Source organism: Vigna unguiculata, chromosome 11 (genome assembly GCF_004118075.2).
Source record: "Vigna unguiculata cultivar IT97K-499-35 chromosome 11, ASM411807v1, whole genome shotgun sequence".
NCBI lineage: Eukaryota > Viridiplantae > Streptophyta > Magnoliopsida > Fabales > Fabaceae > Vigna > Vigna unguiculata.
Window position 1 is genome coordinate 29,212,869 of NC_040289.1, and position 72,089 is coordinate 29,284,957.

Genomic DNA, 72,089 nt, shown 5'->3' on the forward strand with positions numbered 1-72,089 from the left:
TTTTTACATTGAATGAGATCATGAAACCCAACCCTGGTGAAGTCTCTACCATATATTTTAATTTCATAAATTTAATTTGCTTTCTATAATTTTGAATAATTTTATAAACAAAAAATTAATATTTTCCATTACTTTAAAGTTCTTGGCCTTAATTAGTAAATATACATAGTTTTTTTCTAAATAACATGACCTTCTTGGGAAAACGATATCTCAACTTATCCACTTTATTACATGTACGATTTGGTACACTTGTCAATTTTTGTAACAAGTTTTGGACACCATTCTCATGGACTTGCGTTTTGTTTAGTCAAGTGTGTTTTATTTCCCAAGTTTGACTTAAATTATTTATATATTTGTCTTTCTATTTTTATGTATAATTTAATTTTTATATAAATTAACTATTATTATTAATTCGTAGCTTCTAGTGTTTCCTTGTTTTGTATAGGTGTGAGATAGAGAAATAGCATACCAAAAGCACCAACCAAGTGTAATAATAAAGGGCGTCGAGCTAAAAGACTTTAAGTAAGCGTTTATTGTCAGACAACCCGGTGTTTTCTAAGTTTTTAAGTATTTTTCTAAGTTTTTTTATTTAAATTTTATTTTTCTTTATTGTTTTCTTGTTTGGTAGTATTTTAATTTGTGTCTAGAAATGCTTAATTATTAAATTGTTTCTTAACTTGTTTTAATCATGTCTTCAAATTTTATGAATTGAGTGTTTGGATTGTCAGATGAGTTAAAATATGTTTTAGCAATGATTTTCTTGTCTCATAATTTTGCATATATTTGAGATAACTTATGGCATACATAGATTGTAACATAGTTTGGTATGTTTGTATTTGGTCAATCCTTATTCAGTGTGAGAATATGACCAGAACTTTGGATATTTGAGTGTGGAAACATTTGAGTGTTGTGAGCTTGAGTGTAGAGAGCTCTATGGAAAGCAACTATTGCCATGAAATTGATTTTTGCCTGATTCTTGTTAATATAATCACATAAATGGTTAGAGGAGATAAAAGAAATTATTTATGATTTATGTGTTTAAAGCTACTTGGACATATAATCAACCCTGATACGTGTTGATCATATGTTGTTAACCTTTTTTAGCCTAACTATTTCATTCTTTTACCCATAGCTTTTAGATAAAAAATATCTTGTCCTACACCTTAGCCAAGGAGAATAAGTTAATATTAAGTAAAATAAAGGTATATTGGACAAGTAATCAACCTTGATATGTGTTAATCATCTGTTGTTAACCTTTTTTATCCTAATTATTTCATTATTTTACCCATATCCTTTAGAGAAAAAATATCTTGTCCCACACCTTAGCCAAGGAGAACAAGTTAATATTAAGTAAAATAAAGGTATGAAATCATATCAGTGTGTGTGTATTTCCATGTGTGTGTGTGTGTGTGTCTGTGTGTGTGTGTATGTGTGTGTGTATTTGTGTGTGTGTGTACGTGTGCGTGTGTGTGTGTGTGTGAAGCGCTATTTTTTTGTGACCTTTTTTATTCAATATTCTGGTTACTATCTCTTATAGTATTTTTACAATTGAAGTAATTAAATACAATCATATCATTTTATCTTAAGTTTTAAAGCCATATGTGAAATTCTCTTCTGCCACAAGATTAGGATTGATTGAGAAGTCATTAACTCTTGCGTTAGTCTAATGAGTTGACTTGAGTTTTTCTTATTAATAGTTTTATTTTTCATGAGGACATGAAAAAGTTTAAAGTTTCGAGTATTTTTATAATTGATATTATCATGTTTTTATTATATTTATTTTTTATCATTTATTGGTATTTTTACTATTACCTTTTTAAATAATTAAGGCTTTACTAAATAATTTTAGAAAAGATAACTATGTTGTCTTTTATTAGATAATGAATATTTTACTAGATAATTTTAGAAACGATAAGTATTTTATCTTTATTAGATAATTAAGCTTTTAATTAATAAATTGAAAAAGATAAATATTTGATTTATACATTGTAGATAAATGGAAATCTCATAAATTAAGAAGTTGTCTACATAATCAATTATCAATAGATTTGGTTATTTCAATTATAAATTCCAGTACAAATTTCAAACTCAATCTAGTTTTGAAAGTCCTTAAATAAAATGCTCTATAAAGTTAAAAATAAACTCCCCTTTTAGGGGATAAACCTCCCCTTTTGGGGGAGACAGGGAACTTAATATTTGGAGGAAGAGACACATTCTAGAGGCTAGAGGTATTCATATTATTCTTTTTCCTAGAATTCAAAATGTATAGGAGTAACTAACTCCCTTATACACGAGGTTGGACGTAATATATATTCAATCTTTATGAATTCTACTATTCAATATATATTTCTTTTCCATACTCTTGTGTTCTATTATCGTTCTTAACTGCATGAATTGATTAATTGCATATTTTTGGGCATTTAATAATTGGACAGGAAGTTAGAACCTAAAATAGAATAGAACAAAACAACTAATTTATTGTGCATCTAGATATAGAGTACATCATTAATCATTCATAGCATCCAAACTTAAAGCTTAATGCAAACTTTTGATTAGAAAGGTCCAAGACATTAGGGTTCTTATTAATATGTTTAGACTTGTCACTAACACATTAGGAATTATTACATAGTGGTGTAAAGGCTAGAGTAGGAATTGGATGTATATTCTTTAGTGTTTTTCATATTGATTATTCTCTTATGTTGCATGATTATGATTGACTGAGAAGTCATTTGCTCTTGCATTAGCCTAATGGGTTGACCTGGATTTTTTATTAATAATTTTATCTTTCATGAGGAAATGAAAAACTTTAAATTTTTTGTATTTTTATAATTGGCATTATCATGTTTTTATTATGTTTATTTTTTATCTTTTATTGGTATTTTTTTTATATAACTAAGGGTTTATTAAATAGTTTTAGAAAAGACAAGTATTTTGTCTTTTATTAGATAATTTAGATTTTATTATATAATTTTAGAAAAGATAAGTATTTTATCATTTATTAGATAATTCAAGTTTTATTTATTAAATTGGAAAAATTAAGTATTTGATTTATATTTTGCAGATAAGTGGAAATCTCAGAGATTTAAGAAGTTATCAACATAATCAAATATCAATAGAGTTGGTAACTTCAATTACAAATTCAAGTGCAAATTTCAAGTTAAGTCTAGTTCTTAAAGTCCTTAAATAGAAGGCTCTACACAGTTAAAAATAAGTCTAGTTCTGGAGGCTAGAGACATTCATTATTATTCTTTTTCCTAGAGTTTAGAATGTATAGGAGTAATTAACTCCTATATTCACGGGGGTTTGACGTAATGTATCTTTAATCTTTATGATTTCTACTATTCAATATATATTTCTTTTCAATATTCTTGTGTTCTATTACCGTTTTTAGTTGCATGAATTGATTGTTTGCATATTTATGGGTATCTAATCATTGGACACAATGTTAGAACCTAGAATACAATAGAAACTCTAATTGATTGTGCATCTAGACATGGACTACATCATTGGTCATTCCTAGCATCCAAATTTAAAGCTTAATGCAAACTTTTAATTATGAAAAGGTCTAATAAGAAAAGGTCTAGGACATTAGGGTTCTTATTAAGAAGTTTAGACTTTTAATAAGAAAAAAAAAGAGTTAAGCACAAAATTTTGTTGCAATTTTATGTTTGGTTTATTGATTTATTGAATTGCAATTAGTCTTTTCTTAGAGTTTTCGCATTGTCTCCTTTAACTCTTTTTGGTAGTCCTATTTTATTTTTAATTTATTGTGTTGTGTCTTTAAAATTTCTTGAAGTTTTGTCTAGAGTTTTGTATTTTCTTTGATCTCTTGAGTCAAGATTCAGATCTCGCAACGTTTTTTACATTGTTTGTTCACTCTTTGCGTAAGCTACAGGAGTTATTTGCCATGTACTAAAGAGAATTTGAGTGGTAAAAGGTGAGAGAATACATTCAAGAAATAACCTATAAGTGTGATACATAAGTGAGAATTTGAGTGAAACACTTAAAAGAATGGTGATGTCCTAAATATATTTTATTATACTAAACATTTTCTTGCAGGAACTAGCAATATTGAGTAATGCAACATGTTTCCACAAAGGCATCCTTCTAGAACTAGTTTAACATATAGTTTACATTATCCTACTCCCAACCAGGATCATTTGGTTAGAGGACTTGAACGTACCAAGAGAGTGACACGTAGAGATACATCTAGTGTTTATGGGGCCGTGGTGGAGGATGTCAATGCCTTGGAATCCAGAATTATAAAGCTAAATGGTAAGATTCCTAGTATTAAAAGGAAGCACAATCTTGACAGAAAATCATTGTCAAATACAAGTGCACTAAGATGTTCTAAATGTGAAGGCTATAGGCATGAAATTCATCAATGTCCTAATAGGGATGCAAGTCCCATGACTAATGAAGACCTCAAGAAATACATTTTTTAATTGAAAGAGGAGGAAGAAAGGACAATGCAAAAATTCGATGTATTGAAAAGAAGACAAGAGCGAAAGCTAAAAAGAGCATATGAGAATAAAACACTTATAGGAAATGAAGCAAAGGAAAGAGAGAAAAAGAAGAGAAAGAAAAGAGAGACAAAGAAGAGAAAGAAAAAAAAAAAAAAAATATATATATATATATATATATATATATATATATGAGAGAGAGAGAGAGAGGGAGAGAGAGAGAGAGAGAGAGAAAAAGGAGAAAGAAGAGCAAGAAAAAAAAAGAAAGAAGAGACTAGAAAAAGAGAGGGGAAGAAAAGAGAGAAAAAGAAAGAAAGAAAGAAGATAGCATTATGAATTATTAATGAAAAAAGGTACTAACTTTCCTCTTATTGTTTTATTGCCTAGGGAAGAATTATTCATCCAAGAGCAATGACGTCAACAATGGAAAGAATAAAGGATACTTATGGAAGACTAGTTCATCAAGCGACAATGGGATCAACAATGGGAAGAAGAAATGACGATAAAAAGGAGGGAACAAGCTTAGAAATATATGCTCATGAATTAGCTTGTTTACCCATTCCTAACAAACCTATGGGTGATCAAAGTCATACCTATAGTTTGGTTGTTTGTTTGTGCAATATTCCTTTGCTTTTCTTTAAGCATTACATCTTTAATTTAAAATTGTTTGATACTTTGTGCAGGTGGGTATTTGACCTTCGAGGCAGACCTCCAAAATCTTTGATAATAAGATATTGGCCTCTTCTAGGATCCAAATCTCGTTTTAATAGAATTTCTATTTTTTTTTTATTATTTTAGATTTGTGTCTTTGATTTATATTTGTGTGTACTTTGGACAAGGTGTATCATAGAGATATATAACCTCATTAAAATATAAAAATATATATTAAAATTTTAAAAGTAAAAGTATTCAACTCACAACTTAAAAAAAAAAAATCTAACCCTGATTTCTTTTTATGAATAGAAATAGTCGATGTAAGGTTAACATCTTATTCATCTCAAGTAAAATATTTTCTTTTAAAAAAATTAATCAATTTAAGAATGGTTTAATATTTTATATAATTTTATTTAATTTAAAAATCATTTTTAAACTACATTAGTTTTACAAATTTAATTAAAGATAAATTATCTTAAGGATAATGACTTCTTTATACATAATCAACTTTCATACTCTAATATGATTTCAAATTTTTCTTTTTAAGTTTTTCTATAAACTAATAGAATTACTCCTTTATTCATTTATTTTGTTTATTTTCATTCATAATATCTATCTAAAAAATAAAACTCAATAAAATAATTTTTAAAAATAAATATGTAAAAATTAAATAAAATAATTCAAATTTAATATATCTAATATTTTAAAAATTCTTATAATTTTCTATCCGAATCCATAATCATAATCATATATCACATTTTGAAGACATACAAATAGTTCACCATATGTAGGAAAGACAAGGTTTTAATATATTAATCATTTTCCATATCCATTAAGAATTTCCCCCCATTTTATCTTCCAATGTTGTGATGATTCACTTCATATTTGAAAAGACTTCATAATTGGTGTAAGATTTTCTTAAAGGGTGTGTATATATAAATTTGATAAATGCATATATAAATAAAATTTTGAATAAATACAATTTGTTTAAAAGAAATCAATAATCTAGTAGTTATTTATCACAAGTAGAGGGAGAATATGGGACATAGAGGTACACACTTTTGAGAAGTTGACAAAGGACATTAATGCACTAATAGACGGCCAAATAATTTAATTACATAACCATTATTCATAGACATGTGTACCAAACAAGTCACCAACTTGGGGCCAAAAACTCAATGACAAATCACATATATGTTGTTTTAAAAATTCTAATCATATTATTCTTTTCTTTTTATGGTTGATGTGAGAATTAGATGAAGAAAAGACTCATTCAATTTTTGTAGGACTCGTTTGATTTTAAATTCATAATTTTAATAACTACTAAGGTATGATTATAAATTTAAACTATACAATCATATACAAATAATTAAGAGTATCATGAAAAAAGTTCACCTTAAATCCTTTTGAAAGGGAGAAATATAATGAAAAGTGAAATCAGGTTCTTCATTTACCAAATTAATTTATACGTAAATTAAATGATAAATTTTGGAGAAGTTGATATAATATATTTTTTACAAATTAATTTTTGCATATAATAATTTCAACTTGTACAATATTTGATATCTTTTTTTCTAATAAAAGTGTTCATTTGAGAAGTTTCTACGTACCCTCCTGAGAATAAAAGTATTTTAGTCATGTGCTACATTAAAATTACTATGTGAATTTAAAGTTTTAATTTTAATTACGTTTAAAATTTATTTAGTGGTTTATGCATATCATTTTCCTTTTTATGATAATAAGAGTTATATTACTTTATTCTGTCTCTATCACAAAAATATATATTTCCCCTTGTCTAAAATAATATCTGTTTTATTTTGTTATAGTTGTTCCAAAGTGATAATATTTTTTAAGTGTTTTCCAACAATGATCTTTCGTATAAGTAAGATTATTCACAATCTCATTTAAATTGAAAACATCCGAGTAGTTATATTTGTATAAGTCATTGAAAATATAATCACCATTGAAAAGAATTTTAAAATTATTAAATAAGATAAACGTAATTATTATATTAGTTTATATATTTATGTTTACAATGCATTACATGCTTTTATATCAAAATATAATACTCTCTTTGAGAGGATAAAGAGTTATAACAGGTGAATAATGTATAACACAAAGAATCTGTCATCAAGGTAGATGTGCACAGAGAACATAAGAGTTGTGTGCAGACTTATGTATGACCTAATTAGAGGAACCCAATTTTGATCATAAATAAGAAATGGCTATACTTTAATAAATATAATGTTATTCAAATGAACTAAAAAGCATAAAGTTCAAGTTTTTATGGTGTCCAAATGTACATGTTGCCATAGCATTGGTGCAGATTATTGTTTTTAACTCGTCTTATATATTTTGGTTATCAAAAAACCGAAGCATACAATGACGCGATGACATTTTTGTAATTTCACCCAACTTTTATGCCTCGGTTCATAGAACACCCGAAGCCAAAAACGATTTTATGCTTCGGTTGATAAAAAAATCGATGCCAAAAGCTAGCATATGCCTCGATTGTGGATAATCGAAGCCAAAAACTCACATATTTGGCCTCGGGTGACAAACAACCCGTGCCAAAATGCGAACCTTTTTTTTTTCTTTTTCTTCTTCCTCGCCGCACTCTCCATTTCTCTCCACAACTCCATTTCTCTCTCCTCTCTCCCTGCAACCTACCCCTCCACCGTCACTGCCACCATGTTGCTCTGGCCACCGTCGCGTTGCCGTCGCTGGTTCGTTGCACCTCCATTTCTTGTTTCCTTGATTAAATTTTATATGTAGTTTTTAGGGTTTGTTGAAAAGAGGGGGGCTGAAATGCAAAGTGGAAGAGGGGCTGAAACCAGGGGCTCAGACGTTGGCAGATCTAGGCACGTTGGCGATGTTGGACCAAAGTCGGGAAGCAGAAGTAGTGCTAACCAGATTTGGAATGAAGACGGTGTTGGACCAACACGACTTTCTTCCTCGTTTCCTCTCCTGCGCGAGACAGACCGCTTCTTCTTCCTCGTCGGTTTTGACAACACCAACCTCCATCTTTGCTTCATCGTGCCATCCCGCGACTGTCTTGCTGGTGCGAACAAGGGGCGCGTCTATTATGCTATGGTTAGGCTATTTTGTTGATTCCACCGATCACATTTGGAATTGTATTTGATCCTTACTTAAATTGTTATTCACTTTTGGTTAACTTATTTTTTCAACAACAGGAGGAGTAGTTGGTTTGATACTTTTGTTGCTACTGGTTAAGGCATTGTTTTATGCGTATGAGTATTATGAGAAGAGAGGAGAGAAATTCTTGGAGGAGGACGAAAACTATGTTTCTGTTCCGGAAGGAGTAGCGTGGGAGTTATTGTTTGAAGGAATAAAGGATGGAATTGTTGAGGCATGGAAGATGTTTCCTTCTTTGAATATTGTTGAAATCTTTGGTGCTGTGTTGAAGAAGAATGGTAGGATTGAATGGACGGTTGAAGGGATGGAGGGAATACCCTTAGCTGAAAATAGGACTTATTTTACTGGACTTTACGGTGCACTCTTATAAGCAAATCTGAGATTCCTGATTTCCACCGTGCTCTCGAACAACTTACCACAACTGTAGTGGTGTTCCTAAAAAATGTTCCCTATGGCCTCGGTTCTTGCCATAACCAAGGCCAAATGCTCTGCCAATTTTTAAATTAATTAAAAATTTTGTGATCCTATGACTTCGGTTCAAGCGTGACCTGAGGCAGAAAAGTGCTTTATGGCTTCGGTTAACACCCGGGGCCTTTTGGCCTCGCCCCAATATGCCTCGGTTCTAAAATCGATGCAGAATAACAAAAACAACTGGGGCCAAAAGCTTTTACTGCACTGATGTAGGTAAATTTAGAATTCTTGAGTTTAGTTATCTTGTGAATCAAGTTAAATTATTCTTAAAATCAATTTAGTAACAACATAATTAATTAGAAGTTATTATTAGAATTGCTAAAATTGTTGAAATTGTCACACTAATCATTTAGTTCATTATATGTAATTATTAAGTCAAGTATGGAGAATGAACATTGACTCTGCAACCAGATTAATCCATTAAGTTAATATCATAATCTCATTAGAAAATTATTTTCGTTTAAAACTTAATCTCTTTTCTCATTTGAAACTACGAAATTTGGAAATAAAAAATTAGAGAAAGAAGTATCTGAGGGTTCTTGGAGACATTAGTACAATTTTTTAGATTTTATCAAAATTCAAAGAAGATTGGATTGGTTCTAGGGTTCCTTGTTTGGCCTAGGATTGAGATGTAAAATCTGCACATTACATGGGTGTACTCATTTCATAATTTTTATTGTTGTTTTTCTATATTTCTTTCACCATGTAAGTGATACTTGGGGTAATTGTGTGTTGAATTACCTTGATTGAAAATCTTGAAATGTATTTTAAGTTTTTGTATATCTGGAATGTAAGTTTTATATAAATGAATCTTGTAATCTTAACTCTTAATATTTTAATGAAATTATAACTTAGGTTGCTAGAAAGGGGATGTAAATTCATAAAGAATCAAATTAATATAAAATTTATTCATTCTTTCATTATCTTTATGTATCATAATAATTATAAAGGTTTTAAAAACTAAGCATTCCACCTACACTTTATCAAATTATTAAACCATTTCAAAACTTAAAATAATCAAATTTTTAGCGCAACCAATTCACCTTCTTCGTTGGGAAAACACTGCAAAAAAAGTGACATTTGTGACAGTTAAAATTATAAGTTTTAGCAGTTAAAAATTATCATAAATGAAATTTCTAACGGTTTAAAAAATCGTTAGATGTACACATGTCAAAAACTATTTTGTGACAAAAAAAAATGTAATTGTTGGTATTGTCAGAAAAAAAAATACTAGCAGTTAAAAATCGCTAAAAATTTACTTTTAATTTATATGTTTTATCATATTTTGACAGTTCAAAATCGTCATAAAATATATCATATTTACTAAAAATCAAGCTACCTCAACAATGTTTCAACGAGGTAACTACTTATTGAGATTAATATTTTCTTGATTTCTGCTTGATATTAATCTTGTAGGATTCCAATTCCAAATCGATCCTCTCCAACTCTTCCTTCAAAGACATAAATTCAATTAAATCCATAAATCTTATGCTAAAAAAATGAAAATCAATAGAGCATACTAATAGCAGAATCAATAGAGAAAGGAAAGAAGAAGTTCTACCTTCTATAAATTTAATTTACAGTAGAAGACGTGAAGCTCGAATGACAATCTTCGAGGATACATATCCTCTATCACATTTCTCAACTAATACTCGTTTTGAGACACTCTTAATATCTCAATATAAAATTTTTAAATTTAATTATATAAATTTAAAATAATATAAAAAATTATGATGGTTAAATAAAACTAACATAAATGTAAATATTTGTATCGTTTTACTTCACTGTCAGAAAAAAAATGATAATAAATTTTATTTTTTTTTTTTGTGGTGAAGTATGTTATTTTAAATTATAATAGACCTAAATTTAATTGAGTAACTTTTTAGAAATAATATTAGTTAAAAAATAATTGCTTTTATATTTCTCCCACGGGGAGTTTATATATTTTTTACAAAAATTATATTTTGATATATATAATAATTCTATATTATTTTATAAATAAATTTTTTTAATATTTTAAAAAAATTATATTTTAATATACTCAATAATTTTATATTGTTTAGAGTTGAAATCAATAAAAGTTAACTCAAATATATTTTCTTTCCTTGATCTTCTGAAATACAGATCAAACTATTAGAGAGTTTTAAATTATAATACAAATAATATTTTTAATGTGATGATTGATTATTACAATTTAAGAAAACATACATTTAAAATGTGCGATGTGTTATGTCTAAGCTTTCGTTTATTTGGCTAGAGGAAGAAAAAATTCATTTATTATACATTTATGATTTATTATCTGTTTCCCAAATAATTAATCACTACTCACCAACCTCAATTACGTCTCCATTTGGTTGCAATATTGGCCAGTCAAAATTTGGAGTGCATTTATTCATAACTATTCTCAATGGATTTCACTAGTATCATTGACCCAAATTATACAAGCAATTAATATTTAATGTTATCATATTATGTTATTAATTACTCAACTAATTTCTTTAAGTATTCGTTTAAGGGTTTTTTTCAAAAATTAAGAAAACTTAATAACTTTTTTAATTTTTGTAAAATACTTGTAATATATATATTTACATACTTTTAAGTTTATTAAAGTATAAATAAAACCGCTCTTTTATATATCTAATTTAAAGGCATAACTTTTGTTAAGTATTATGAGTTACTTCATCTTACATGAGAAACTTCTATCAAATTTTGCCGCAAGACGCATTTATTATGTTTGTCTAACTCATTGAATCATTATATCTTGAATAATTCATTAAATTTTTTAACTTAATATGTACATTACGTATCAACATTTCAGTTATCTTTTTGAGGAATGTAGATACAAAATACATGAACTTTTCATTTCTACTAACATATATACTTATAGTAACGTCACATCGCTTAGAGAATTTAATTACTTAACCAAAACCTTAACTTAAAATCATTCCAAAGCTCACAACATTGTAAAATCAATTTAAAAGTCATATACCACTATCATAGTTCAACATGACTGCTTCATACCCAAATATAAATATCAACATCATAATTCAAAGTAATGCAAATACTCAGAAATTACTTTTAATGACAAACAAAATTAATTCATAGTTACAATTATAGATATTCGTAAACCTTAGTTTTATGAAAACAAGTTATAATAAGTCAACTTATGATAAATATTTGTAATCTATTATAATAAGTCCAACTTAATATGATAAATCTAACTTACTATGATCAATATTTATGGATTTGATATAATAAATCCAACTTACTATAATAGATATTTTTAAACATGATATAATGAGTTGGACTTACTATGACATGTTCCAAAATACTTGACTTAGTAAGTCCAACTTATTATGACAGATATTCCTAAACCTGATATAATAAGTGATTTTTTTTTGTTAAAATATACATTTGGTCTTTATTTTCATTCATTTGTGTCAATCCCGTCCTTAATATATTTTTTTTGTTCAATCAAGTCATAATTTTCGTCAACTTTGTTCAGTTTGATATTTTTTGCTAACGTTGTTTAAATAATTAACGGTAATGAGCAGTGATTACCACGTGTCACTTTGTGTTTTTTTTTTTTATTTTAAAATGACCACGTGTCAACTTAGAGCATGCCACATGTTAGAGTTATTGTTTTATATTTAATTTTGTTCTTATATTTATTATCTTTGTTCAATTTCGTCCTATTTTTTTTTAAATGGAGCAAGTTTGTTTATCTCCAAATTTAAACCAAATTTAATGTTTTTATAAATTTTAAAATGTAAATTTTAATAAAAACATCATTATAATTTTTATATAAAAAATAAATTTGGTCTCAATTTGAAGAGGGACAAAATTGTAATATTTAAAAAAAGGGACTAAATTGAATAAAAATAAAAAAATATAGAGACTAAATTGAATATAAAACATTAACTTTGACACGTGGCACATTGTTGGGTTGAGACATAAACATTTTTTTCAAAAATTAAAATAATTAAAAAAACCACGAAGTGACATGTGGTAGTCAGTATTCATTACCTTTAATTATTTAAACCACATTAGCCAGAAAAAAACAAATTGAACAAAATTGACAAAAATTGGAATTTGATTGAAAAAAAAATATTAAGACAAAATTGACAAAATTAAACAAAAATAAGAACCAAAAATATATTTTAATTTTTTTTCGTAACTTTCTTCCATTCATAATATAATACTACATGCATGTCACAATATACAATTTTCAGATAAAATAATTTCATTAACTCAATTTATCCGACAAATATTATTCAAAAGATACTTACTCTATCAAATTATATATAAAACTAAAAATTTTACAACTTCAGAATTTCTATATACACTCGTAAAAAGATAACACATTGTGCATAAACATTAACCCTGTGTTCGCTGCTGATGTTACTGTTACCATAGATTTGTTGCGACGGATTTGTGAATAAAATCATGTTCACACGCATTAATTTGAAAGGAAATGAAGGAGAGGATTCAGAAAATAACATTTTAATTGCATCCTCTCTAAACAGAGAGATTTGAGCTGATACATATATGTTTTACAAATATATCCCTACATATACTAAATTATTTATGGGAACTATCATTTTTTTTAAATAATTATTATATATATTATTAATTATATATATATATATGAACATATTATTAATTATTATATATATAAATATATTATTATTTATTATTATACTTTATTATATATAATAAATAATAATATATTTATATATATAATAATAATAATAATTATCATTAATAATATATATAAATATATAATAATTAAAATATTGTCAAAAATATAATAATTAATATATTAATATATAAAAATTAATATATAAAATAATTATTATTTTTAAGTATAATAATTAATAATTATTATTATTATTATATATAAATATGTAGAATAATTAATATTAATTAAAATATTATTAAAAAATAATATATATAATAATTACTATTATTAATTTTTGCATAACTTGTTTTTAAATTTAATTGTATACATTTTTTCAAATTCATAAAAATTTAAATTTTTTTATTTTAAAAATTCATATAATTTTAATATTTTTTTTTAATTCATATTAATTATTTGTAATTGTTTTCATAATATCAAATTACAAAATCATTTTCTTTTTCCATCAAGGGTATTTTGATAACTTTATAATTCTATCTATTTTTACAATTTATTTTATCTATCACATAAATCAAATTTCTCACTAACTTTCATACAATTTATCTTCAAATTTACTCATTTTACCCTCTAAATCTACTAAAAAAAATACACATAATCATTCATTCAAATTCACACAAATCCATCTTCACACACTCTCTCAAATCCATTCACACAATAGAACACACCCTAAGAATTCTACAGCTTATCAGAAACACTTAAAAAACTTTTTAAATGTATACTTAATAAGGAAACACCTGAAACTAAATAATGGTTTTTAAGAAACATTTGTAATAATGAATCCAAAATATGAGTTGAAAGTTTAATTTTAGATGCTTTAAGTTTATAAGTTGAAAATAATATTATGATTTCCTATATTGTTGAGTAATGACTTATAATATTGATTTTTTTTATTGTATTTCCTTAGAAATAGTTCATTTCAGAATTGGTTCTTTACTTGAAAACTGAATATTGTAATAAAGTCCTTGACAACCACTATATAAAGACTTTGAACTAAAACGAAATTAAATACCTATACTATACACAAAAAATTGTTTCAATGTTAAAGTGGTTAAAATGAAAGGTTAATTTAATTAATGCCATGAGTCTTATAATAAATTACAATAACATTTCAAATTAATGTGTAATTTTCTTTCAAGTGATAATGGTTGTATGAGCAACTTTGCTTTATAAGCAAATGTCGCTTCATCTACTTTAAATTTTGTAAAAAGTATCTTCAAGTTATATACATACAAAAAGTGATACTTTGATATTTATGAAAAGGAAACGCATCTAAATGATAAAAAATATTAATATTTTAGTAACGTATTTTTGTATATTTCAACTTAAATTATTATATTATTAAAGTCAGTTATAATTGGATTTTCCTTAAATAAATCGTGTATATCAAAAAGGTGCATCAACATTTAATATACATTTAGAAGAAAAAAATGATAAATTTATAAATTATGTGATGTGATAAAAAAATAAAATAAACACGTAATGGATATATACAAAATTAAAGTATATATATTTCATTACTCACTTTTTAGCAGTTATGCAGCATTTTCTCCTTAAAGGATTTGTTAGAACCACAAGAAAAAGCGACCCTAGACTATAGCAGGAGCTTCAGTTTTTCATCCCTGTAATACAAGATGAAATTGAGTCGTTCATGTCTATTTCACCATTTTCACAACACATTGCTCAAACTACACTGCACTGATACAACGAGAAGTGCCTTCACTGTAGCAATGGTCATTTCCATGGTTTACACTTGCGCATTTGGGCACTGATGTTACCTCACGAAGCATTTTAACCACGTTTCTCATTGTGGGGCGAGTTATCGGGTTGGAGCTGGTGCACTGCATACCCACACTCAACACCTTGCTTATTTCTTCCCTGAATTTGTAGTCCAATGTAGGATCAACTACATCATCCACTTCTTCATGTTCCAATGCAGAGGAAACCCATTTCACCAAATCATTTTCACCATACTCTGGATCAATGGGGGGTCTCCCAGTTACCAACTCCAAAATCACCACTCCAAAACTGTATATGTCACACTTCTCATTCACCCTCAGAGTGTACGCGTATTCTGCACATCAATCAAGTAACCATATGTTCAACCAAATTCACAGCAAGACCAATTGCAAACTCAAAATGGTCTTAATTGATAATGCTTGATATTAGTTCATTCAGATGCAAAACAATAGAAAGTGGATATGTTTTCAAATGTGTTTCTGAACTAAATTTCACAAACCTGGTGCAATGTAGCCGTATGATCCTGCAATAACAGACATTGATTCTGTCCCATGGCCGGCTTTTGTCACTATTTTGGCAACTCCAAAATCTGCAACTTTTGCTACAAAATCTTCATCAACCAATATATTGTTAGATTTCACATCCCTGTGAACAATGGGTGGGACACAATCATGATGTAAATAAGAAAGCCCCTCAGCAGCATCAACAGCAATTTTACACCTTGTAGGCCAATCCAACAAGCTCTTCTTGCTGCTCTGTAACAAATCACCCAAACTCCCATTTGGCATGTATTCAAACACCAAAAGCTTGTCGTTCCCACTGTTGCAGCAACACCACAACCTCACTATATTCTTGTGCCTGATCCTCCCCAGTGCTTCTACTTCAGCTTCAAATTCATCTTTTCTGGAACCACCATTTTCATCCACTTTTTTTGGGGCTCCTCCGCTCAGTTTTTTCACTGCCACCACCTCACCGTTGCTGAGCACCACCTTGTATACCTTCCCAGATGCTCCCTTTCCTATCACATTGGCCTCATTCAGCAACTTAGCAACCTCTAACCCACTAAACCGCAGCTTGTGAAACGACTTCCAACTCGCAGTGCATAACCCTTTCTGCAATTTCTTCACCTTCCTGTACCTGAAGTAAAACCAAGCCACCCCAATAATGAACACAACTCCTGCAAGCACAAAAATGGACCACAAAATCCACATGTGCCTCCAGTTCTTATTCCTACCGTAACAACTACAAAGCCCAGGGAGATGACTACAGAGGCCAGGATTCCCTATAAAACTCGTTTTGTAATTGGCATTGGCGTAAAGAGGAGGAATATCCCCAGAAAGCTGGTTGTAAGACAAATTCAACTCAGATAGCCTCAAGTTCTGCAACTGCAATGGAATCTCCCCAGAGAAATTGTTCCAAGAAAGATCAAGATAATTAAGCACAGGAAAGCTTCCTAATTCGCTTGGAACATTTCCATCCAACCTATTATGTGACAGATTAAGGTCAGTGACCTTGCTCAAGTAACCGATTCCACCGAAATTAAGATCACCAGAAAGTTGATTAGAACTAAGATCGAGATTAACCAACTGCTTCAACTTCACCATACTCCCCGGAATCTGACCCGAGAGGTTATTATTACTAGCAGCAAACTCCACAAGATTGTCCAATAACCCGATTTCCTCAGGAATCGACCCAGAAAACAGGTTATTTGAAAGCAACAAATTCGATAAGCTGGAAGAGCCAGAAATCCCCTTAGAAATGTGCCCAGAAAAATAATTTACCAAAAGCTCGAGCAATTGCAAACGGGGCAAACTCCAAACCCCTTCAGGAACACTTCCCGAGAGATTATTGTTCCTTAACCGAACCCTCATCAAACTCTTGCATTTCCCAAGACTCTCGGGAATTTCACCCGAAAACGAATTGTATATCAAGATTAGTTGCTCAAGCTGCCCCTGCCGGCAAATGCTCGCCGGAATTTCGCCGGAAAACCGGTTAAACGAAACGTCAATATGGTTCAGCGGCGAGTTACTCCCCAAATCACTCGGCAACGTTCCAACGAGTCTGTTACTGAAAAGTTTGAGTTCAGAGAGGTTCGGGGAACGCGCAATAGCCCCCGGCAAAAACCCTTCGAGTTTGTTCTCAAATAAATTTAGTGACTGGAGTGGCAACTCACACAACTCGGTCGGAATCGTCCCAGTCAACTCGTTCCTCGACGCATCGAATAGTTTCAAATTCGTCATCTTCGACATTCCTCTGGGTAGCTCCCCGGAGAGCGAATTTTGGTAAAGCTCAATTTGGGTCACGCGCGTGAAACGCGTGAACCATTGCGGAATGTTACCGGTGATGCTGTTCTGAGACAAGTCGAGGTTTGTCAAGTTACCGAGATTGCTGAAGGTGTCTGGAATGGGACCTCGAAGGTTGCACTGAGCGAGAAAAAGCGTTTCAAGGTTTCCGAGTTTCCCGAGTTCACTCGGCATGGGACCCGGCTCGAACAAGTTGTAAGCAAGTTGAAGGTGTTTCAGCGAAGTGAGGTTACCGAGTGAAGCAGGGATGGTACCTGTGAGAAGATTGCTAACGAGGTTGAGCGTTTCGAGGTGGGGTAGGGCGGCGAGGCTCTCGGGAATTTCTCCGGTGAGGTTGTTGGCGGAGAGGTCGAGGTAGCGGAGGGGGGTCAGTGCGGCGAGGGAGTCGATGGGACCCACAAGGGCGTTTTGGGAGAGGTCGAGATGGAGGAGGGAGCGGCAGAGGGAGACGGCGGAGAGGGTGGAGTTGATGAGGTTGTTGGAGAGGTTGAGGGAAGAGAGGGAGGGGAGGCGGCAGAGGGCGGCGGGGAAGGGGCCGGAGAGGAAGGAGTAAGAGATATCGACGGCGATGACGGCGGCGGAATGATTGTTGCAGGTGACGCCCCTCCACCGGCAGGGGGTGGAGGCGGCGGGGTGCCAGGAGGAGAGTGAGTTGTGGGGGTCGGAGAGGCGGCTGCGCGCCTCGAGGAGGAAAAGGCCGTCTTGGGTTAGAGAGAGAGAGTATCGTGGAGGAGAGAGAAGGAAGAGGAAGAAAAGAAAAAACACGAACATTCTGCCGAAGATAGAAAGATTTTGTGTTCGGAGTGGTCGTTTGTTTCAGTTTTTTCTATGTGAATTTGCATGACGAAACACTGCTACACTACATGTAACACACTGAGACAGAGTAAGGAACATCTGTGGGTCCCATCTTGGATTTGAAAATGGATCATAGAGACGTGTTAAACGCGTGCGAGAACACGAGTAGTCTTCACAGTTCATGCTCCATTTCACGTTTTTGGTGCATGTGTCTGCTCCATACTCCAAAATCTGATAAAGTCCATAACTCACTAGCTGTTACTTTATGTTTAAATATTTTGTTTTTGTATTTTATTTTCTATAATTTTAAAATTTATTGAATTTGTTATAATATTTATGTATTATATTAAACTTTAATTTTAAGGTTTCAATTCTCAATAGGACCACCTTGTCGGAGATGTTTTTCAGTGAAGTTTCCTACAAAATTTGTAGATATTAATATGATAGATTTTCTGAATGTTTGAGTTCTTGTTCACTATATCTGGCGTGTGATTCACGATACTATTTCCACTTTATTAAAGACAAATAACGTCTAAAGAAATAATGTTTGTTCTAAAACCTTTAGAAAATATGAATGGATCTTGGAAAAAAAATCGTAATCTATCCGTTTGAAATATTTAAGTGCAAAAAAATAAATAAAGGAAAAATATATAAAGATTGAAAAGTAAAATATAAGGATGAAAAGAAAGATAAAGTTATTTCTATATTGATTCATTTATTTTCAAATTTACATCACACATTTATAGATATTGATTTTATTATCTTGATACAATTTAATTAGAACTACACTTCATATTATTATGTATAATCACTCAAAATGTGAACAATGATACAACCAAACTATAGAAAAATCCAACTAAGGTATAAAAAGATTACAAAAGATTTGGAAACATTTTTTAAGCATTTGTTGAACCAAAGGATTGTATAAAATGTGTTCGAAACAATGTTAGTGATTTCTACAAAAAAAAAAAAAAACACAAAAACAAATTTATAAAAAAATTGATTATTTACTGATTAATATCGATTACTTTTTTAAAAGAATAACTGATTATATCGTTCTTTTGTTAATTCTGTAAACCTAATTTCAACAATGTAATCAATATTCTTGCTGATAAAAGATTAAATACAATTTTTTTTCTCCACAAAGTTTCAGTTAATTAATTATATAAAGAACTAATAATATTTGCACTTAAGGGATTAAATGCAAACTTTATATCTCCACTCAGTTCAAGATAATTAAATATATCAAAATTAATCCATTATTTTAATTATTTTTGTTTTTCGTTAAAGTTAAAACTCAATAACAACAACCTAATATATTATAATAACATAATAATCCATTATGAATAAAAGGGGTACTTGTACAACTTTAATAGAAATTCAAATATCCTTAGGATTTGAAATTCTTTTTTCTCAACCTCACACTCTAGACATCTCTAATAAAATTATCAATTTGACTTAGTCCATATGTGGACTCAACAAGCTACACAAATCCCACGACCGATATATATATATATATATATATATATATATATATATATATATATATATATATATATATATATATATATATATATATATATATATATATATATATATATATATATATATATATATATATATATATATATATATATATATATATATATATATATATATATATATATAACCTAACTCTTAGAATACAACTTTTTGATAACATAATAAAAAAAATAGGAATAAGTATGTTTTTAGTAGTGTCTAATAGTCATTCTGATTGGACTGACATGTTAATTTATATTAATTTAAAAAAATGTTAAAATTTCAAATATGAATTAAATATTCTTCTTAAAAGTAAAATAAATTATTTTAATCTCAATATTGATTTATATAATTGTAACCATTTAATATTTATATAACATAATAATCAATTAATTAGTTCAAACCACTATTTATGCTAAGTATATTTTTAGTTCATATTTTTACATGTAAAATTGGAATTCGTCTATCTTGAAGTTCGTATAAAATTTGTCCCTTAATACGTCCTTCAGAGTCACAAGAAAAAAATATCTAAAAAAATAAAAAAAAAATAGTTTGAAATTACATGTGTCAATGACATGGTCATCACGCATTGGCAAAACATTATAGGGACAGGGGGAGCCATGGCTCCCCCTTTGGAATTTTTTTTATATATGTTTATATTTCTTTTAAATTATAATTATATATTATTTATATTATAAACGAGATTAAGGTTTTGTTTTTGTTATAAGATCTTTCTATCATGTAAGTTATTATGAAAGTGTGTGAGGAGAAAAAAAATACGAAGAGATAATTTGGGAAATAGAAGTTGGAGAACACATAGATTGAGATTGAAATATATATTTTTGCATGATCTCTCACATATCAAGGTTAGTATCTTATAATGATTTATGTATGTTAGATTAATGATTCTTCTTAGGATGTTTATCCCAAATTAGTATAAACCCTAATTATGATTTTAGGAATTCTTTTATGAAATTGGTATGAACCCTCATTATAATCTTTTCCAAATTAGTATAACCCTTAATTATGAAATTTAGGGATTTGTGTTTTCCTTCCTATGGTAAATTTTGTAAAGTTTTGAATTTATATAGGAGGGGTGACAAAAATTTATATTAGAAAGAGTATGATAAGATATAAGGAGCTTATCTAAAATGGTATTTGTGGTTTAGTATCATCATATAATAACGAATGATAGTCATATTTTTTTGAATTCTACTATTATGTGTGCTTGTTTTAAACCAAAGAAATGAAGAGAGAAAATGAAAAGCTTTTTTTTTAACTTAAAAAATTTATATATAAAAAATCTAATTTGACATCCCTAAAATTTTTGTTCAAATTTTGCCATTGTCGTCACATGTTCTGACATGTCAATCCAGTCAGTATAACCATTAGACACATCCCCTAAACATTAACATCGTTAGACAAATTTCATGCATTACTAAAATATAGGAACAAATTTTGTATAAACCTTGAGAGAAAGACGAATTTCAATTTCGCAACAATGATTAAAAAAAAATACTTATCCCTAAATAATACATACAATGAATGAGTGATAAAATGTTCAATTGATTGTTCAACCTTAAAAAAGGGAGAAAATAGAGAACAATATTCTAACTATAGTAAAACAAACAAATAAAAGAAAAAAGGAAAAAAAATAATGAAAGATTTTTTCTTGAAATAAATATATTTTAATAAAATTCTAATCTTATATGATAAATTTGCAAGATGAGAAATTGGAGTAAATAATTAGAAGTTGTTATTCTATGTCTCTCTTTATTTTACTTTTGCATGGATTTTGAAAATTCTTAGGTGCTTCTAGTGTAATGCTGTTCAATCCAGATTTGGATTTTTCGACTCTATAAGTAATCTTTGAATGTGATGATGAGTTATTTTGGATCAGCAAAACAATGTACGAGAATTCTCCAATCCAATGCTCCATTATTCACCTGTCTCTTTTTTTTTTTTTCCTTTGAGTTCATTAAATAGAGGTATTAATTCATGGGTTAATATGGTTTATCAAATGTTTGGTTGGAATTAAAAAAAATTGACTTTTTAAATATGGATTAAACTCAACTCGGTTTATTTCGGTTTATTTAACTTGAACAATAAACGACCTTAGTTGGATATTAAAGTCAACTAGATTTATTTATCATTGTTTCAAAAATATTTTATTATATTCATTTATTATCTTTAATTATGCAGGTCGATAATTTGATATTTATAAAGATTAAAATGTTATTCAACAATGTTTGAATAGTTTGAATGTATAATTTATTTGTTCGTCTAATTATATAAATTTACAATTTCACTTTTAACCACTATATTTATAATAATGTTTTGGTGAAATACTTTTATTGTACCAGATGAATTGAGTCAAACGTTTTGATCGTTGTGTAAATATACAGAAAAAATTAAGAGAATAAAATATCTTTAAATGAGTCAATCTATTTAACTTATCAATCCGGATTACAAAGTTTTGGATTCACCAAAAAATAAGATTGAAATGGCTCATTTTTAACTAGACTCATGTTTGATTCACTTAAATACTCCTTTATTTCAATCAACAAATAAGAAAATAACATTAAAATGGTACAGGCAAAAGCACAGAAGAGTTTAACCCGGAAAGAAAAAAAAAACACAGCATTCATCCTACATTTCATACACCTACGCATAACTTTTGTCAAAAGTTGGAACAAAAGCCTTGGGAGCAATCTCTGAGTGGATCTAAGATCCACACTTCCATCGTTCTTATCACTTTGATTTCCCGCTGATTAAAAAATAAATAAAAAATCACTTTGATTTCCTATTATTAATGGTCTCCCTATTCTTTTATCCCGCAACAAAAAAAATCTTATTTTGACATCAATTTAGTTTTATACATGCCAACTCTTGCATTAAGAGCTCTACTTGTACTTGAAATTACAACCACTCTTTGTTCTAAATAAACTCATGTTTGATATTACTTATGAATATTTTATTAAAAAACGAAAGAAAAAAGAAAAAAAAGGGAAATCATACCAAATTCATGACAAAACTACATCACACACATAGAAAAAATATCTATTATTAAAAAAAAAGTAAAAACATGGATGGATAATAGTAAACTCATGATTTCCTTCACAAAACTCATTCAATACTTTGAACTATATGTAAAAAGACAAATCCTTTAGCATAAAAAATTTACCATCTGTCAACTTTCTTTGAAATCATCAGTGATCTTGACAAGTCTTTGTTTTGGATTTAGTGTTAACTTTTTTTGACCTACGGCTATCAAGTTTCCCTGTAGTTTGAAGTGACTCATTATCCTTTCACTATTATAATCTTGTCTCTCATCATGCATATTAGTGCTATTAAAAACTAACTTTAATTCCTCTGCAAAACAAGTTTCATTAGACCTTAAAGAATTAAGAATGTCTCATAACTATTATGTGGTGAGTCTAGTTGTTATAAACCCTACAAATTATTGATAATGAGAGTAACATACTCCAAAGAAGACATATCAACCAAGGAATCAGACTCCACTAGCATATCACTATATAGATTCTTAACAAGAGAATATTCATTTATAACACAAATATTATCACGATGAACCACCATTGACATGAGTTATGACTAAACAACAAGTTATGCCACAACAGGTTATACCATAAAAGACTGAACCACGAACTAACCACTCTTTTTCCATTCTAAACATTATTCCCATGGGTTATTCCTCTTTCTCTCCATGTCCACAAAACCATCTTTATGATTTGAGTTCAAAGAATAACCTACGATACTTACCAATTGTTCTTCCACCACTTAGACTTGTGTTTCATCTTAGGACCATTCTTTTAAGTTTCTCCAATTCTGGTATTTAAATTCCAAGGTTTTCTTCCACAACCTATCACTTTATGCAGCTAGGTTCCATTTTCACTTTGCTAAAAGAGTTCCAAATTTAATATATTCTTTTGGATTCTCTTAATCTTCTTAACGAAGATTGACATTTTGACAAAGGATAAGTAGAAAAGGGCCAAAGCAATTGGGGCAAACTTAATTAGAAATATTATACCTCAAAGAATAGGTATGGCCCCTTTCATCTTGTGAATCTTTTATTGATTTTGTCTAAAGTTCCCACAAATGATTCTTTATGGGAAAACTCTTAATAACATGTCCAAATTAAAAAAATAAAATAAACTTCATATGCTTAGAATATAGTATAATTGTATAATCTTTTAATATGTTACTATGTGATCTTATCCCTCCCCACTTTAGTTTTGAAAAAGAAAAATTGACTTTTTTAGCTGGAGATATGTTCGAATTCATGAAGTAGTCAAATTCCAATGAAATATTAACTTTTATCTAATTATTTTTTCTACTAATTTATTCATGGAGAAAGTGTGCTTGTTTTAGTAAAACTATTTTAAAATCTGACTCGTCCCTCGTCCATAATGGTCGAAGTTTTATATATTTCAAAACAAACTAATAAAATTAATAAGAATATCATTTTTCTAAAAAAATTTACTTAATTTTGTTGTAAAAAGAATTCAATTAATGATAAATTAGAAATATAAAAATGTCAATACATAGTTAAAAATTAATAATGATCTCAGTTCAATTACATCAAATAAAATTAATATGATAAATAGCTAATGATCTTATATTTTTTGTGCTTATTTCTCTCTTGCACTATTCCTTTTTGTGTCTTTGTCAAATGGATTTATGTTTGCCATTCTTGTTCCATGTCTTTGTTCCTTCTGTTTTGAGTGATAATTTAGTTTCAATTTCTTTCAAAAAAGAAATTACAGTTAAAGAAGTAAATGTGAAAAATGTCAGAAAACCGTGCATAAGTATTCGTCGTTGTTTGTTTATGGTAATAGGATTGCAAAAAAGTGCAACAATTTTTTTTTTAGCTGAGATCGAAAATACCCAGAGTGTGGTTACTTGTTTTGAAACTTTACCTTGTGTTTCAATGATGAATTGAATAATCTGACATAATTATACATTTTAACTTAATATATACTTGCATAAAAAACATTTTAACATTATAAAAAATACAGATTTTTTAAATTATTTTAAAAATAAGTATGATTAAATTTCATATTTTGATAAAATATACATTTTTAATATTTACTGCTTTTGTTTCTTTGATGTGTACTCCTAATACATATATAATATATCCAAAAAGTTCCACACATAAAAACAAAGCATTTTCTGTCATCTTTGATGAAAGAGTTTAATAAACTTTATTTATCTGTCAAAAAAGGTTTAATACTCTCAGGCAGAAGGATGAAACAAAATAGGGTCAAAAAATGTTTTGATATACAAGAGTGACCTGCCCTAAAACATTAGTGTGCCTGCAACAAAGACAATTAATCCTACGGACATGATTCTGTATGACTAAAGATTGAGACAACCAATTATTCCTTTATGATGTCATCTGCTAAACAAAGTTATCAAAGTTTGTACCTTTTTCTTTTTTCTAGACATTTTCTTTTTATCTTTTGTTTTCTTGTTCCTTTTCCAAATCTTAAAATCGGATGTTTTTATACATAATTGAGTTTTATTCATTACGTTAAGTGTCATTATTGTTTTTTATATTTGTTACTGTAAATATATATATATATATATATATATATATATATATATATATATAAATACATATTTGGTCTATATTTTTGTTGTATTTTTCAATTTAATCTTTATTTTCGTTTTGCGTTCAATTAGATCTTCATTTTCGTCACTTTTGGTCAATTTGGTCATGTTTACTAATATTGTTTAAATAGTTAACGTCAATGAATAATACATGCCACATGTCAAATTTTTTTTTTATAAATACAAATCAGTGTATTGTTAGACTCGTATAATGAGTGTGTCAACAACTTCATCTAATATCTAATGTTAGACTCGTTTAATCAGTATATGAACACACTAATCTAAATTTTATTGTTGCAATCATTTATTGTGTATGGACAAACTCATCTAATGTGTATTGCAAGGCACATCTAATATGAGAATGAATAAAGTTGTATAATATTTATTAATAAACTCGTTTAATATGTGTATAAATAAACTCATCTAATGTATATTGCTAGACTCATTTAATTGGTGTATGGACAAACTCATCTAATTGTGTTGCAAGACTTGTTTAATCAATGTGTGGACAGACTCACGTGATGTGTATTCTTAGACTCATCTAATTAATACTAGAAATGACTTGTTTTATGTTTTATGCACAAAATACTCGTCTAATTAGTGCATGGATAGACTCATCTAATGTGTATTACTAAACTCGTCTAATTAGTGTATGAACAAACTTGTCTATATCGCAAGATTAATCTAATTAGTGAACGGACATACTAGTCTAATATGTATTAATAGACTTGTCAAATTTGTTATGAAAAATCTTGTCTAATGTATATTCTTATACTCGTCTAATGTATGAATGAGTTGTCTAATGTCTATTGCTAGATTGGTCTGATTAATTCATCAACAACTTATCTAATCAAAGTATTCGTAAACTCATCTAATCAATGTATGAAATGACTCGTCAAATATCTTTTTGTTATACTCTTCTAATTAGTGTATCTATAGTCTTGTCTAATGTGTATTGTTAGACTCGTCTAATTAGTGTATGCTAAGATTCGTCTAATGTGTATTATTAAACTCGTCTAATTAGTATATGAAAAGAGTCGTCTAATGTATATTACAAGATCCATCTAATTAGCAAATGGACATATTTGTGTAATGTGTATTAATAGACTCGACTAATCTGTGTATGAAAAAGCTTGTCGAATGTATATTGTTATATTCATCCAATCAATATATGAATTATTTGTCTAATGTGCATTGCTAGACTGGTCTGATTAATTCATCGACAACTCATCTAATCAAAGTATATGTAAACTCATCTAATCAACATATGAAATGACTTGTCTAATATCTTTTTTTTATACTTTTCTAATTTATGTATCCAAAGTTTGTCCAATGTGTATTGTTAGACTCGTGTAATATTTTTTACTATACTCGTCTAATAAGTATATGGAAAGACTTGTGTGATGTGTATTCCTAGACTCATCTAATCAATGCATCAATAAATTCTTCTAATATGTATTGTTAGAGTGTCTCATAAGTATATGGGCACACTCGTTTAATTATTAGAAAACAAGTTTCCACGTTAGTAATTTATTTGAATTTTATTTTCCCTATCACTGTTTAAGCATACATCATCATGTCAACTCACTGCTCCATTCATGCCATTTAACCCAATTTAACAAAAAGGACATGATTAATACCATTTTTCAAAATGAGGACCTAATTGAGACTTATAAAGAGGGACCAAATCGATATTTTTGAACAAGAATGGGGACCAAAGACATAATTTAGCCTAACTGTATACTACCACTCTCAGAAACAAAAATGCGGAAAACAATTTACCACCTCCCACCTCTATTGTGTGTAGAGCTGTCAAAATGGGTTAGAACCCGCGAGCTAACCTAGCCCACCACGGGTTTGAGTCAGATTGGGTTGAAATGTTTTTACAAATTTTAGTACAGGTTAATTTTTAACCCGACCCACCTAGAACCCGACGTATCCGGGTTGAACCCGTGGTGAGCCGGGTTGGTAAGCCAACCCGCAGATAAAGGATTACACTAGTATTTTTTATTAAGTTAGACTTTGTATTTGGGTCGGATTAGATTGCTCTTTTTAGTCAACACATTAGTATTTTGTATTTTTATGATTTTGGTTTATATTTGGAGTTTAACATTGTTTTAGATTGTATTGAAGTTTATTTATATTTTAATAAGAATTATAATTTAATTTTTTTTAAGACTAAAAGAAAAAAAATATTTTTTTTAATTAAGTGAAAGAGTGAACCATCCTATTTAACTTACCAACCCGTGGTGAGTCAGATCGAGTTTAAAATATTTTTTGCTTGCTAACAAATGAGTTTGACTCATAAATAACCAACTCGTGGTCGAATTGGGTCAAATAAGACTTAATCACTTCTTTTGACCGTTCTAATTGTGTGTCATGTTTTTTGGTAGTTTATTTCGGATTTTTTTTTTCCGGCGACGTTACCCTTATCATTTTACCCATTTACGCACCACTAAAATTACAATCTGACCAACTACAGCTTGACTCAATTTCGCAAATCACCACCACCTTCCAAGACAAGCACCATCACCAAAGCTTTCGGATAACCCACACCACTACACACCTAATCCAACTAAGTCGGTGTCTCAAACTCATAAGGGCATAGATGAAATTAAAAAAAAAAAAAAAGATGGGTGCAGGAAGCAATTGTCCATATTCTTTTGCAATTAGGCTATTGGAGACACGCATGCTATACAATTGTTATTTACACCGCTCAATTTTATTACTATACTTCTTTTACATTTTTTTTAATATACTCTTTCATAAAGTGATTAGCCTTAAAATTTTGACAATTCTCTTACAAGTACGTTTTAGAAGTAAGTTTTAAAAATACATATCGGTTATATCTAAATTTTTCCATTTTTTTTCAGAAATTGTGTTCCAACTTTAGCATTTTAGAAAACACTTTCCGAGTTTTAAAATATTTAACAATTAAAAAATTTCGTTGAAGAAATATTACAAATTTAACACATTGAAGAAAAAAGTATTTTTCAATGATGTTTTGAAATTTTAACATTTTGGAAAGTAAAAGTTGAATATTTTAGAAAAATAAATATAAAAAATATATACCGGTAAAAATAATAAATATGAATAAAAATTATCCTATTGTATCAATTTCTTGGAAGCCCAGTTAAGTAATTAAAACATTCCAATTTTCTATGCTTTTATTTGGTTGAAGTTTGTTATGCGTACACTAAAAATAGTTATTTTTTTATTTTTTTATATCGTAGCAGCAAGGCAAGGCATGATTCTAATATTCAAATCAGAAAGAAAATAACAAAGCAACCACTTTCAAGTATCTGTTAAAATCCATACCAGAACAATTTCACTATACAAATCAAAGGGAACACAAAAACACTTCTAAGAAAAGAATGTCCATTTCACCAAAACCAAACAAAACCATAAAAACTTCTTAATTACTTATTTATGTAACCTCTTTCTTCATTGCCAAACATGTAACCTATTTATTCACCATGTAACATCCAGTTCCACGCACCAGTTACTGAACCAAAGATACACCCAAAAAGAACATTAGTTCATGTCATAACAAAACCACGTTGCCACAACCTCAAGACAAAACTGAACCAACATAGCTCAATTGTATTTAACAAAGGCAAAATTCCGAAAATCATAAACTGACAAAACCTCTGAGCTTTAGATTGAAGAAAAAACCTAAGATATGGATGTTCATGTGAGTAATCTACAAAATCTACAACCCCTTTTGGAAAACGTTGTAGCAGAGAAAACTCCGAAAACCCCAGCACAAAAAACGATGAGAAAGGCATTCAAAGGCACAGCACATTTGTCGAAGCTTCTTCCAACAGGAACAGTGCTAATATTCCAAACCCTGTCACCACTTTTCACACACCAAGGGCAATGCAAAACCGTTTCAAACAAAGTCATGACCATTGTTCTGTTGAGCCTTTGCAGCATCTCATGCTTTGTTCTTTCCTTCACTGACAGCTTCAGGGATGAGAGGGGGAAGGTGAGATATGGGGTGGCATCAGCGAATGGGATTTGGGTTATGGATGCATCAGTGAAACTTCCTGCAGAAGAGGCACAAAAGTATAGGCTAAGGTTCATTGATTTCTTGCATGCGTTTATGTCAATATTGGTTTTCTTGGCCATTGCACTCTTTGATGGAAGTGTGGTGAGTTGTTTTGCTCCAAAGCCTTCTGAGGAAACCAAGGAGCTTCTCATGATTTTGCCTGTTGGGATTGGCACTGTGTGTAGCCTTTTCTTTGTTGCATTCCCTACCCAAAGACATGGGATTGGTTTCCCTCTCTCTCGTAATTAGTATCATCTTCTTCATTCTTTAACCATGCTTTTCTGTAATTCTCATAATGGTTTTTCTTCTTCTTTGCAACATGAATAACAAATTTCTCACTTTAGTTTCAACAATCGCTCAATGTGTAACTGGTGAGATCGGTTAAAACCCAGATAAAATGGGATTTAAATCAATTTGCCTCACGTATGATTCAGGCCTTTTGAAAATATTCAGTCATCTTAATTAGTTGTTGACCAAGAACATGTCTGAATTTGTGTTCAGGGTACGTATTCTAAAAAAATAGAGTTAGTTCTGACTTATATCATTTTTTAAATGGAGTTATTAAAACAGCTGGAAATATATCTAACTGATAAAAAATTTAGTAACCCAAAAACTACTAATTAGTAACGCAACCATTGTTTGATAGAATAGAGGGATACTATTATCTTTTATTTTTAATTTATGTTAATAATTTAAATATTTTTAAAAAATATATTTTTTCTTATATTTGTTATTTTCTCCCTCTTTAGCTCACCCTAGATGTACATCCCATGCACTTCTATTAGGTGTATTTTTCTCTATCATCGCTTAGATCTAAGCTTATTGTCGTCATTGCTCTACCACGTGGACACAATTCTTGTAAAGTAAAACGCTTTCTTAATGTAATTTAGAATTTATGTTAATGATTTCATCAAATTACAATGTTAAATAGATCGAAAACTAAGGGAAAACTACACTCTCCCACAGTGGCGGAACTTGAAGAAAAAATTTGGGAGTGCCAAATTATATTATATTATATTATATATATATATATATATATATATATATATATATATATATATATATATATATATATATATTAGTTAAAAAAACTCTTCATTTTCTTTTTTTATTTTTTCTATTTAAAACAAACACACATAATAATAAAATTCAGAAAAATATGACTATCATTCGTTATTATATCATAATACCAAACCATGAATATCATTTTAGATAAGTCCTTCGTACCTCATCAATTTTATTTGGTGAGTATTGTGAAATTTGAAGATACTTTTCTCGGATTGCGTTCTAATGAATTTTTAAATTCATTATAGGTAACTTTAGGAACTTTAGAGATTTGTTTTTCACTGTCTTGAGTTTTTAGTTCTCATGAAATTTCTCAACGTAGATGCAATTTTTTTTCTCACCTTTATCACAAAACTTTACTCCTTTAAAAAAAAAAAGAATTAATTTTTTTACTCTTTACTATAATCTTTCTAATATAAATTTATCATCTCTCCTGTATAGATTCAAAACTTTATAAAATTTACCATAGGCAGGAAAACACAAAATCCCTAAATTTCATAATTAAATATTATACTAATTTGGAAAAAATTATAAGTAGGTTTCATACTAATTTCATAAAAGAATCCCTAAAATCATAATTAAGGTTTATACTAATTTGGATAAACATCCTAAGAAGAATCATAAATCTAACATACATAAATCATTATAAGATATTAAGCTTGATATGTTAGAGATCATCTATAAATGTATATTTCAATCTCAATCGATGTGTTCTCCAACCTCTGTTTCCAATCTATCTCTTCATATTTTTGTCGCCCTCATACACTTTCATAATAACTTACATGGTAGAAAAAATTTATAGCAAAAACAAAACCCTAATCTCTTTTATAAATCAATGTTTTCATTACATTTGTTATTTTATTTTTTATTATTATTTTTCATAATATAAACTTAATAAATAATATATAATTATAATTCAAAATATATATATATATATATATATATATATATATATATATATATATATATATATATATATATATATATATATATATATATATATAAATATATATAAAAAAATCCAAAAAATTTTGGGGGAGCCTTGGCTCCCCCTTGTCCCTATGATGGTCCGCCCCTGCTCTCCCATTATGTCAAAACTAATGGCCACTTTCCTAACAAATAGGTTAGTTAAATAAAAACAACATATAAAATTTCATAAAAAATCTTTTAATAATCCCTCCCTTAAACTAAATGCCCAAAGGCTTTAGTTTACTTCGGACGGTGCAATCATGTCGAGCATACTCTTGATCTTCACAAACTGTTCCAGCTTGAGTGGTTTAGTCATTATATCTGCTATTTGGTTTTGGGTGTTGCATTGACTTAACTTGATTCTTCCTTCTTTGACAAGATTTCTTAAGAAATGAAATCTAACATCAATGTGTTTGCTTCTACCATGAAATACAGGATTTCCAGACAACTTAATACCTAAATTGATGTCACATAGAATTAGAATATGCTTTTGTCTTTTGAAACCAATGGTCTCAAAATACATTGACATGCACATGAAGCGACATATATGTATTCTGACTTTGTAGTCGATAATGTCACTATTGGTTGTTTCTTAGATGACCATGAAACTGCAACAGTTCCTAACGAAAAAACAAATCATGATGTGTTCTTTCTATCGTTTACATCATCTGCATAATCATTATCTATATAGGCCACTAAAGTGATATATTCTCTTTTCTTGTAGAGTATCCCCAGCTCCATAGTCCCCTTTACATACATACCGTAGGAATCGTTTGACAACATTCCAATGAATCTGAAGGGTTCTCCATGAATCTACTAATTAGGCTGACCACATACATCAAGTCAGGTCTGGTTGCAATTAGGTACATAAGGCTTCGAACTACTTGTTTGTAGAGTGTGGCATCTGCTTTAGGTGATGCGTCAATTCTAGATAACTTCATTCCTGGGACAATATAATTCTTTACTGCATCGCACTCCATCATATTAAATCGAGCCAATACTTCCTATGCATATTTTCTTTGACATATGAAGATACCATGTGTATTCTACAAAACTTCAATTCCCAGAAAATACTTCATCTTCCCCAAGTCAGTCATATAAAAAATTGACATAATAGACTCCTTAAACTCATCACACATACCTTTATCATTGTTGGTGTAAATTAAATCATCCACATATAGACTCACAATAAGAATTTCACCATCCTTTGCTGACTTTGTGAACAAAATGTGTTCACAAAAACATCTTTCAAAGCCATTCTGTAAGAAATATGCTTCTATTTTGTTATACCATGCTCTTGGTGCTTATTTGAGCCTATAGAGTGCCTGCTTCAATTTATATACCTTTCCTTCCTGTCCCTTTCATATGAATCCAACTGGTTTTTGAACATATATTTCCTCCTTCAGTTCTCCATGGAGGAATGCACTTTTCACATCTAGTTGGAATATAAACCACCCATTTTGTGCTGCCATGGATAGGATTATGTGAATAGTATCTAATTTGGCCACTGATGCAAACACCTCTGTGTAATCCACTCCATAGTGTTGTGCATAGCCTTTTTTTACTAACATTGCTTTAAACTTGTCAATCTCACCGTTCTCCTTGAGTTTAGTTTTATATCACTTTACTCCAATCGGTCTTACGTCTTTAGGAGCATGAGTCAACTCCCAAGTTTCTTTTTTCTTTATAGCCTTCACCTCTTTCACCATTGCCTCGTGCCACTTCTTACTTTTAACTGCTTCTTCAAAGTAACTGGATCAGTTTCAGTTGCTAGCATAGCACTAGTATGTTGTCATCATATATGCTTCCCCCTTCTTCATAGTCTGCCATCCACACTAGTTTTCTCCTATTTCTTCTCACCCTCCCTTTATTTGGGATCTCACATGTTGGTGTGCAAGATTTGTTTCTGGTGTATGTTCCCGCAACTTGTGATTTTGATTGCTCCTCCTCTAATTTAGATTGTGAATCAATGCTTTGTTCTTCTCCTTCAACAATTGCTTGGTGACTTTCTGCTTCACTCTACTCCTACCTCCAACTTATGTTTTCTTCAAATACAACATCCTTGCTGATTAATATTTTCTTGTTGATTGGATCAAATAGTTTTGTATGCCTTGGATTCATCACTAACTCCAAACAGAACACACAGTCTACTCTTGTTATAGAGCTTAACTCGTTGTTAGTCTGGTGTGTGGACATGAGCTAGGCAACCGAAAAGACGAAAGTAGTCAACAAATGGTTTTATTCCACTCCATGCTTCCTCTAGAGTCTTGTCTTGTTCTACTGATGTAGGGCTTCTATTCAGAATATATACACACCATTTTGCAGCTTCTTGCCAAAAGATTTTTGGAACATGTCTTCCAAGCAGCATAGTGTGAACCATATGCATGATGGTTATGTTTTTCATTTCAACAACCCCGTTCGGCTGGGGACTATAGGCAACAATTAGTTCCCTTTTTATCCCTTGATTTTTTCAAAACTCCTCAAACTCTTTTGAGCAAAATTATCCTCCTCACCAGTGCAGGAAGGGGCTTTGGCAGCGGTTATTTTTAATATTCTGCACCGGTTCCGAAGCATATTGGGGCGAGGCCAAAAGGGGAACGCTTTTGGCCTCGGTCGTGAACCGAAGCCATATATCCCCAGCTTTCTACTTCGGTTCAAGCCTAACCGAAGCCATATGTGCAATTTATTTTTAATTTTTTTAAAAATTCGATCACCTTTTGGCCTCGGTTCTGGTATGAACCGAGGCCTAATATGGTGTTTTTTTTAATTATAATTGCAACCAAGATCGTTTCTCCAATTCTTCTGTTGCTATTTTTCCTTTTCCCATAAACAAGCAAATCTAGCTTTTATACTTTGATTGACAGGTCACTAGTGCATGCCCCACTCTCTAGTATAGGAATAGGAATGAACCATTTAGCATCATGCATATACTAAAAATGGCTACAATGGAATAACACTCATATCAGAGAATATAATGCAGTTGTTCACTGTTCATGCCTTCCGCAAAACCTTAAAATATAAATGGTCTAGAATCTATATTTTCTGTCTACATTCTGCTTATAAAATGTTAAATTTCAGCACAAGGTAGGTAGGCCTACGCATTGTCCACACTTAAAGGCCAAAGGGCTGTTATGCGAGTGTTTAAGATGTGAAATAAAACCATTCGTATGTCATGATCTAAACTTAGCTTTTCTGGATAACTGGCGCATGAAAATTGGAAAGGGTGAAAAATTTAAATTATATGAAGAAAATTACACCTGAAGCTATCAACACTTCGTGAATTCCAAATTAAGATTTGTACGTGCATAAAAAATTGCAACTCAGAAGTGTACTGAGTTTAATAATGTCAAGTTTGCAGTAATCTTTGCATTTCCATCCTTAATAACAACATCCATTTTTGACAAATTAGCCAAACTTGAAGGAAAGTTTCTGCACAAATACAAAAGCACACAATGAGATCAATCAAAATTTAATTTCCCATATAAAAACTTTACATTCTTATAAATCAAAAGAGACCAATATGAAGTCCCAAGATGATAATCGACAAGATAAAAGCAAATAATCAAAGAGAAAACTCACTCAAATATAACCTAGCAGCAAACAGTCCTGGACTTCCAGAACCAAACCACTTAAAGTTCCAAAGCCCCTACAAGAAGGGTGACCTGTAGCATAAAATTGCATTAAAATCTAATACAAAAGCATGGACATGGATAATCTCATTCACTTACGTTGTGGGGCGAGGGGAAACCAATTTTTCGAACTCATCGGAAGCAAAAGACAAAGATTTAATCGACTACGCATCACGGTTGATGGCGGATGCTGTGCGGCGACGGAAGGCGGAGCGTGGTGGTGGTGGCAGCGAAGTTCGCGTAGAGTTTTCAAACTCACCCGCGGCGGGAGATGATTTGCAATCGGTGAACTTGAACAACGCGACGGAGGCGATGACGCACGACTATTGACGGAGGATGCTGGTTGGCGACGGAGGCAGAGCGTGGTGATGGTGGCAGAGCGGAGAAATTCGCGCAGAGAGAAAAGAGTTGGGGGAGACGATGAATAGTAGTTAGGACTCGCAAATTGGGAATTTTAATAACCCTTATTGCCTCAGTCCTTAAAGACCTGAGGGCAAAAGCCTGTTGCTGATGGCATTTTTGAAAATTTGAAAGCTGATGCTGCCTTATATGCTTCGGTTCAGTTTCACCCGGGGCCAAAAGCCCAATTTATTGCTTTGGTCCTTAAAGACCCGAGTCCAAAAGCCTGATGTTGATGGCATTTTTGAAAATTTGAAAACTGACGCTGCCTTATATGCTTCAGTTCTGTTGGAACCGGGGCCAAAAGTTGGACGAAAATTGCAAAAATGCCACTGCCTCCTTATAGGCTTTGGTTCAGCTGCAACTGAGGCCTATAAAGCGAAGTAAAATGTCAAATTTGCACTAGTGCCTCTATAATAGGTTAAGTGTTCGAGCGTATGGTGCCAAAGTTGAGAATTGTTTTCTGCATTCATCTGGAGACACGTATATGTTCCCATGGTTGCTATAAATACAAACATCCTGCTAGCATTCATTGGGATTTCACATAGTACTCCTTTCTCGTGGTGTGCAATAGTGCAAGTGTTCCTTTGACCTTTGATGCTCAACCCTTTTTCCTGAAGTTGTCCTATGCTCAATAAATTATTTTTCAGTTCAGGAACATAATACACATTCCATTCACTTTCATTCGAATGCTCCATTTCCCCATTACATTTATATGAGTATCATTTCCCAGCTTTAGTTTGCCTCTAAAATTCTCATCTAACTCTAAGAACCACCCCTTGTGGCCACTCATGTGATTGCTGCATCTTGAGTCCAAGAACCACTCAATTTTCTTTCCTTCTTTGTTCTCCGCGAGAACCACTAGTAAGATTTCTTCCTCATGTTCTTCCTTATAATTTGCTTTCTTCTCCCACATTGGATATTCATATTGAAAATGTCCAAGTCTATGGCATTTGAAACATTCAACCTCTTTTTTGTTAAATGTTTATCTCCCTCTTCCTCTGCCTTAGAAGGCTCCTCTTGCCCTCCCTCTTCCTCTTCCTCTTCCATCAAATATTGTTTGCATAACCTGCTCTTCTTCAACTGAGCATGCCATTCGCTGCTTATGCATCAATAGACTACTTTGCAATTCATCTATAGTCATGGTGTTCATGTTATTGGACTCCTCAATTGAGCATACTACATAGTTGAAACCTACATAGAAGATAATGGAGTGAAAGAAGAAAATCATAAGTTTCATATAAGATCTAATGCATTAGAGACGGTGTAACAAATTATATGAATCAGACTTAGATTAAGAAACCTAATACACAATATAGTTTGCACTACAAGAAAAAAGCATTTTAGCCACTGGCGAAATCGGTTGCTAAATGGATAAAATCGGTTGTAAACACTTCTATACACCAAAAATAAATAGTAGCGAAACCCTTGTCGCAAAGCAAATAGCCACTGATTTGACAATCGGGTGCTAAATAGCCACCGAAATTGTGGTCGCTAATCAATCACTAAAAATTTGGTTACTTTGAAGTATTGGAGATCAGTTTAGCTACTGAACTTTCGGTCGCTAAATCGATCGCTAATGACAACAAATTTTAATATAATAAAATGGTTTTCAGTGCCTAATTCAATCACAAATAAATACATTTTATAATTTAATTAAAATAGTATCGGTGGTTAAATCGACAACTAAATCGATGACTAAGTCAACCTACTTTTATTTAATTTTCTACTCGCTTATAAATGTTGTATATTTAATTATACTAAATAACAATAAACTTTAATATATAATGTAATAAAAAGTAGTATAATACATGATCCAACATAAGACCAAAATGAAAATAATTCTAAATATATATATATGCAAGTTTTAAAGTTATCATACAATTAAACCTCACTAATGTTCATGTGGACTGTAATCACTAGAAGGTCTACTAAATCATCTTCATTGCTAGGAGGACTAGAAGGGTCTGACATAAGATTCTTTAAGTAGATATACTCTAAAATAAGTTTCATATACTCTTGTTTTTGTCATCTTTAGTGTGAGCTTTAGTGGAGTTCCAATCAATCGATGTTTCCATCTTTTGGAGTCAAATGGTATCATTATGTATGATGATCCTCCTTCTTTATCTGGGTACATGTCCTTCACTAGAGATACTCTGAAAGTTGTGGAATTGGACATGTTTATGAGCAGCACAATGATGCCATGTTGAAAAGAATCAACCACGAGAAATAAAATCAACAAGAAATGCCATTGGGTTATAGGATACTTGTTACTGTTTTGTGTCAATGATTATCTCTTTCTTTGAACAATGAGTATATGCAGGCAAAACTGAAAATCCTTCCTGAGAAACTGAGAAACATAAAACACTTTTCTTACCATAAGTCGATGCCACAAAAATGCTCTGAACAAAACAAAGGCATGCCAATTAGAAAGAGAGAATCAAACGCTAATACCTTTATCATTATATTATTTTGCATGATTAGTTTAAAATCTTGATCATTATATGATGCGTTACCCATAATATGTTAGAATTAATTGACGAATTAATTCTATTAGTGACTCATTTGAAATATTATGATGGGCCCAATTGTGATTTAATAAAAATATAAAGACTTATTGGTTATTATTATGGGAAGTGATAATAAGATAAAATAAAGATAAAGATAAAATAAAACCAACTTGATGGACGTTGGTTTATAAAAGGAATAGGTGTTCTGTCTCTGGCCATAAGGTTCTTTTTACAGTAACCCATCAAGAACGTGTGAGAACAGAAAGAAAGGCAAAGAGATAGATTGGGAAACGGTGGTTGAAGAGCACACAAGATTACAAAATTAAAGAACGCATATTCACAGGATCTCTCATGGATCAAGGTTAGTGCTCTATTATGTTTTATCGAGTGAGAATAATAACTCTTAAAGATCCTTAATTAGTTTTGCATGTGGTATCAGAGCCTATGTTGTAGGATTTATGATTCTCCTTTTATGATGTTTATTTCCAATTTTTTATGAACCCTAATTAAAGTTTTAAGGGTTATTTAAGTTTTTTTTCGCTGCTTTAAAAATTGAATACGAATGAACAGTACATGAATATATGAACAGTACATGAATATATGCGTGAATAATGAATCTGAATCAATGAATCAATGAACAGTGGCATGATGCATGATTGTATTTTAATTGGCATTGATTGAAATTAAAAACCGTTACTGTTTGAAATGAAGCAAAGTGAATGGCATACTGTTAGTGTGTGAACGTGTGCTGCCATTGTGTGAACGTGTACAATTGGAAGTTTCAGTTTTCCAATTTTGGTTTTTCTCCTGACGCACGAACACGAACGTGAATGGGTTGTAATTTATTAAGATTAAAGTTTAAATGTTTTTATTGGATTATGTTATCAATAAAATTAATATTAATTATTTTTATTTATATAAATAATTAATAATTTTATTTTAATTTGCAATAATATTTATGTTTGTTATTGTTAAATTAAAATTAATGAGGATGCTATATAAAGTTTATAGCAATTAAAGGTATGTGTATTTATTTATTTGAAATTAAGTATGATAAATTTTGTTAGTCACCAAAGTGGCCAAAATTTTAAAGTTTATATGATTTCAAATTATTAATGTTTTTTATTTTAATTACCCATAGTATGGATGCTAAATTATGAATAATTAAATTTATGGGTTAATTAAAATTCATTAATTATAAGACATTTAAGGATCGTCCAAATGTTGATTAATTGTTCTCATAATTAATGAACATGATTGTAGATAATTTTGTATGCGTCACTAGTTTTATTTATATACCCAAAGGTAGTAGGTGATTCTAGTTGATGTATATTTTAATTATCAATAATGTTATAATATGATTAGCATCATTATGCTTATGTTTGTGTATCAGTGGATCTCCCAAAGGAGAACATTAGTATGCATAGAATGATTGTTTATATCTGAATCTGTTTTTACGTTTAGTTTTATGACTCAAAGCATTAATGTTAGGCATGTGTTAATTACAGTCTATGTTCCGGTATCTTTACACTCGCATGCTTCGTCTGTTCCAGTCTTTAATGGGTTGAATTTCCCTGACTGGAGGGAGCAAGTCCAATTTCACTTAGGTGTGTTGGATCTTGATCTAGATCTTCTAGTTGAAAAGTCGGCTGTTATCACGGATGCTAGTAGCAATGAAGAGAAAGCCCATTACAAAGCCTAGGTAAGATCAAACAGACTTAGCTTAATGTTTATGAGAATGAGCATAGTAAGCAATATAAAGGCAGCTCTTCCCAAAACCGATGATGCAAGAGAATTTATGAAATTTGTGGAAGAGCGCTCCCAAACTGCTGATAAGTCTCTCGCTGGGACACTGATGAGTACGTTGACCACTATGAAGTTTGACGGTTCGCGTACTATGCATGAGCATGTGATCGAGATGACAAATATCGCAGCAAGACTTAAGTCTTTAGAAATGGCAGTGGATGAAGGTTTTCTCGTGCAGTTCATTTTGAACTCATTACCGTCTGAGTATGGTCCGTTTCAGATGAACTACAACACCATGAAAGACAAGTGGAATGTGCATGAATTGCACAGTATGCTAGTTCAGGAGGAGACCCGACTGAAGAACTTAGGAAGCCACTCTATTCAATATGTGAAGAATCAAGGAGCTGTTGGAAAGAAAGTTGCTAAGAAACATGGAAAGGGTAAAGTACCACTAAAGATTGACGAGTCCTCAACCAAAATCCAGAAGAAAAATGACAAATGTCATTTCTGCGGGAAGTCTGGACATTTCCAGAAGGACTGCATAAAGCGTAAGGCTTGGTTCGAAAAGAAAGGTGAGCATAATGCTTACATATGTTTTGAATCAAACTTAACTGAAGTTCCCCATAATACGTGGTGGATTGATTCTGGATGTACCACTCATGTTTCTAATGTGATGCAGGGATTTCTTACAACCCGAACCATAAACCCAAATGAGAAGTTTGTCTTCATGGGCAATAAAGAGAAAGTTCTAGTGGAAGCGGTCGGGACTTATCGTCTAATCCTCGACACTGGATATCACTTAGACCTTATGGATACTTTTTATGTACCTAGTATCACTAGGAATTTAATTTCTTTGTCTAAGCTTGATATTGTTGGATATTCTTTTAAGTTTGGGAATGGTTGTTTCAATTTGTTTAAGCGTACTTTTATGATTGGATCTGGTACACTTTATGATGGATTGTATAAATTGAATTTGGATAATTTATATGTTGAAACTCTTATGACTTTGCATCACAATGTTGGCACTAAACGTAGTTTAGTGGATGAACGATCTGCTTATTTGTGGCATAAACATTTGGGACATATTTCCAAAGAAAGAATGCAAAGATTAGTAAAGAATGAAATCCTTCCGGATTTAGATTTTACTGATCTGAATGTGTGTGTGGATTGTATTAAAGGCAAACAAACTAAACACACAAAGAAAGGAGCCACGAGAAGCACTCAGCTTCTTGAAATCATACACACCGATATATGTGGTCCGTTTGATGTAAATTCTTTCAATAAAGAGAAGTACTTCATCACCTTTATTGATGATTTTTCGCGTTATGGACATGTCTATCTACTGCATGAGAAATCTTAGTCAGTAAATGCTTTGGAAGTTTATATAAATGAAGTGGAAAGGCAATTAGACAGAAAGGTGAAAATCGTAAGGTCTGATAGAGGTGGTGAGTATTATGGAAGATATGATGAAAGTGGACAACACCCTGGTCCGTTCGCTAAGTTCCTTGAGAAACATGGTATTTATGTTCAATACACAATGTCAGGCACACCACAACAAAATGGTGTATCAGAAAGGTGTAATCGAACCTTAATGGATATGGTTAGGAGTATGTTAAGTAATTCATGTTTACCTGTATCATTGTGGATGTATGTTTTAAAGACTGCCATGTATTTGTTGAACAGGGTTCCTAGTAAAGTTGTTCAAAAGACTCCTTTTGAGTTATGGACGAATAGGAAACCCAGTTTGAGACACCTACATGTTTGGGGTTGTCAGGCAGAAGTAAGAATATACAATCCGCAAGAAAAGAAACTGGATGAAAGAACAATCAGTGGATTTTTCATTGGTTATCCAGAAAAATCAAAGGGGTATATGTTTTACTGTCCTACCCATAGTATAAGAATCGTTGAAACTAGAAATGCTCGGTTCATTGAAAATGGTGAAACCAGTGGGAGTGAAGCTTCACGAAATGTGGAGATTAAGGAAGTTAGAGTACAAGTTCCTATAACTAGTACTTCTTTATCAAGAGTTGTTGTTCTACAATGTTCCACATGTTGTAGAAACTCACAACAATCAAGAAGAACAACAAATTAATGATCCCGAGGTTAATAATGAACCGATAGTAGAACAACCACAAGAAACAGTATTAAGAAGATCTCACAGAGATAGAAAGTCTGCTATTTTGAATGACTATGAGGTTTATCTACAAGAGTCAGAAAATGACTTAAGCATTGATAATGATCCAATTTCTTTTTCAGAAGCCATTAATGGTGATAATTCTGATAAGTGGTTAGATGCCATGAAAGATGAGCTTAAATCAATAACACATAATGACGTATGGGACCTTGTGGAATTGCCAAAAGGATGCAATAGAGTTGGGTGTAAATGGATCTTTAAGACTAAGCGTGACTCTCAAGGCAATATTGAACATTACAAGGCCCGTCTTGTTGCCAAAGGTTTTACTCAGAAGGATGGCATTGACTATAAGAAAACATTTTCGCCTGTTTCTAAGAAAGATTCTTTTAGAATTATCATGGCATTAGTAGCTCATTATGATCTTGAGTTGCATCAAATGGATGTTAAAACTGCTTTTCTGAATGGGGATTTAGAAGAGGATGTCTATATGGACCAACCGGTGGGGTTCGCTGAAAAAGGAAAGGAGCACATGGTGTGTAAACTTAAGAGATCGATATATGGACTTAAACAAGCTTCTCGGCAATGGTATCTTAAGTTCAATGATACTATTGTGTCCTTTGGATTTAAGGAAAACACCGTTGATCGGTGTATATATCTGAAGGTCAGTGGGAGTAAGTTTATATTTCTGATTCTGTATGTTGATGATATCTTGCTTGCGACTAATGATCTTGGTCTATTAAGTGAGACTAAGAGATTTCTCTCTAATAACTTTGAAATGAAAGATATGGGTGAGGCATACTATGTGATAGCAATAGAAATATTCCGTGACAGATCACAAGGATTGTTAGGTTTGTCTCAGAATGCATATATTAATAAAGTTTTAGAGAGATTCAGAATGGATAAATGTTCAGCATCTCCTGTTCCAATACAGAAAGGAGACAAGTTTAGTCTCATGCAATGTCCAAAGAATGATTTGGAACGGAAACAGATGGAAAATATCCCTTATGCATTTGTTGTTGGGAGTTTGATGTATGCTCAAACTTGTACGAGGCCAGATATTAGCTTTGCAGTTGGTATGCTTGGTAGATACCAAAGTAATCCAGGTCTGGAGCATTGGAAAACTGCAAAGAAAGTTTTAAGATACTTACAAGGAACAAAGAATCACATGCTTACTTATAGAAAATCTGATCACCTTGAGGTGATAGGTTATACAGATTCAGATTTTGCCGGCTGTGTGGATACAAGAAAGTCTACTTTTGGTTATGTGTATCTTTTAGCCGGAGGAGCGATTTCATGGAAAAGTGCGAAGCAGTCTGTCATTGCTGCATCCACCATGGAAGCTGAATTTGTGGCATGCTTTGAGGCCACAGTTCAGGCTAATTGGTTGTGGAACTTTATTTCAGAACTTGGAGTAGTCGACAGTATTTTCAAGCCGCTGAAAATTTATTGTGGTAATTCCGCAGCAGTCTTCTTTTCTAAAAACGACAAGTATTCTAAGGTTGCTAAACATATGAAGTTGAAATACTTTGCCGTTAAAGAAGAAGTTCAGCAACGTAAAGTGTCAATAGAACATATTAGCACAGATCTTATGATTGCTGACCCTTTAACAAAAGGGTTACCGCCCAAATTGTATGCTAGTCATGTAAAGAATATGGGCATTATGTCTACTAGTGAATGTTAAATGTTGAATGTCAATGTTTTTTAATGTTTATGTGACACTCTGAGCTCCCTAATGTATAAATTTCTGAAATCTGTGTTTTCTTCTTTATGTTTATGCATGCAAATTATGATGAAGAAAACAAATTATGTTATGTTATTGCTTTGTAAAATGACATTATGTTTGAACCCATTATGGACTTCTCATTTTTTAAGGTCATGTTAAGGAGAAAGGATATAGTAGTACATGGAAGGGATCATGTCGATCAAATGATGTGTGACCGCCATGACTCTTATTATTTATGTATCTTTAATTATGAATAATGATGGAACCAATTTATGCAAGGTCTTTTATTGCGCATTATGTTTATGTATTAAATCACATAATGTTATGACATCATATGAGTCAAGTGGAGAATGTTAGAATTAATTGACGAATTAATTCTATTAGTGACTCATTTGAAATATTATGATGAGCCCAATTGTGATTTAATAAAAATATAAAGACTTATCGGTTATTATTATGGGAAGTGATAATAAGATAAAATAAAGATAAAGATAAAATAAAACCAACTTGATGGACGTTGGTTTATAAAAGGAATAGGGGTTCTGTCTCTAGCCATAAGGTTCTTTTCACAGTAACCCATCAAGAACGTGTGAGAACAGAAAGGCAAAGAGATAGATTGGGAAATGGTGGTTGAAGAGCACACAAGATTACAAGATTGAAGAACGCATATTCACAGGATCTCTCATGGATCAAGGTTAGTGCTCTATTTTGTTTTATCGAGTGAGAATAATAACTCTTAAAGATCCTTAATTAGTTTTACATAATAATCTAGGTTAGGAATGAAGGTTGTGTTTAGTATAGCACAATTTCCTCATATGAGTGCTTGTCTACAATAAACCTTAGTACTCACCCAATGCTTCTATGGAATCAGCTCTACGAGTGCTTTGGCATGAAAACAACCCCTGACTTGGAGTTTTTGTATTGGCGCCCAATGCCCTTTAGTACCACCATCCAACACGCCATGACAACAAAGTTGTGAATTGACAGTATTTAGCTTGCTCAATGGCTCAATTGGCACTTTTAATTTATTTTCTACCTTATAGTTATTACAAAACACTTCTCAATAACACAAATTTGATCAATTGCTCAACCTAGAATTTTTCCATTCACAAAATATCTAAACCACCTAACAAATTAAACGACACAATTTAGCATCACTTAATTATATGTTATATGACAAATTCAGCAAACAACAAAGTGCACTATCAATCCAACCAAAACAAAATGCTCAGTCCAAGTTCACAACATATGAAATCACAGCCAACTATTTCAATAAAAACACAATGAGAATTAGCTTTCATCGCATTAAAAAATGTTCTTAAGCTCATTGATGCTTCCCATAACTTCTACCCAAGAAACCCTATCTACAAATACCTAGAAGACCATATCAACTATCTAAGCACATGACTTGATTTTCCAACATGCATGGAGTCCATTTGAACGAGAATGGACAGCATGCAACCTAAGAAACTCAAGAGAACAGGAAACACATATTTGACTCTTTAGAAACAAGGACGAACAAAAACTTACTTTTTTTCTAGATTTTAATTGGTAAAATTTATAGAGTATGTCGCAATGATCGAAAAAACAACTTCTGATTATGAAGAGAATAAGATTTTATTGCATTTCAGATTTTCTAAAGTAACTGACTTTGAGTTTTTTTTAAAAGAAAAAAGGGATTTTACGATTAACAAAAAGATTTTATAACTGATGAGGTTTATCTCAACTAAAAAGAACTTAACTAATTTTAAGTTCAACCCCACGTATATTTATATAAAACCGAAGCAAAACTCTACTTGTGAATTTGACAATCCACAGGTTCACTTTTTCAACAATAATAAATTAAGTGAAGACAGCAGATGGTAATTGGTATTAAACTTATCAATAAATTTTATAAATCTAAAAGTGTGTATTAACATTATGTAACTCTTAACTCAGATAACACATATTTTCTAAAAGAGGAAGTAAGCTTTCCAAATTAAGATATAAACAACAGCAGAAAGCTTTCCGAACAATAACTAATATTTCAGTATAACACTAAAAATACAACTTTAATTTTCTGATTAATAACTTAACATTCAATTCCAAGCTCTGGAGCAAAATTTGGAAGAAGAATTTGTACTGAGAGTGTAGTTCAGGGTTCATCCTAACACAGTTGATCCCTGCTAAATAGAACAAGGATGATTAGAATTTAGAAAGCCCTGCACTATAACTTATAATCCATACAAAAGAATCAAATCAAAATTTTTTCACTCAAATACAACATATAGAGGAACAACAATGTTTATTAGTACATATTTTTTTGAAAGGTTTATTGCTATATCTTACATCTTCATTAAAGTAGCTATCAGAGGGAAATCTGAAACACTATACTAACCCAGGCTTATGCAGCCAAGAATTTCTTGATTCCTGCTTTTTGCTCATCACTGAGCCTAGTTGGAAACTTGATGTTAAACTTTATCCTCAAGTTTCCTTTCTTTGATGGATCTTTTGGAAGTGGCATGCCTTCTCTTGGGACAACTTCTTCATAACTGGGATGAATAACATTGCTGATTGGTATGGTTAAGTTTCTACCATCCAGGGTGGTGAGGTGCACTGTGTAACCAGTTAAGGCCTCTGCAAGGGAAATCTTCTGCGTTACAACAAGGTCATTTCCGTCACGGGTGAAGACACTGTGTGGCTTTTCGTCGATGATGAAGACGAGATCAGCCGGCGTCACGTTTGGCTGTTCATTTCCCTTTTCAGGGAAGGTGATCTTTGTTCCCTTCTTCCAACCAGGCTTCACATTAATGGTTAAGATCTCTTCCACCGGCATGGTTTTGCTGCACCACAACAGAAAGTTTAGTAATCGGATTAAGACATAATCAAGTTTAACAGGAAACTATCACAACAGAAAAGGGAACTGAAAGCACATTCTGATTAAATACATAAGAGTCATTTGATGATCAAAAGGAAAGGGAATAGAAGTTTAGTGTGCCTTGCCAAGTTTTACAAGAATAATCCTTGATGCCAATCATTAAGTTCTAAGGAAATTCATACCATAATGGAAATATTTTATACTGAGTAAAATTTCTATATCTAAGTTCCAAAATTAGTTGTTACATTACAATATGTAAAGGCCTAAGGGGCATTGCTAATAAGAATGTATAATGAAACAGTTTTTCAGAACAGGGTTTACACATAAATAAATCTTGTTGAGTTAGCATAACAAAATAACAACAGAATGACTATATAGAGGAGAAGTTCAGCAATTTGCAAACACCTTCTCACTTGTTAGATCATTAACCCTTATAATTTGAAGCTTAAAATCCCATAAACTCATTACTGGGGATAACATTCACCATCACCACTCATCTAATGCCTACAAATCACATACTAGCTGATGTAATTTTTATTTATTTAGATTCTAGAAATTAAAACCTACTACGTTCTGTATATACCCTTTGCAAACTAAAACATTGTTTCAATTCAATTATGCACCATCAGTAAACAATTCCAGAATGTCTAGAAACACAGATCAGAGGTTGTACACACTTTGCAGTGCAAAAAGGATATACTGCATGATGTTTCAAAGTACAAGTATCTTCTAATATTCAAGTAGCTATTAAATTAATTTTAGAAATTAGTCGTCAATTTTCTTATTTAAACACAGCTCAAATGGCAAAAAATAACAACAAACAGTTTATGCAGTAGACATCTTGTTAGCTAAACAACTTCCAGTATGGCTTGAACATGGCATTATCAAGCTCTGGTTCTCAACTGTAACAATTTCGGGTCAAGCACTTAAAATAACTGAAAATAGCATATAGCAGTCACGTTTTAGGATCAACTAGTTTCTCCTTAGGGATCAATATATGCTTTTACTAACCACCAAATTGAAGTTCTACCATTTCAATCATGCAAAAAATTGACATATCAGAGATCATACCACATTCAAGAAAACAAAAGCTAAGAAATCCGGAAGATCCTCAAACATAGTAGAAGAAATAGCCAGTTATTAACATGTACTCACCCACTGGCATCAGCAATTTCTCTAGAGATCTTCATCTTCTTTGTAGTTCCTCTATATATCTCCTCAAGAGTGCAAGGCAACTTGTTCTCAATCGGAGGAGCTTTCCGAGGAGCACCTTGACTCATATGTACAGCTCCATCTCCAAAAGATGCAAACATATCATCACCGAACATCCCACCAGGGAACCTTGATCTCATGCCCCCGCCACCTCCACCACCCCTTCCACCCATTCCTCCAAATGGGCTTGAGAAACCAAAAAATTCTGCAAAAATGTCATCTGCATTTCTTGGATTGAACCGAAACGATCCGGGCATATCTCCAGTGGAAAAGTATGTAGTTCCAGCACCACCAGCATCAGGAGGAGGAACCTGACCCTTCAGACCCTCTTCTCCATATTGATCATAAATAGCTTTCTTTTGAGGATCGCTAAGCACCTTCGACAATAACAACATAAACAAGGTAAGCATCAGCCTCCACATAGAAATCTCTTCGGTTAATTCCATTCTTTAGTCCTAAAAGCTTAAAATTTTGCAGTACCCTTATGGAAAAACCTTAGAAGCACAAGGAGGGAAAGAGAAATTAGCATCACCAGATGAAATATTTCATCTTGTTTCACTATTTCACTTCTAATTTCATGAAAAAAAAAAAACTAAAAAATTTGTTACAATTTGAATCATACTAGATTGAAAGCATAAACCAGAAGAAATATTTCATTGGGTTTCATTATTTCACTCCTAGTTCCACAAAAGGTTAAAAATTTTACAACACCCTTATGAAAACATACCTCATATGCTTCAGAAATCTGCTTAAACTTAGCTTCAGCTTCCTTTTTGTTGTTGGGATTTTTATCTGGGTGCCATTTCATAGCAAGTTTTCTGTAGGCCTTCTTCAAGTCATCGTCTTTGGCGTTCTTATCAACCTGCAAGATCTTGTAGTAATCCACACCCATTCTTGACCGTGAAGGTGCTTCTTCTACCCTCTTTCTCTTCAGTTTTGCGGTTGTTGCACAATCTTTCTGTTTAAGTTATGCTCTATCTCAGGGACAACTTCGAGAATTTGTACTTGGATTTTTAGGCGGAGGAGGATTATATGATGGAAGGATTTAAATCATTGGGCTGTTGAAGTTGGTGTTCTACAGGTGTAGTAGCATCTCGATCTTGGTGGAAGGTTCCAGAAACCTACATACTTTGGCTTGATTTTCTATTTCTAGGCTCTTTCGGAAAATGGTTGATTTTTGTATTCTAAGAAAATATTTAATCAATCTGACTTTTTTAGTATCTTTGAGAGAAATTAATATTATTTGTGAACAGTATTATTCTCTTGAAGAAATTAATATTATTTGTGAAAAGTATTTATCATGGAGAATGATTTTATAATATAAAAATTCCTTTTTTGTTATTTTCATTGATTTAATATTTATTTTTAAAAATAATTTCTGTTTAATTATTATTATAAAATAAAAAAGAGTTTATGTTGAAATGCATGTTGAGTGCTTTCAAATGTTGATTTATGTTTTAAGAAATTTAGTTGGTGACCATGGATAAGAATAAACCACCAAAGAGTAGGAGATGGTAAGGGTTTAGCTGCTCATATGTTTTATTATTTTTTTGTGATAAATTTTTTAAGACTAAAAGTATTTTTTTATTAGAAATGGTGTTGCTTGACATGAATAAAATTATTATAAATCACTAAAGGACAAACAAGTGCATCCCAAATGTTAAAAATATATATAAATGATTGTCTAAAAATAAAAATTAATTAATTGTATTGTTATTTTTTAAAATTAAGAGATTATTTAGTCATTTTTAATTAAAGAAATTGTATAGTTGTGTATTTTTTAAAATGATAAAAAAATAATAATTTAGTGACATAATTTTATATGATTATAGATTATAATAAACTAACTATAAAAAATTCTGTCTTGTTTATATAATGGTATAGTTTATATAATGGTATAGATAATTATTAAGATATTTTTATTTTTAATTATTTTATTTATCCTATTTATATGTATCTTAGTTGATACATTATAAATTATTATATTAATTCATATTTGAAAAGTTAAGGCTTTATTTAAAGCTAGAAAAATTATTTATGCTTTCTACTGAAAATACACATATATAGTATAATTATTTAGTTTAGGTAAATTTAAATATATGTATTTTAATTAAATTTGATGATTTTCAAAATCTGACTCCTAAAATCTTAAGTATGATTCAAAACTATTTTAGTGGTATCACTCAGCATACAAAATAATGTTCTGGGAAAAATTGTGATAAAATGTTTAGTTAAATAAGCATCACAAATGGAGTTGCTTTAAGAAATTTTAATTTAAGAGTAAAAATTAGGATGCTATCAACATTAAAAAAAGAAATTGTTTGTTTAAACTAAATATTTTTAAAAAATGTTGTAATACATGTGACAAGCAAGAACCACAAGTATAAGAAGAAAAATAACTCAATATAAATGTAAGAAAAAACAATTAAAATGTAAAAGTTCAAAATCATGAAATAACAAATAAATAAGAAATACAACATCATAAATAAATCAAACCAAAATAATTAAAAAATTATAAAAATTTCAAAATTAAAGTAAAACTAAGATAAAAAATCTACAAGATCACGTGTATGAATGAGGGAAAAAGAGAAGACAAAAGAAAAGAGAGGATCATAAGAAGAAAAAGTTTGGCTCCCAAAACCAAAATGAAGAAGTAAAGGACAAAGTTGGATTCCAAGTTGGAGAAGAAGAATAAGGACGAAAAACAGAAGACTTAAGTTTGTGTTTGGATAAAGGAATGTATTGTAATCACAAACAGATATATAAGTATGTTAGGTGTGTACTTTTGCATATTTGAGGGAGTTTGTTGTGACGGATTGGGAAGGATGGAGGGAGTGAACTATCCTCGCAATTTGATGAGATGTGTAAGGATATGTTGTTCAAGTTGTATGGAAAAACAAAAGTAACCTTTATATTCACATTGAAACCCAAAAATAATCTCATTTTGATTTGAATAAAAGTTGCAACCAAGAATGCAAATTTGTCCTTGTCAATATAAGATTCCTTGCATTGGATTTTGAGGAATCCAAACTTCTATTATTGATTTGCATGTGGTTGAACCGATGAGAATGACGCAATAGGTTGAACGTGGAATCGAATCCACAACCATAGAACCACGAAGTTGTTGTATTTGGAATCGATTGGGAGTTGCATGATTTGGGACAGTTGGGAGCTGTTGGGAGAGACACGATTTGCAATTGTTGGGAGCAGTTGGGAGTGGCATGAAAGAGGTAATGTGCTACAAATGTGATTTTTCGGAAAATTGAAGTAAGTGAAGTTGTTTCGAGAATGTGATGCAAATAAAATTTTTTTTCGTGAATTAGGAAAGGAGATACTCAAAAGGAGAATAGTAATTTTCGAAAAGAGAGAGAATGTACTTTAACAAAAAAAAATAAAGAGGAACACAAATATTAAAAACTAGGAAAAAGGTTTCACATTGAAAAAATAATCTATTGAAAAATAACATTTTTTATTGTCATATTTTTCAATAATAGTCTGACATTTAATGATACGAAATTTAAAAATACCATATTTTATGTGTAAAATATGAAGTTTTATAATATGGTATTATACTACAAAAAGTGACATTTTCAAATTTTCAAATAAACGTCATATTAAAAACGCCAAACATACACAATTTTTGTAGTGACTTACTTAACTTTATCAAAATGTATAACATGTAGAAAATTTGGACTATATTTTAGTGTTGTTTGCGCTAAAAAACCATGAACACAATCTTTTAAAATAATGAAATTTTTGTTTTGTATTAAAGAAATTGTTCTAGATATGTTGTTTTTTTAACTTTGTAGCTTTAACTTTTATAAGTTGATCCTTATTAATGACTTCAAAATAACAATTTTAACGTCGTTTGAATTTAACATTGAGATGACGTAACATTGAGATGACGTATGAATCGTATTTTTATGGATTCAGTTATGGATATTTTGTCAATGAATGTTTTCTGAAGTATTGTTCACACTTGATAGTGTGTGGCCTATTAAAAACGCCAAACATACACAATTTTTGTAGTGACTTACTTAACTTTATCAAAATGTATAACATGTAGAAAATTTGGACTATATTTTAGTGTTGTTTGCGCTAAAAAACCATGAAGACAATCTTTTAAAATAATGAAATTTTTGTTTTGTATTAAAGAAATTGTTCTAGATATGTTGTTTTTTTAACTTTGTAGCTTTAACTTTTATAAGTTGATCCTTATTAATGACTTCAAAATAACAATTTTAACGTCGTTTGAATTTAACATTGAGATGACGTAACATTGAGATGACGTATGAATCGTATTTTTATGGATTCAGTTATGGATATTTTGTCAATGAATGTTTTCTGAAGTATTGTTCACACTTGATATTGTGTGGCCTATAATTGTGTAATATTTGATTTGAAGACATACATAACAAATTTTTCATCTTGAACTCTTGTATAAGCAATCTATGCAAAATTATAAAAAGATATGTATTTTTCTTAAGACTACAGTTTAATAAATGTGGCTTAAACCTCCAAAGGCAACTTATACATAGTCATGGTCTAAACCATTATGAAAATAAAGTATAGGGTAAATTTGTGGTTGTTGTCATGATTTTAAGCAATGGTTTTAAAAAGTTTGTACTAAAAATCATTTTCTAGTATTACTAATGGCCATGACGACCTAGACAATTGGTTGAAAAATTGTTGTTTAAACTTTTAACCATGACTTTTATATTTTAGGTCACAATTTAATGTTGTTGGTGTAAGTGATATTTATTGTAGTGAGATGAATAAAAACATTAATATTTACAAATAATTCTTTTAAAAAGTTAAAAGTTTCTTCTTCAAGACATGCTCGTCCTAAAAATATTTATTAAAGTTGATGAATATAACATATTTACTATCACAAATATCTAACTCTATAGGATAAAATGTATCTAAAAAAGAATAAAGGAAAAAGTAGTACAATGCTGGCTTGATATTAATATGTTGTGTAGAAAGTGTAGTGAAGGAAGAAAAAAAACAAATTAAATTAATTTATTAAATTAAATATGTTTTAAGAAATGTAATTAAAGTTTGAAATTCTTATAAAAGACAATTAATTTGTTTGAAACACAGCATAAATACCATAAAATTATTGTTACAATATTAGGAAAATAATCATTATATTAATGTCATCTAGTTTGTATCTTTGATCATTTATTTAAAGTTACGTAATTGATCTTATTTTAAATTAAAATATTATTATGTATTTTAAATTAATTAATTTATATGAATAAATATTATTACATATCACAATCAAGTTTAAATAGAAAAATGAAAAAATTAGTTGTTTGGAATTCTTTATAAAAAATTATTGGAGTAAAGTTGGGTGTAATTTATTTAATAATTATGTGACCCTAGGACTCGTGTTTTACATTTTTCAATGTAAGAAAAAAAAATCATGTTATTTATTCTATTTCGCTTGTCCTAATATTAGGTGACCTTTAATAGAAGAATGTACATGTGTTTAATGATGTGCTATTTAGTGGACTGAAACAAGTATTTTTCATGAATTTACATGTGACTATTGCTAACACATAACATCCATGGATTCAAGTTCTTAGAGATAAATATGATTATGCTACAATGAGATTTTTCAAATTTACCAATGAACCATTTGTTAAAAAAGTATTAAAAGTAATTCAATACAACACATATTAAGGAAAATTAGGAGTATTCAATGTGATCACAACATAAATAGAGATAAAGCACATCATTGGAGTCAATACAAGAAGTAAGGCTAAGGAAAAAAAAATAAAGAAGGAATAAAAAAAAAAGTTGTTGACGGGTAGATGACAAAAACAAGGGTTTTGAGAAAAAAACTTAGATGGTATTTATTAAAACATAAAAATCTCTAATGTGAACATGAAACTCTTTTTGTTTTAAAATATCTTCAAATCCAAAATTATAAAAATAATTTTTTCAAAAATATTTTAAAAGGTCTCGACATATTTTTAAAATATTCTAGATAAAATTCTCTTAAAGAAACATTTTCTTTAAATTTTTCAAAAAGTTAAGCATAGAATAAAGTGGTTAAATGTCATAAACTAACTCAAACTATTAAAAACTATTAGTAGCTAGAGGTCATTAATGCATTTAACTACCTCATTGTTACATGAGTCAAGAGGAGTTGCAATTTTTCTTACCTTTACAAATGTAATTCTCAACCAAACCAAGCTACAAAGCCTTTGCATATTTTAGTTTGGTTCTTTTAAAACACCTTAGAAAGCTTTTTAAACATGTCTTCTCATTTTATATATAGAATGCTCTTCCATTATGTTCTTCAAACTTGAAAATTATGAATACAATTTGTTTTGTGAGATTGAGTGTCGAGAATTTGAATTTTTTTACTTGGATAATTATCTTTAAAGATTTTTTTTACTAGAAATTCAAGTATGAATTTAAGTCTTTTATTAAGTAGAAATGAGAAATTTTGGCAACATATATGCAAAGGAGTTGCAATTTTCCTTACCTTTACTTTACTATATGAAATTCTCAACCAAACCAAGTTACAAAGCCTTTGGATATTTTGTAATGGTTCTTTTTAACACCTTAGAAAGTGTTTTAAACATGCCTTCTCATTTTAGGTTAAATTATGCCTTTGGTCTCAATTTTTATAAGAAAATATCAATTTGGTCCCTTTATTTTTAGAAGTCTCAATTAGGTCCCTATTTTAAAAAGAATGGTATCAATCATACCCTTCCTGTTAAATTGGGTTTAATAGCGTTAATGAAACAATGACATGGCTTAGTTTGGTACGAATAAACAATGACTAGGCAAAGTAAAAAATAGTGATGTGGATTTAGTGTTGTTTAATAATTAAATTATTAAAAAAGGGACTATCCATGGGAAATATACACCTTGAAGGAGTTGCTTCGTGCAACAAACAATTTCCATCAAGATAACAAGATGGGAAATGGTGGATTTGGAAGTGTTTATTGGGGTTGAACAAGTAAAGGCGTTGAGGCAATTATATTCATACATATATAATATATTTCTTTAAAACTTTGAGTATTTGATTTGTTTCTGATAAACCTTAATTTGAGCTATGAGATATTTGTTTGCAATGTATTATAATGAATGAACTTTGCAGATTGTAGTGAAGTAGTTGAAGACGATGAGTGCAAAGGCGAAGATGGAGTTTGTAGTGGAAGTGGAAGTACTTGGAAGGCTGATGCATAAGAATTTGTTGGGGTTGCATGGATTCTATGCAGGTAGAGGTGGTGGACTGGCTCGAGGGTAGCATTGGGAGGAGAAGAAAAGAGATTCCAAATTTAAGTCACACAATGGAGATGATAAATATGAAGAAAACTATGGAGAGATTAGAAGAACATCAATGGAGCCGATGAAAACTTTCACCAAGCACCTCAATTTTCTTCCTATCTTCAATCCCCTTTTTCCTTGAATAAGAAAACCCAAACTTTCACCAAGCACCTCAATTTTCTTCCTATATTCAATCCCCTTTTTCCTTGAATAAGAAAACCCTAATATTGCAGCACAATTGTAACATCCCGGATATTATGAATTTTAATAAAATAAAGAAAAGTAAAATAATTATAAACATTCTTTGAATTCTCGCAAAAAGAGTTAAATCTAGCTCCCCAAGGTTTGAACCCATGACCATACTAATGCCAAGTCAAAGCTAAACCACCAAGCCAATTCACATACTTTTAAAATCATGTTATCACCCAACACGACCATGTACAATATTAAAATTAATAATAAATCAAACAACACATATTTGGCATACATAGGACTCAAACCCAAGTCCTCCCACACAACCAAAGTACTCTTAATCAGTTGAGCTAGTACTTTTCCACATCATATCCATCAGAATTTAATGTTATAAATACACTACTTACCTGCATTTATTAATTAATTAATTATTTAATTAATTAAATTATGCGGATCTTACAACAATCAAAATTCAATCTTTGTTCACTACAAAAACTCTCTTCGAAGACTTTTTTAATAATTTAATTATTAAACAACACTAACTCCACATCACTATTTTTCACTTTACCTAGTCATTATTTATAAGTACAAGAACTTTGCCTTGTCACTCTTCCCTTAACACCATTTAACCCAATTTAACAGAAAGGATACGATTGATACCATTTTTTAAAAATAGGAACCTAATTGAGACTTTTAAAAATAAAGGGACCAAATTGATATTTTCTTACAAAATTTGGGACCAAAGGCATAAAATAACCTCTCATTTTACATATAGAATGCTCTTCTATTATGTTTTTCGCATTTGAAAATTATGAAATAAAATTTGTTTTGCGAGTTGAGTGTTGAGAATTTGATTTTGTTTTTGGATTGGGTAATTATCTTCAAGATTTTTTTTCTACTAGGAATCCAAATGTCAATTTAAGTCTCTCATTAAGTAGAAATTAAAAGGTTGGGCAACATATAAGAAAAAAAATACTCACAAACTCATTCTTTTAAGGTTTTGGATTGGAGGTGATGTTATAGTCTCTCATATAGGTTTTCTCATTACTTATTGGTATTAAATTTCCTTGATGAATCTCTCCTAGAATGATCCAACTTCTTTAAATTGTAAATCATTGTTCAACTCATTTTTAGATAGATTTAAGGTGTTTCGTTGTTTCCTTTTTTTTTTTCTTATCATGTCCATTTTGAGTGTTCATTTTTACCTTTTATTTTCCCTGGTAAAACTATACATTTATGTTCTTGGTTGAGTTCTTAATTCAAATCCTTAAAAGAAATGATGAATTCTTTACATCATAAAGAGGACATCATCCTAATGCTACCAACCAAATTTTGGAAATCCATTTACAATGATTAGGTGAAAAGGAATATGGTAGCTTATTTGACAATAAGATGTTAAAATGAGTTAACCAGACTCACATGGGTAACTTATCATTGATTAAGTTATAAACGAGTCAACTCAACTTGACTCACTTTTTAGTGACGCTTGGTAGATTAAGAGGATTGACTTATTTAAGTATATTTTTGTAAAGCCCACTTTTGTTTTTAAAATTTTTTGGTCTGGTTTAATTAGAGAGCCCAAGGCCAGCCCACTTTTTTTCCGAAGTCCCCTTCAACTGCTCACTTACTTTCCATTTTGTCTCCTCAACCCAAAACAGCTCACTCTCTTTCTCCTCTTTCTGAAGTAGAAGCTGAGCTAGGGCATTTGTGAAACCCTCCTTCGAGCTAACGGAATGTCCTTTCCTCCACGTAAGTCGAACCCCAACTTCTATTGTTCTCCTTTTCCAACTTTATGGTGTTGGTTTAGTTTTAGGGTCTACCTTAGAGTCTCATTTTTCGTCAATTTGTGTTCATGCTTTTCAACTTCTTAGTCTGTTTTGGAGTTGCAGTGTTCCTCTCCATCTAGGGCTCTCTCCTTATCAAGAGTAGTAGCATTTTTCAAAGTAAGGGAAGCTAGGGTTTTTCACGTTTTTTAAGCATCTTACATGTTTTTGGTTCTATTTCATGTTTAAAATGTTGATTTGTTGTTTGTGATGGTATGAAAATGATTTTTATGTTGTATGGTTTGGCATTTCTTATGTTGCGTGTAGGAGCAGGAGAGAAATTGTTATTCTTGCCCAAGCAAGAATCCTCTAGCCTAAGCGAGAGTAGTAGAGAACTCCCAGTTGCTTCTGTGACTATGCATGTATAATGGAATATTGTGGATTGTGTTTGATGTGTTTAGCATGAGATGATAATGTTCTGAGATAATATGTGAATTACATGTGGGAATTTCATGGAGAAATCCCTTGAGTGATAAAATGGTGTGTGTGATGACTTAATAATTCAAGTAAGGTTGCATCCTAACACTATAATGAATTAGCTAGACTCACTTAGAGTAGACTAATTCGTGTGATGAGAGTAGTAGGAGGTCCTAGTCTTTGGCAGGATAATGGCCTTAGATGATCATGGACTAACCTTGTGTGTGGTAGGGTGAAACCCATTGGCAATGGCTATGCAAAGCAGTAGAGGCCACCACAAGTGCAAGCAAGCAATGAATTTGATTTCATTACACATATCCGGATAATTGAGTTAGAGGGTCTTTCATGGTTTGTTATCATATGTTGCTTGTGTTTAATAAATTGCTTGCTTATTTATATCTTAAAGTTATTTTTTCTAGCTTACCCTTTCTCTTTATGCATGTTTCTTGTTTGGTTTTCCTTTTTGCAATGATCACCTATATTGGTGTGAGCAGATGCGGAGACCCCTGGTGATCACCATGATGATGGAGATGCTACGGTGTAGTTTAGCTATGTTGGATCTTGATCATTGTTGAGCCTCTTTTGAAGAATTTTTTATTTGTAATTCCTTGCTCTGTTGAGCAATCCCTTTGCCAAATTGTTTTGCATTTTAAGACATGTTTATGGCATTGTTATGTGTCTTTGGTATTCCTTTTTCAATATAATTTGGGATAACTGTAATGGTAAATCCTTACATACTTTATGTCGCATGCTCTATTTTATTATAATATGTGATATTTTGTTTATTAGAATTTATCTATTAAATAGGATGTCACAATTTGGTTCTTTCAACTTATTTGACATATTTATGGTAGTACAATCAAATTAGATTTATTTCATCCACCTATCTATAGGATTACAATGATGGTGTTAATCTATTTTACTAAACATTAACTACAATTATGAAATGATATTATAAAGATAGTAAATAAAAATCAAAGTTTTAACTTATATAATTAAACAAACAAATAAATTAATCCAAATCATTTAAATACTATTGAACAACTTTATAGTCTTGAAAAGATTAAAGTGATAACCAATATAATTTAAAATAATTAATAGTTATAATGAAAAAACAATTAGAAATTATAAATAATTGTTGTTATGGGTTAGGTCATCTCGCCTTTATTCTGATTCAAATTTATTAAACTCGTAGGTTAACTAAACCAATTCAATTTGATCGATACTAAAAACAATCGATCCAACTTGACTATAACTTTTGGTGAAATGAATTAACTCGTAATATTTAAACTCATTTTAACACTCATCAGTTAATTTTGTGTGGGTGTACCCTAACCTTGTGTTTGGATGAAGCATTTCAACAATTTTAAGAAATTAAAATATATTGCGTTTGAAATTCTTGCAATTGAATTCCTTTCATTTTCTAAATAATCTATTTGGATAAAGTAATTGGAATACTTTACTTTCAATTTCTTGTTTGGATAAAATAATTGAATTTCTCATATGAGATAAATTTTCATTTTAATAATATTTATTTTAATATATAAAGTTTGAAATTAAATTTAACAAACATAATTGTCAACTTAAAATATTTAAATTCGGTCAAATTTCGATCGAGCTGACTCGACCAAATTCAGCCAAATTTTGGTCGACATAAACTTAGTCCAATTTGGCCAAATTTAGGTTAAAGCCAACTCGGTCACATTCAGCCAAATTTCAACTGGTGCTGACTCGACCAAATTTTTCCAAATTTCGATCACGGTCGGTCGGACCTGTTTGGATCGTCGGGCTGATCAGTCCCATTTGGGTCATCGGGCCGGTCAAACCCGTTAAGGTCGTTAACCCATCCCAAACTGTCTAGGTCATTAGCCCCCTAGCTCGTTTGGGTCATCGGGCACGCTAGACCTGTTTGGGTTGTCGGGTCCATTTGGGTCATCTAGCCCGCCTGGCCCGTCTGTGTCGTCAAGCCCGTTTTGGTAATCAGATCCGCCCGACCCGCCTTGATCGTCGTCCCGTTCAACCTGTCTTTGTTGTCGAGCCTACCTAGCCTTTCTAGATCGTCAGGCTGACTCGGTTCGTGTATGTCATCGGGCTAGCCTGACCCGTCTAGGTCATTTGGGTCGTCTTGGCCAAATTGACACCTCTAATCTTGAACAATGAGGAATTTAACAAATTTCTCAATTTCAATTTTCTTCCTTTTTGAGTGAATTTCAAATTCTACTATTTTAGTTATTTGGAATACCGTCTTAAAATTTCTCAATTTCAATTTCCTTCTAATTTCCTCATCCAAACAAGTCATTTTACTTAAAAGAAATTCAAATTCTCCAAATAAATAAATTAATCTTTTAAATTGTCTTATCCAAACACACCATAAGGGATAAAGTCGAAGGGTAGATCCTAAGCTTTAACATAAGTTCAAAGGCCCAAATGGCTTAATGATGAAACTTTGGACATCTTAACTATATTAGACGTGTCTTGTGATAAAAATGTTACACAAATCCACGTTGTGATAAAAATATTACACAAATCCATATCACGAAAGTAATTTTAAGATTGTGGAATTTTCATACCTAGTACATAATTGCTCGCACAGTGTACGGTGAATTACATCTAAAAGTAGCTTGTGAAAGGATTAGAGAGTCCATGTCACATATATCTATCACAAATGAACCTTTGAAGTGGATTAGAAGACAAACCTTAATGTTGTGTTTGAATGAGGTAATTTAGAAGGATAATTCATTTATTTGAAGAATTTGAAATTCTTTACCCTGAAATGACTTGTTTGGATAAAATGAATACAAAGAAATTCAAATTTAAGGAATTTTGGAAGGTATTTTAAATGAATAAAATAGAAGAATTTTAAATACCCTTAAAACTATAAGAAATTTGAAATTCGACTCATTTTCACTCCACTATCACTCCACTCATGAAGGTAAAGTCGAGACAATCAAGACCAAGGGTCGAGCCAAGTCGGCTCGACCCAGGCCGAAGTTTGAGCCAAGTCGAAGGTCAAGCTGAGTGACAATGCTCATTTTTTTACCTATTTTTATGTGTCTATTATCATGAATAAATCAACTCTTTCGTAGATTTTATCTTCTTTTATCCTCGAGTTTAATATGTTTTATATTTTAGTTATTTTTTGTTTGTTTTATCTCTAATCTCTTTGTTTAAGTGTGTGAAATAACCAAGTGATAACGTCCATTTTTACCTATTTTTGTGTGTCTACTATCATGAATAAATTAACTTTTTCCTAGCTTTTATATTGTTTTATCCTCAAGTTTAGTGTTTTTTGTATTTTAGTTGTATTGTGTATGTTTTACCTCTAATATCTTTTTTAAGTGTGTGAAATAAATAAGTAGGGAGCAATTCTAGTGGAGGAAAACAAGCAAGAACTCAAGGGATGTTGTTTTGGACAGGAAAAGATCAATTTCGAGCAAATACCTGCATCGGGTGCCACTAGGATGCCCAATGTTGTAAATACATATTGTATTCAAATTACCTAGGGCTGAGCGCCATCAACCTCGACACAGGTAGCATTGAGTGGTAAAAAAACGCCTAATTAATGCGAAAGAACTTGTGTTGAGCATCATTTTAATAGAGGCCATTGGTTTGTATTTTTACTAATAATGCCCAATGCCAATTAAGTCGAGTCAAGTGGACCTAGTCCGAAGGTAGAACTGATTCGGCCCAGGCTGAAGGTCTAGTCGAGTCAGTCAAAATTAAAGGTCGGACCGAGTTAGCCTGTACCGAAGGTTAGGCCTAGTCAACCCAGGTTGAATTTTCAAGAATTGATTGGACTTCCAGTCGAGACAAGTCGTCTTAGAACGAAAATCGAGCTAACTCAACTCGAGCTTAAGGATAGAGTCAAGTATATCTTAAAATAGAAACTAAATTATTTTATCAAAACAAAAAAATTAAAATCTAAGATATTTTAATTACTCAAGTCAAATAAACTATTTAAAAAATAAATAGATCTCAATTATAAATAATTCAAATATTATGTATTTTAATTCCATTCTTGAAAACACAAGTTAAAGTAAATTACACTTATTATTATATATGGGTTTTAATTGTAATCCTCGACCAATTTTAACTTTGTTTTTTGTACAATACGTTTTGCATGTTGAAGACCCGCATTTATAAATTTATTTAAATTCAAGAAAAAGATTTTTCATGCATGAAAGAAAATGAATGCACCAAATCAACGTAAGTTTTAAATGTATAGAAGCAGTTTCAATCTAATACTTTGTAAAAGTTTAACTCATGTTTATCAAATGTTGGTTATCTATAGTAATATTAGTATAATAATTCTAAACTAAATAAATTGGTTAAAAATCCTTTTCAAAATGTTTTTACTTTAAATATAAGCCTGTTCAAGAAAGAATGTTGCACATGATATTTTTGTATTGGTTCAATCTATGATATTTTTTATTGGTTCATTCTATGTAGGATTTCACTAAAAATAGTAGAGAAAATAGAAGTTTTTACTTTTCTTTAAACTCTTCCACGTGGATTTAAGAATTTTCTTTTCTTGTATAATTGTCAACCTTTTTATTTTTGTTCTGTCTAGGATTTATACTCATATTTGACTTAAACAACCATCAACTTTGGTACAAGAGATTTATTAGATAAGTTTATTGATAATCCTTTTTATATGATACCAATTAGCTATTTTATTTGTACTCAATCCCATACTTAAACTCATTTAGATTTGAGACTCTAAGAGTGCTCTTTAGAAATATCGATTCCTTTATTACAACTCCGTGATTCTTTCCCTTCCTTTCCCTTGTCTTCATATAAGGATTCTTTATAAAATTCATGTGCTTCAATCTAGCAATTTATGACAATTGGAACTCATTCAAACTAAAAAAAAGAAAAGAAAATATCATTGTATGACCTGCCCCTTCACAAAAGTTGTAGTTTGATTGACTTCCTCGTTGTTGTTTTTTTGTCCTACTAGCCCTTATTAATCAATTTCATTTTCTAACCATGCTTTTAATTTACATAAAATTTGTGTTCATGTTGCAATTTTTTTATATTGAAAATGCATTACCAATTTTATATACTTTTGATTTCCTTACTTGTGCTTTTGAATCAAGTCATATGCTTTTAACACATTTAAAAAGAATGTTAAAATATTTTTTTGTCTTAATTTTCATCAAGTTTTGTCAAATCAGTCCTAATTTTGTTTTTGTACTCAAATAGGTCCAAATTTTCATCAATTTTGTTCAATTTGGTCCTTTTTTTGTTAACATCATTTAAATCATTAACGACCATGAACAGTGACTGTCACATGTCACTTTGTGTTTTTTTTTATTGTACACGTGTCAACCTAGTAACGTATCACGTGGCAGAGTCAATGTTTTATGGTTTAATGATTGGGATGGTACCCACTTTGGTAGAGGTGTGTCAATCTGGTATCCACTTTTAAAAAGTGTCAATTGCATCCCATCTTTTGAAAAAGTGTTTCAATTAGGTCCCTATCAGATGGAGTTGACTAACGCCGTTAACGATGTGCCACGTGTTAGTCTGTGGTTTTTTTTATTTTTTTTTTAAATTTTTTAAATTTTTTTAAATTTTTTGAAAAAAAATATATGCCACGTGTCAGGTCCCTGTGTGTGGCACATGGCATTGTCAGTGTCACGTGACATTGCAATGCCACGTGTTAGTGTCACTATCAGATGTCTTTGTGTTGATTTCGATTTAGTCCTCATATATGTCTTTTTGTTTCAATTTTTTTGACCTAATTTTTTTAATAATTAAAATCCATTTTTTTTAATTAAAAGTAATTAAGTATAATTTTTTTACAAAAATTAAGTATTTGATATTTATATTAAAATTTAGTGGTAAAAGTCATTTTTAATAAAAAAATAGTATAAAATAGAAATTTTGGATTAAAATTAGTAAGAGACAATATTGTTCTATTTTGGAAAAAAAAATAATAATTAACAAAACATGAGTACTTAATAACAAAGATAATTAATAAAGTAATATGTTAAAAAGTCATTTTTAATAAAAAAATATTAGTATAACATTTATACAAATAATAAATTTGGTCTGAAATTGAGAGAAACAATATAAATATTACTACTTAATTTTGTAAAAATATTTATACCTAATTAGTTTTAATCTTATTAAAAATGGATTACAAAAATATTTTAATTATTAAAAAAAAATTGGGACAAAATTGAATCAGATACACATAAGTAGGTACTAAATTGAAACAAAAATACATATATGGGAACTAAATCGAAATCAACATAATGACATCTGATAGTGATACTAACACGTGGCACTGACAATGGCATGTGTCACACATAGGGACCTAACACGTGGCATTTTTTTTCAAAAAATTTAAAAATATAAAAAAAATTAAAAAGAAATCAAAAAAACCACAGACTGACACGTGGCACGTCGTTAACGACGTTAGTCAACTCCGTATGAAAGGGACCTAATTGAAACACTTTTTTCAAAAGTTGGGATGCAATTGACATTTTTTTAAAAACGGGTACCAGATTGACACACATCTACCAAAGTGGGTACCATCCGAGTAATTAAACCATGTTTTATATTCAATTTGCTCCTTATATTTGTTATTTTTGTTCAATTTAATCCCAATTTAGTCCCTGTCGGAGATTAGACCAAGTTTAATTTTTATATAAAAGTTATAATGATATGAATTTTAATATATTATATAAAATATTTAATTAAAAATGTGAATTTTAATATAAAAATTAAATTTAGTTTTAATTTGGAAAGGGACAAAATTGGATCATGTTAACAAAAATTGGGACTAAATTGAAAAAAAAAATAATGAATATAGGAACCAAATTAAATATAAAACATTGACTCTGATACATGACACGTTGGGTTGACACGAGGACATTTACAAAAAAATTTAAAAAATTATAAAAAAATTATAAAAAAATTATAAAAAAAATAAAAAAACCACGAAGTGACATGTAGCAGTCAATGTTCATGGCGCTAATGGTTTAAACGGTATTAGCATAAAATGACCAAATTGAATAAATTGACGAAAATTAGAACATATTTGAACACAACAAAAAATAGGACTGATTTGACAAAACTTGACAAAAATTGGAAAAAAGGTATTTTAACCCAACTAAATAGTTATAATTGTTTAGTTTAAAAATAAGTCTCCCTTTATTATAAGAGTTAGTATTTTATTGAAAGAGATGGTTGGTTTTCTTGCATAAACCTTTGAATTTTATTTATTGAGTTGTTAAAGGACGAACATGAATAGTAAAAACAGTGTTTTGCAGAGGTGACAAGACAATGATAATAATTTGAACTATTATAAACAAACTTTACTATATTTGTTTTCTATAGTAGTTATTCCTTCACCTTACTACACCTCTATGTTTTGACAATATATTCAAAGAAGTCATCGTGAAGGCCCATCTAACTTTGATTTTAGGAATAAAATGCTAAATTATCAAATATATTTCCATTTTTCATTTGTTTTATAAGTTGTTGGGCTTTTTAAACACTTATTGTGAGAAGAAGAAGAAGAAGAAGAAGAAGAAAGGAAGGAAGGTGTCGTCTGCACGAGTTTGAGCAAAATTGTTGGTTTGAAGTGAAATTTGTGTTGCTATTGTCCTACAAAATGTTAGTTTTTTGTGTTTTGAATTGTATTTACTTATGTATTTAAGCTGTTGAGTTTTCAATTGAGTATTGGCCATATAAATAGAGCAAAGGTGGATTATACTTCTCATTCATTTAGTTAATTAAAATATTTTCCTTATATACTAAAAATTAATTAATTAAATATCTTACAAGTATCAGACGGGCTCCAAGTGCTTTTAATTTTTAAAATTTAATAGTTAGCGAGGGCTTACCCCACGCTAGTACCAATGTTTCGTTAAAGAAAAAAAACTGGCGAGATTTGGTCCTTTTGAAGGCTGGTGGGATTTGACATATGGAAGTTGTTAAGAATAGTGTGGGCTTGACCCTAATTTGAGTCAACTGTGACAACCCACCCTAAAGTGTTTTTGCTTCCATGGTTAGAGAATGGGTAGTTTCCCACGTAAAACCGATGCTTTAACATGGGTATTTTCATTTTGCATGCGTTTTACTAGGACTCTAATATATGTTTTTCTTGTAGTGATAAATTCTTAACCATGTTACAAGAAAATATTAAAAATAACATAACTCGCACAATAGAGAAAAGTTAAAGAAGAATATGTGAAAAATATAGGCTAAAACAAATTCTATGTCTGTTGTTAAAGAAATTGATGTATAAGCATTTTTTATGTTGATTCTTTTAAAACCCATCTCGACTCCAAATGTGTTGAAATAATATTGTTAGGGACAATCACCCTATTCAAGGTATTGTCCATTGTGAAGTTCAAAGCTTATGTTACAATTTTGTCCTTAAAATGTGTCTCTTAATGAATTTCATTTATGAGCTCCAACTCTAACCTCAAATAATCATTATTTTTACTGTTATAAAATTTTTTGCCTTTGCTAGGAGGCCCCTCCAAGCTCGACTGGAATTATGATATATGACCTATATGTCAATCAAAACCATGTTTCTTATGTTGACAAATGGGGAATAGAAATGTAACCCCATAGTATGCTAAGTATTTTCCTCGGTCCAAAGACCTTTAGGTTTCTTAAGCTTTTTCTTAAGTTCTCTCGATATAATCATATTAGTCGCTTTCACCTGACCAATTTTTTTAGGATGTTCAACAAAGGACACCTAGTACTTTATACCTCGAGCTGTTGTAAAAACTACTCAAATCCTTTATCTATAAATTGCCACCATTATATGTAACAATAGAATATGATAAGCCATGTCGAATTAGCATTTTTTGAAAAAGGAATTTGTGTACTTGTTGGGTAGTGATAATCCATAATGGTTCAACTTCTATCTACTTGGTAAAATAAGCAACAACTATTATATAAATATTTTACTTATCCTTGTGCAAGTGGAAACGAGCCAAGTATGGCCATTCCTCGTGTTGTAAAATGTTATGGGTAGTTATTATGTGTTTTTACTCTTCCAAGGGTACGAGATGAAGAGGATCAAATTTCATACATTTTTGGCACCGTTTACTGAAATCATGAGCATCCTTTCAATGCCTGACTCTCAAAACTTTGAAAGCCATACATTGAGCTCTAATATTTATTCCACATATGCCTTTATGAAGTCTTGCCAAGACATATCTAGCTTGATCTTCACCTAAACACTTCAACAAAGGGGGGGAAATCCTAGACAAAAAAGCTCTTCATTATACATAGTATAAAATAATGTTTGTCAACAAATCTTCTTCGCTTTTGTAACATCTTTAGGCAAAATGTCATTAGTTAAAAAATTAATAATCAAGATTTACTTGTAAGATGTCATCATGGTCCTAACTTGGAGTATTTTCTGTTTCCTGGATGAGGGTTCCATGCTGCTTAAAAAATTGATAATCAATGTCATCCAGCTTGGTCTATCAAGATTTACCTGCAAGATGTCATCATGGTCCTAACTTGGAGTACTTTGTGTTTCCTGGATGATGGTTCCATGTTGCTTAGCCTTTTTCGTGTTTGGTAATTTTGATAAAATTTCAACTCAATCATTTTGCTCTATTATGATGTCAAACTAGTGGAGTTTTAAACTAAAATGTTCTCTCCAAGATCTCAGCAAAAGGTTAGTCTTTAACCTTTACCATACTCCTTTCTTTCCTCTTTATTGAAGAAGGTCTTGTAAGTTCAAATCAAGGGTTAAGCATCTTCTTAATGTTAAGGATAAAGTCCACATTGAGATTTTAAAGAATCTTCTAAGGTCATTGAGTAGCAAGGGTCTCCTTAGCGTACCTCCTGTCGAGGATTCCACATCTCTTCTTTTAGGTAAGGTTCATGTCACTAGTGAAAAAAAATTCTTTTTATATCGACTATTTAGAGTTAATTACATCGGTTTTGGACCCAATGTAGATATTACTGATGTAGTAAGTATAACACTTTTTAAATCAATTGTAGAACAACTGATTTAATATATGGCATTGAAGTGGGAAAAAAAATCCTCCATTCATCTCCCTCGTGCACATCACCACACATAGAAATGAGGGGGCACACAATATCTTCCAGCCACTCATCATCCTCCATTCATTCAGAGAGCACAACAACAAAAAAAGAGGCTAGAGATTATAGAGCACAAATGTTTTTCAGAGCACGAAAAATTCTTACATAGAAAGGCACAATACCAACAAGCAATAATTAGAACCCTAAACCCTAAGGTTACACGTCTCTATTTAGCTACAGGAAGAAGAAACCAAAGACCCACCTTCATACCACCCACAATGGCTACCAAAACAAGAAAACCACATTCCTAATAGGGGCATCAGTGATGACACGAGCAAGAGACTAAGCGAGAGATGTGACGAGCTTCTTGAGAGACCTCCACGAATGTGGTTGTGACGACAACAAGAGGGGCTCCGCTAGTTGGTCGTGAACGACGACAAGAGAATATTCAAAATGCTTGGAAATCATAATGCAGACAACAAGAACAGTACAAAGCAAAAAATAGTGAGAACGAGGGAGGAAATGGAGTGAAAAAAACTACAAAACGCTGCCATGGAATAAGGGTGAAACGAAGAAGACAAAGCGCAAAAAGAGAAGTATGAAACATATGTGCAACGCGAGTATGAAAATAGGAAATACTACATTAGTTCTTAGTCTTCACCGATGTAGTCTTCTTTTTTTAATCTGAGAAACATACTACATTGGTTCTCCAAACCAATTGATATAGTATCTTTACTTTTTTAAATTTTTTATTTTTTTAAAAAAGAAATAAATATATAACATCAATTCTCAAAATAACCGATACAAAATCCTTTTATTACATCGGTTCAAGAATCAATCCATGTAATTATGATATGGATTAATTATTTGTTTTATTATCTTTAGAATATAATGAAGTGAAATTACATTGCTGAAAATTGAAGTTCCATGTTAACTAGTCACCCTAAAAGAAATATTAATAAGTACATTTTTATAACTAAATTTGGACGTAAATTTTAACCAAACAAAATTATTTTTTATTAAATACATATAATTTTATTATTCAATAAAATGCATAGCCAATAACCTTTCAATTAAAAAATAATGACCTAATTTCTTTAGTTATATCCTTACTAAACTATATACTTTTTATTTTTTAAATTATATGTTTGACACATAAAAATGAAGAGATACAAACATGAAGACGTACTTTCGCACGTAACACATAAATGAGATAAATATTTATTTTACAAGTTAATTTTCTTAAAGAATCAATCCTAAATTACTCTGTAAAAATTATTAATAAGTTTTTTAAACAAGTAGTTTATCATAAAAAAAAATCGATTTAGTCTCAAAGCATATGGTATTACTCAAATGACATTAAACTTGAATCTCTTAACTTAAATTTTATATTCGTTAATAAAAGAAAAACATTAAAAGAGAAAACGTAAACGGTAAAAATTAACTATGAATAAAACTGATAATATTTTGTGCTATCATGGGATAAATTTAAGTTATTTGGGAATTATAACTCTAGGTAGGTGAATTATGAGTGAAGTTATTACTAAAAAGGTAATAAATAAATCCTATAAAATTTATAAAGAGATTCCAGCAATCCAAGACCATGTTCGTATATATATATTTAATGCATTCTACATGAATTTCATCAAATACCAAAGGAGTAGGTAGAAATAGAATGTTAACAAATATCACTAACATCACTCTAAAGAATGAGACAAATATAATAAATCATTTATGCAAACTTGAATCATAAACAAAGCTGGTCCCGGAAAAAGGTGAAGAACTCCAAAATAGTAAATAATAATAATAATAATTACTAAGAAAAGAAATGTATTTATATCCCATCATCAACAAGGAATCTTTTCTATGAACCATCTAAGAACCCTAATTGGAAATTTTACAAGACTCACACCCACATTGCTCAATTCTCCACAACCCTTCCAACATGGACACAAACAACTCATTATTGACCTGCATTGCCATAACCAAAAATTATATTCAAATATAGTAATTACAAAATTTAATAAATTTATTATTCATGACAATTCATATTATACCATAAGATATTAAATAATGAATTACATTCTATCTATATGAGAGAGAGAAAAAAAAATGATGCAGAAACTCAATGAAACAGTCGTTCAAATACAAACAACAAAATATACGTAAATGTTACAAGTTTTTATTGACTCGTATTATTCAGATAAACGTGTCTGAGAAGAAATTCTCTAACGCGTAGGAATTGAATGAATATGAATGCAAAATCGGTATTGAGTTATTAAATTGGTCTTGCATATGAACCAATAAGAAAAAAAGGGAAATAAATGAGGAAGAAAGTTAAAAAAATAAGAAGAGAAAAAGCATAGAAAAGTTTGAGAAAATAGAAAAAGTTACATACCCAAGAAGCCAGATGATAGCACCTACAGGACAAAAAACCAATGAAAGCAGAGCGAAGGGTAACCCAATCACGAAACCCAATGGTCTGCACTCGCAAAATTCACCTTCCATAATTTCTCTCTCTTCTTTCTCTCTGCAGTGATTATCTTATTGGAGTGTGTTTCTCTGCGATCTGAATCTGAAGAAGACGAAGAAGAAGAAGATGAAGAGTGAAGAGAGGTTGCGAAAGGGTGTGAATGAAGGTCGTGTTGATTTCGATGTAACTTCGTTGGGAACCCCACCGTGACGAGAACTTCAATGACTTGCTATTATTCTCGCGTTGACCTTCTTCACACGCTCTTCTTTTCTGTCATTACTTTATTCACTGTGATTCGTGTTACCATGTATCGTCCTATTCCAGTGTTTCAAATTACTCGTTAACATAATTCTTTCTCCTTTTTATTCTTTGCAATTAACAAAATTAACCCTTTAAACATAATTACATTATTAATTGTTTATAGAGAAAATTACAGCTCAGTTTTTGGCCTTTTATGTTAATATTCTTACTTGTAGAAGACGTTAGTGGTCCAACATTAATGAATTTAAGGCAAAATAATAATGTATATTCTTGCGTGATTAAGAAAATATTTTTATTGTCTCATTTTACAGAATTTTATTATTATAAACAGTGATAATAATACTATATTATTCTAATTATTATAATAAAATAATTTGTATTCACTTACATAGTTTAGGTTATATATATATATATATATATATATATATATATATATATATATATATATATATATATATATATATATATATATATATATATATATATATATATATATATATATTTGTTTGTTTTCTTAATTCAAAGAAAATATATGGAAAAGAATTACTTCATATATAAAATTATTTGTTATAAAAAAAATTTTAAGTCATTATTTTTATGTTTTGTTATCGGTAGAGACATGTTATTGCTCCCTCACTCAACAATCCCTTTCATATTCTTTTTACAAATATAGATAATGAATATATAATTGATATGATTGCTATTAAAATATAATTCTTTGTTAGAATTGTAGTAATCCAAATATCAAAAGTAATTATATTCTTAATTATTATAAAATAAATTTACATTACTAAAAAACTTATATTTTCTACCATGTTTTGAATTTTTTTTAGAAAATTGCTGTCAATATTTTAGGAAAATATTTTCTATAAAACACTTTTCGTAACAAATTTTGTAAGAAATAATTGCGAATTTTATAATTTTGCAGGAAATAATTATCCACGAAGAAATTATCGGTCAATTAAAATTTTTAGAAAAAATAGCAGGAAAAAGTTTTTTTTTCCAATTTTTTTTAACAAATTTGCGACAAAATTCTCATGTAATATGAGAATTTTTAGTAGTGTTACAATTATTTTTTTTTGCTGCCAATTTTTTTGGAAAATATTTTGTATAAAACATTTTTCGCAACAAATTTTGTAGGAAATAATTGCGAATTTTATAATTTTGTAGGAAATAATTACCAATGAAGGAATTATCTGTCAATTAAAATTCTTAGAAAAATAGCAGGAAAAAGTCTTTTCTTCCAAATTTTTTTAACAAATTTGTAAAAAAAATCTCATGTAATATGACAATTTGTAGTAGTGTTACAATTAATTTTTTTTAATTGCTGCCAATTTTTTTGGAAAATATTTTGTATAAAACACTTTTCGCAACAAATTTTGTAGAAAATAATTGCGAATTTTATAATTTTGTAAGAAATAATTATTCATGAAGGAATTACCTGCCAATTAAAATTCTTAGAAAAAATAGCAAGAAAAAGTCTTTTCTTCCAAATGTTTTAATAAATTTGCAAAAAAAAAAATTCTCATGTAATATAAGAATTTTTAGTAGTGTTAATTTTTTTTTGTCTTTTATGTTATTATTGTTACGTAATGAATGAAAAACACACCAATGATGATTATTATTGAATTTAATGTAACAATTATATATATATATATATATATATATATATATATATATATATATATATATATATATAATATTTTAAACTGAGATAAAAATACTTTTAATATGTTTATTGTTTCAATTCTTAGATTTTAAAATAATATTGCAAGGATTAATAATTAAATTGTCTATTTTAAAATTAGAATTCAGGATCAAACATAATTTTGTTATTAAAGCTTTTTATTTTAATGTTAAAGCAGGAATATATATTTAA

General features: G+C 30.4%; 4 protein-coding genes across 4 annotated transcripts; 1 reads left to right on the forward strand and 3 right to left on the reverse strand.

Moving 5' to 3' along the window:
- Positions 1-14,925: 14,925 nt before the first annotated feature.
- Positions 14,926-18,325, reverse strand: LOC114168125 (receptor-like protein kinase 5). The gene is made up of 2 exons (XM_028052847.1): positions 15,680-18,325; positions 14,926-15,514 (listed from the first exon to the last, which is right to left on the reverse strand). The coding sequence occupies exons 1-2, from the start codon at positions 18,252-18,254 to the stop codon at positions 15,129-15,131; spliced, it is 2,961 nt and encodes a 986-aa protein (XP_027908648.1). The 5' UTR covers positions 18,255-18,325; the 3' UTR covers positions 14,926-15,128.
- A 10,787-nt stretch (positions 18,326-29,112) lies between these two features.
- On the forward strand, positions 29,113-29,730 carry LOC114170337 (protein DMP7). Its single transcript, XM_028055815.1, has one exon. The coding sequence runs from the start codon at positions 29,113-29,115 to the stop codon at positions 29,728-29,730; it is 618 nt and encodes a 205-aa protein (XP_027911616.1).
- Positions 29,731-45,738: 16,008 nt separating this feature from the next.
- LOC114169817 (dnaJ homolog subfamily B member 4-like) lies at positions 45,739-48,865 on the reverse strand. The gene is made up of 3 exons (XM_028055136.1): positions 48,453-48,865; positions 47,669-48,102; positions 45,739-46,478 (listed from the first exon to the last, which is right to left on the reverse strand). The coding sequence occupies exons 1-3, from the start codon at positions 48,615-48,617 to the stop codon at positions 46,040-46,042; spliced, it is 1,038 nt and encodes a 345-aa protein (XP_027910937.1). The 5' UTR covers positions 48,618-48,865; the 3' UTR covers positions 45,739-46,039.
- Positions 48,866-69,133: 20,268 nt separating this feature from the next.
- LOC114170628 (signaling peptide TAXIMIN 2-like) lies at positions 69,134-70,259 on the reverse strand. Its single transcript, XM_028056147.1, has 2 exons — positions 69,875-70,259; positions 69,134-69,447 (listed from the first exon to the last, which is right to left on the reverse strand). Exons 1-2 carry the CDS (start codon positions 69,982-69,984, stop codon positions 69,324-69,326), a joined length of 234 nt encoding a protein of 77 aa, XP_027911948.1. The 5' UTR covers positions 69,985-70,259; the 3' UTR covers positions 69,134-69,323.
- Positions 70,260-72,089: the final 1,830 nt, after the last annotated feature.

What these genes read in the sequence shown, in the direction of transcription:
- LOC114168125 (XM_028052847.1), bottom strand. Translation starts at nt 18,254, where the DNA reads ATGTTCGTGTTTTTTCTTTTCTTCCTCTTCCTTCTCTCTCCTCCACGA. An exon ending in ATACGGCTACATTGCACCAG is followed by an intron (nt 15,515 to 15,679) that starts GTTTGTGAAATT and finishes ATTGATGTGCAG; the next exon opens with AATACGCGTACACTCTGAGG.
- LOC114169817 (XM_028055136.1), bottom strand. Translation starts at nt 48,617, where the DNA reads ATGGGTGTGGATTACTACAAGATCTTGCAGGTTGATAAGAACGCCAAA. An exon ending in AGATTTCTGAAGCATATGAG is followed by an intron (nt 48,103 to 48,452) that starts GTATGTTTTCAT and finishes TTATTGTCGAAG; the next exon opens with GTGCTTAGCGATCCTCAAAA. An exon ending in GAAATTGCTGATGCCAGTGG is followed by an intron (nt 46,479 to 47,668) that starts GTGAGTACATGT and finishes GTTGTGGTGCAG; the next exon opens with CAAAACCATGCCGGTGGAAG.
- LOC114170337 (XM_028055815.1), top strand. Translation starts at nt 29,113, where the DNA reads ATGGATGTTCATGTGAGTAATCTACAAAATCTACAACCCCTTTTGGAA.
- LOC114170628 (XM_028056147.1), bottom strand. Translation starts at nt 69,984, where the DNA reads ATGGAAGGTGAATTTTGCGAGTGCAGACCATTGGGTTTCGTGATTGGG. An exon ending in GCTATCATCTGGCTTCTTGG is followed by an intron (nt 69,448 to 69,874) that starts GTATGTAACTTT and finishes ATGGCAATGCAG; the next exon opens with GTCAATAATGAGTTGTTTGT.